Source organism: Rutidosis leptorrhynchoides, unplaced genomic scaffold (genome assembly GCF_046630445.1).
Source record: "Rutidosis leptorrhynchoides isolate AG116_Rl617_1_P2 unplaced genomic scaffold, CSIRO_AGI_Rlap_v1 contig325, whole genome shotgun sequence".
In the NCBI taxonomy this organism is placed as follows: Eukaryota; Viridiplantae; Streptophyta; class Magnoliopsida; order Asterales; family Asteraceae; genus Rutidosis; species Rutidosis leptorrhynchoides.
In genome coordinates, this window is record NW_027266566.1 from 4506 (window position 1) to 76350 (window position 71845).

At 33.6% G+C, this 71845-nt stretch overlaps 9 protein-coding genes and 1 pseudogene across 9 annotated transcripts; 7 read left to right on the forward strand and 3 right to left on the reverse strand.

Annotated features, from left to right (window-relative positions):
* Positions 1-1668: 1668 nt before the first annotated feature.
* LOC139882909 (nibrin homolog) lies at positions 1669-6015 on the forward strand. Its single transcript, XM_071867158.1, has 13 exons — positions 1669-1705; positions 1801-1854; positions 2180-2423; positions 2610-2698; positions 3069-3199; positions 3416-3462; positions 3556-3664; positions 4101-4187; positions 4482-4653; positions 5017-5486; positions 5601-5662; positions 5754-5856; positions 5962-6015. Exons 1-13 carry the CDS (start codon positions 1669-1671, stop codon positions 6013-6015), a joined length of 1659 nt encoding a protein of 552 aa, XP_071723259.1.
* A 12534-nt stretch (positions 6016-18549) lies between these two features.
* On the reverse strand, positions 18550-21526 carry LOC139882910 (potassium transporter 4-like). The gene is made up of 7 exons (XM_071867159.1): positions 21268-21526; positions 20862-21098; positions 20716-20766; positions 20287-20600; positions 20103-20217; positions 19751-20005; positions 18550-19646 (listed from the first exon to the last, which is right to left on the reverse strand). The coding sequence occupies exons 1-7, from the start codon at positions 21524-21526 to the stop codon at positions 18550-18552; spliced, it is 2328 nt and encodes a 775-aa protein (XP_071723260.1).
* Positions 21527-29755: 8229 nt separating this feature from the next.
* Positions 29756-30544, forward strand: LOC139882908 (NDR1/HIN1-like protein 6). Its single transcript, XM_071867157.1, has one exon. The coding sequence runs from the start codon at positions 29756-29758 to the stop codon at positions 30542-30544; it is 789 nt and encodes a 262-aa protein (XP_071723258.1).
* A 4987-nt stretch (positions 30545-35531) lies between these two features.
* Positions 35532-36189, forward strand: LOC139882911 (uncharacterized). Its single transcript, XM_071867161.1, has 3 exons — positions 35532-35564; positions 35715-35864; positions 36001-36189. Exons 1-3 carry the CDS (start codon positions 35532-35534, stop codon positions 36187-36189), a joined length of 372 nt encoding a protein of 123 aa, XP_071723262.1.
* A 918-nt stretch (positions 36190-37107) lies between these two features.
* On the reverse strand, positions 37108-38842 carry LOC139882912 (protein LEAD-SENSITIVE 1-like; annotated as a pseudogene).
* Positions 38843-46611: 7769 nt separating this feature from the next.
* LOC139882913 (uncharacterized) lies at positions 46612-49827 on the forward strand. The gene is made up of 2 exons (XM_071867162.1): positions 46612-46750; positions 49091-49827. Exons 1-2 carry the CDS (start codon positions 46612-46614, stop codon positions 49825-49827), a joined length of 876 nt encoding a protein of 291 aa, XP_071723263.1.
* Positions 49828-50228: 401 nt separating this feature from the next.
* LOC139882914 (probable mitochondrial saccharopine dehydrogenase-like oxidoreductase At5g39410) lies at positions 50229-52101 on the reverse strand. The gene is made up of 3 exons (XM_071867163.1): positions 51764-52101; positions 51333-51657; positions 50229-50918 (listed from the first exon to the last, which is right to left on the reverse strand). Exons 1-3 carry the CDS (start codon positions 52099-52101, stop codon positions 50229-50231), a joined length of 1353 nt encoding a protein of 450 aa, XP_071723264.1.
* Positions 52102-61076: 8975 nt separating this feature from the next.
* LOC139882915 (uncharacterized) lies at positions 61077-63286 on the forward strand. The gene is made up of 6 exons (XM_071867164.1): positions 61077-61322; positions 61471-61565; positions 61945-62047; positions 62160-62278; positions 62575-62758; positions 62846-63286. The coding sequence occupies exons 1-6, from the start codon at positions 61077-61079 to the stop codon at positions 63284-63286; spliced, it is 1188 nt and encodes a 395-aa protein (XP_071723265.1).
* An 808-nt stretch (positions 63287-64094) lies between these two features.
* Positions 64095-66927, forward strand: LOC139882918 (mitochondrial inner membrane protein OXA1-like). Its single transcript, XM_071867166.1, has 9 exons — positions 64095-64543; positions 64623-64713; positions 64925-64972; positions 65289-65347; positions 65918-65993; positions 66084-66215; positions 66311-66418; positions 66540-66594; positions 66683-66927. Exons 1-9 carry the CDS (start codon positions 64095-64097, stop codon positions 66925-66927), a joined length of 1263 nt encoding a protein of 420 aa, XP_071723267.1.
* A 1031-nt stretch (positions 66928-67958) lies between these two features.
* LOC139882916 (uncharacterized) lies at positions 67959-68599 on the forward strand. The gene is made up of 2 exons (XM_071867165.1): positions 67959-67972; positions 68077-68599. The coding sequence occupies exons 1-2, from the start codon at positions 67959-67961 to the stop codon at positions 68597-68599; spliced, it is 537 nt and encodes a 178-aa protein (XP_071723266.1).
* Positions 68600-71845: the final 3246 nt, after the last annotated feature.

Consider the following 71845-nt stretch of genomic DNA (forward strand, 5'->3'; position numbering starts at 1 on the left):
TAGTGTGTAATGTGTTATGAGCGTATGGGCCTACGACAACCTATGAATACGTACTCCCTATTTTATAATGGTTGTCCAAAAACTCATTTTCACACAAATTAAGAAAATGATTGAATTTTTATGATTTTACTAAATTTTCCCTCCACATAATTAATTATAACTTCTATTACAATACTTTATTGTCATTCCAAACTATAGCACAAAAGATGATATAGTTAAAATTTGTATTGCTCTTCGTAGATGGACAACCATTTAAAAACTTTTCAAAAGTGATTTTTGGACAACCATTATGATTTGAGGGAGTATTGCATTTCTTGAAAAAAAAAATCTTATACTTCAATATTTTAAAAATTATTCTCTAACTTTTTAAGTATTAGTCATTGATTCGCTGAATCGATATATATATATCTTTATTGTTGTAGAGTGAAATCGTATTATTGAGGAATATAGATCACTCGTAATGGGACGAGATTCATTGTTACAAGATTAGGAACACTAGTCCTCGAAGCTAAGGTCATGTGATACAAGGCTCGAGTGCTTGCAAGAAGGTTTTGATCCCACGATTGTTTCAAATTCCAGAGGAGACAATTTCTAATAGCGGTGGATTTTGCCATGACCATAAATAAGAGTCAAAGATAATCGTTAAACCATGTGGGGTCTATTTAAAGAGGCCAATTTTCAACCACAGACAACTATATGATGTTGTATCTAAAGTAACTAATCGTTATGGTCTCAAAATCTTGATTTGTGACGAAGATTGATCTGTGCAAAAAAAGTACAACCAACGTTGTGTTCAAGAAAGTCTTCACTGCAATAGATGACCAGTTACCATCATGAGTAAGATCTTTTTTCATTGATATTTCAATTATTTCTTATATGTATTATCAATTAAATAACCCTAGACGTCGACGTGCCTCACAGGATCAATTAGACGGTAAATAATAACGGATGTTGACTCGGTACTTGGAAACGGATAGTTCGCTTACCCATTTCTTTGAACAACTAAATGTTTAATGATTACTTTGGCGATGGGAGCCACCAAACGTCTACTTTGTTCTTATTTTAATTTCCTCTCATTTTTGTATGCTAATTTTATAAAAAAATCAAATTTATTTGACGCTATCCAACTCTCTCGAACTTTTTTTTCTCAAATAATTTTAAATTTATTAAAATTATTGATCCAAAAATTACATTAAATTTATTTTATACTCGCATGGGTCAAAGATTCTAAGTTTCTGTCCAAAGTAAATCTGTGATGGTTTTTTGACACGGCACTTGACACGTGGCAGCATTCGATTACTTAAACTCACTTGCTAAGGTTAGCTTCACAAAAACTAACAGCGTCAACAACGGGGAACTGTCACAAGCAGATAACGTCGGAGACTAATCAGGCTACTTTAACCTATAAGGGGTCGATTTGCTAAGATGATGAAACGTTGGAGACCAAAGTGTAGTTTGACTTTGACCTAATAACATTCCAGTCAAAAAGTGTATTCCTTTGGCAATGAAAAAATCGGGTGTGAAAGATTTGTCGCTGTTTTGAAAAAAAATAGTCATTTTCGATTGTTCAGTTCTCTTGTTTTCGCTCCACTTGTTGCTAATTGAGCATCAAAACAGCAATCGAGCGTTGCTTTGTTGAGTTGGGTCGAATAGTTTCTTGTAGAAGGAATGGTGTGGGGTCTCACGCCGATAGACTCACAATCAGGTTTTTGCTTACACTTAAAATCTTGCATTCATATTATGGCTTTCAGTTTCTGTAATTTGTATGAAATTTCGTTAATGGGTTTTGTTTATTTGCAGGAGAGAATGAGTACTATGTCTTTAAACCAGGAACTTACAAAGTGGGTCGAAAAGGTTATTACTTATTTGTTACTCGTCTTGATATGTATTCATAATTAGTGAAAAAAAGGCATTGGAAATTGTAATCTTCTTTAACATCTTCATAGGAATAGCTTTGAGTTTGTTGGCGTAATTTACTTCTAATACAAAGTTACCTGGTGAGACTTCAGAGAGGTTTTTGTTTGTCAAGGGTTTAGAGTTTAACATGGCAATTTTACATTGTCTGTGTATACGCTGAAAGTCAATTGCTTGTTAATATCTTCCACGTATTCAGTATATTTTGTTTTTCTCTCCTATACACGATAACGAGACTGCCTATTTGGAAGCTTTCATCATGCAGGTTGTGATATCATTGTTAATAAAGATAAAGGAGTTTCCAGAATACATGCTGAGATAAAAATCGATACAATGCAAAGAAAATATTCTGATGCATCCAAAGTTCAGATTAAAGATTGTTCAAAGTATGGGACATTTGTCACCCGAAACTTTGGGTCAAAGGAAAAGGTCCAAGAATTGCCAAATAAAGAAACTACTTTAAAAGAAGGAGATCTTGTTTCATTTGGAACCAGTATTACAACCTATAGGTAAAAACATAAGCTTTTTTATTCTCCATAAATTAAATGGAAAACAAAAATCTCAATTCCTGCATCCCTGCCGTTTCTTATCTGGATGTTTATAGTTGTGGTAATGTTCTCGTTACTTGTGTTTTGAAGTATTACTAGATACTCATACATTGATATTTGATACTATTGTCGTGCTAATTCTTGCAGGTTTTGTTTTGTTCCTCTTGTATTTTGGGTATGTTGCGATAAGTCATCACAAGTTAAGAATCTTCTCGAGGAAAACATTTCGTTGATTGGTTAGTCGGAGCTCTTCTTCTATTAGTTGATCTCGCTAAAGATATTAGTGGTACTGCTTGCTATTATTAATTTACAATACCTTCTCTTTTTGACCTGATTTCATATTTGCAACAATCTTGGAAGAGTGTGTGAATAGATAAAGAACACTGGTGGACCAATAATTTATGTTCTAGCTTTGGCTCTGAGCCATAAACAGTTTAACTTAAATAGGGTGTTGAACATAGTTTTTCAATAGCGAATAGTAATAACAAATATTGTATCATGGATGTTTTGGTTGCATTCAGGTGTTTGTGGTGAAAGTTCATTTATTGTTTCGAGCATTTCATGGAATATTTTCTTCTCATTTCATGGAAAAGTTTCTCTTGTTAGGTGCTCATGGTATTCCTCATTGGAATGAGGAGTGCACCCATGTTGTTGTCGATGAACTTGTGCCAGCAACTGAGGAACTACTTGAAGCTATAGTATCTAAGAGACCTTTCGTTCTCAGTAGTTGGATTGAGGTACTCAGACAGTAAATTTATATCGAGATTTTTCTATTCTTGGTAGTTTGTTTCATCATTTCTTTATCTGTCCATCTATCTGATTACGCCAACTTATTAATCTAATATTCACTAGTTATTTTCCTACAAGTCTGACTCTTGAGCCTGCCAGATCGATCATACTGCATATTTTGCGTTTCAACGTGATGGTATTGGCAATAATTAGATTATGTTTAGTTTGTTGCAGAAAAAAGTATACGGACCGAAATTCCTAGCTGCAGTGCGTAAGTATATATGTTTAAATGTCGTCCACTAAGTTCCTGTTTGCCTACAAAAATTTGGTTTTAAACCCCTTTGTTTTTTTTTTTATCTCTCAGTTTCTTACCAATGGTGTCAATAGAGGGAGTATCAGCAAAAGTTGTTGATCCAAGAGCCCGTGAAAATTGTTTGAAAGGATACACTTTTTTGTTGGAAGCTCCTAACTCGGTACTGTGATTCCTGTAGCCACTTCAAAAGATATATACTTCTTTCCTTCTGAAAAATCTGGAAAACGTCAAATTCATTGTATTGATATATGATTCTGTGGCATTTCTGAGGAAGCATGAAGATGAAAGAGTTGTTAATGTCTTTTAATACAGAGACATCACGATAAATATTTAAATAAGGATCTTTACATGAGTCGCACTCAGTATTCCCCTTTCTTTTGAACTGGCAAAATTCCATAAACCATTGAGATACATGTGGATAGGAAGCAAAGATAGGCAATAGGGTTGGAAGTGGATAGAAAGGAAAGGGAATACTGAGCGCGACGGAAATAGGAATACCTATCTGTGACATGTTTGAAATTATTGCTCTAGTTTTATTTGATTATTATTTTGGCAACAGCTGATGGAAAAAATATTTGGTCTTACTTGTATTGCAGTATTTTTATAGCAATAAGCTTCAACGACTTTTGGAAACCAGTGGTGCCAAGGTGTTCTCAGTTGAAAGTTTTCAATCAAGTAGCCAAGTATGTCAATCACACTCCATAGTCCATGTTAAGATGCTTATCTTTTTCAAATAATCTCAATACGAAGTTAGGTTGGATTGACTATGCAAATATACAAATGCTATTTTCTCGTGTTTGTTGTGCTGCATTATTTTATATTGATGATAATGATTAAGATGTTGATAATCAGCCTAGCTACAGTATTCATACAATTAGCATCAAAGTCCAACCAGACTTGCTTGGCTATTTTGTCCTATGTGCAAGTATTTATCTTTTAAGATTGGCTCATCTTTTTTCCCCCGTTATCTTTTTTAGGGCCCAAAGAATGAGGATCAGAATCGCCTCATATGCGTTATTCCCAATGGAGCAGCTGACAAGTTTGCACACGTTGCTAAATGCTCTTCTTTACTCAGAGTGAATGAGACAGATATCATATCAGCTGTTCTGTCTGGACATTTAGACCCAGCTTTGTTGACAACTCCATGCGGTAAGTGTGATATTATTTCTGGAAAACAATCTATCTAGAGTTTAGACTTAAAGTTGCTATTTTCAGTTTACAATCTGCACATGACAGCTTTATCACAAACTTGTCAACTCTCTTGTTAACTTGAAATCTTGGAAGTGTATAGCTAGTTTAACTTAGTCACCGACGAGTTGGAAGAAAATCGAGTTTGAAGTGAGTCAACTCGTTTTTTGCTGAGTCAACTCGAAAACTCGGACGACAACTTGATTTTGACAAATATAAATGAATCATTGTTTGGATATGGTGTCCTCATTCCACCAGAAGAAATAGGATGTTTTTTTTTCCTGAGATGCTAACTAATGCTGCCAAATTCGTCTTCTTTTGCAGTAATCATTTCCAGCTCATGCTCGACTGATGAGACCATAGTTGCGGATTCCGATGCCGAAAATGAGACTGCCACATCGGATCCTCCAACCAAAGAATCCTTTCCTGCATATGACATCAAGCCAGACATATCCTCTGCAAATGAAATCAAGGGAGACATATCCATGGATCACATTTCCATGGTACCAGAGAATGCATCGTCTCTAATGCACGAGGAAAGTGATAAGAGTAAAACAAGAAGTCAAAAACATGCTGAATCTGCAACGACAAAGATGGATTATGTCTGTTTGGTGAAACACGAGGATATTAACACGAGTAAAGCAGCAAAAGTACAAAAACTTGATGACTATGGAGCAGAAAATATGGATATTATCTACAGTCAAGATTTGATTGTTCAAAATCTGAATCTGCATCCTACCATGATAAGCTCTGCAGTGAAGGATAATGTTACAGATTTCAAAAGGTTTAGAAAGGTAAACCTTAGTTAATGCATATCATTCGTTCTTGTAATTCGTTATGATGTGTCATTTTTGGTTTGCAACTTTTGGATTGTAAGTTATAACAATTTTCTATATCCGGACTTGCAGGCCAATACACAATCAGGGAACAGCTTCAACAATCTTATTCCTTTTTCAAAGTTTCCATATAAGTAAGATCCGTCTTTTTCGTCCGAATCTTAATACTTAAATGTGTGTTGCTTCCTTGTCCTTACCATGTTCATTTTTCCTATGTTGGAGTAGAGATTCAGAGTATACGAATGAAGAGATGGCCGAGGCAATGAAAGAAGAGAAAAGAAGAAAACAGATGGAAGCTGTATCAGAAGACTTGTTTAATAATGAAAAGGTTAGATATGGATCATCTAACGAAAAAGATGCATGAATCATATTTTAATGAATAAATACATGATGACTCTGATTACCAACTTTTTTCTTTGCCCAATTTATGCAGGGGAGACGACGTGGGGTTGCTGGTTCTTTGCAAGGACTTCTCATTCGTCGTTAAGAAAGACTGTATATAGTTTTGTACTTTCGTTGCTATGATACTTTTGAAAACAATTTTCTCAAAGATTGTTAAATTTTGAGATTTACCCACCCGTTTTTTGATGAAATTCGTTCAATGATTTAAAATAGTAGTTACCTCTGTACATAAACAATGGAATTCTGTTAATTATCAAAATTGTTCAATCAAATTGAATATTCGAGAAAAAAATCAAAATGGAACAAATTAACTTAATTCACAATTGATTAAAATCAAAATTTTAGAACGGTTTGATTCCTCTTTAGAAATCCTGGCAGCTCCTTGTGACGTGTCTGAAAATAGAACTTATTCCTAATGGATGATCTACTTTGGTTGGGTTTTTGGGTCCTAGTCTATATTTGTCAAATTCCTAATAAGTTGATATAACATGCAATTACAACAGTTAAGTGGGTGGTGAGTCTTGATATGAAAATAGCCTGAATCAATGAGATAATGCAAAGAGACTTTGGTCTCATCGCCATGAGTGCTGTCTTTCGACAAGATCAGAACCATGAGTTACTCAGAGATGTAGTGAATATGCTGGAAGAACTTAGAGAAGATTCTGAGGCGAGAAACACGTAGCTTATAATCAAAGAACTACCAGATATTACAACAAATGAGTGAAAGATCGGAGCTTCCCAAGTTGTATGATCATGAAGTCTAATTTAGTGCAATATTGCAACGAAACTATTCATATACATTTTAGTCAAATAGTGTAAAAAGAGGCAAAAGTAAACAAAAACAAGAGTCACTCTTAACATACACTTAAAAGTAATATATATATGTGGCATATTCAATCAGTCTAAATAAAGCGCTAAAAAACAATCACAAAGGCAGAACTGAGAAATAGGAAATATGGTTCAACCCTTTGTGGATCAAACCCCTGGCCCGCCAGCTTATCCATCAATTTCAAACCACTTTCACCGGCATATCGACCTTCTTTGAACTCAGTTTTGATGTTCGAACAATGCCTACCCAAGCTGTTGCTGTAAACTGTCTGTGTTACTAACCTGTGGCTCGTTGTTCTGTTTACACAGGTCTGCAGCAGTTTGTGTAGGTTGGCTATTTTCGTCAAAACCATTATGCAGAAGATTTGATTCCTTCTTACAGCACAAATCTCGTGTGGAAACTAGTATAAATGAAGAATCCTTCTATGATTCCGTCTTGATCCAATTTGATCATGATTCCGTTTTGATATGATCATGGATTCGATTTGATTTCCTATTATTACTATGATCCGATTTGATCATGATTCCACTTTGATCCGATTCTGTTCTGATATGATTGAAGATCAGATTTGACTCAATTTAAATATGGATTTTCTATTGAGAGAAGGAATCTTAATTAAATCCTGAACAAAAGGAAAGTATATCAAGAAAAGGATTCTAAAGGAAACAATCTCTATTTTGATAGGGATTTGATTTATGTCTTAAGGAAGGTGATTCCGTTTTGGTTAAGGAGACCTATTCTTCACGGTATTATCTCCAGTATAAAAGGCAGAAGACTCGACTAGCTGAAGCATCCTTTCACGCTTCTTAATCAGAGTTAAGAAGATCACTTAGCAGCTAGAGAGAGCTGTGAGCACAGTGGAGTGTTAGGTCCTCGTATATCTGCAAGAGGGTTGCGAGCAAGCCCTTGCCCGGATTGACAAGGCAACGAGACGCGTGTATCTGAAAGAGGGTCGCGTGAAGTCTTCACCCGTTTGGTGTAGGCAACATTGTAAGTCCTAGACTGTGCTTGTTTAGGCTGTGTAGGTAAGCAAAGAGTACACTTAGGAAAATAGGAAGTAGGTTATAGATGAGCGAGTTGTAACCCAAGTACTGTCCTATTGTTTCAAGTATAGTGGAATGTTGTTTACCTCTGGGCTTGGCCCCGCAGAGTAGGGAAACCGAACTGCGTTAATAATTTCCTGTGTTGTTTACTTTATCGTACTGTTTTGTTAACCTATGCTAACGTGAACCTGTTAGCACACCTGCGCTTATCTGTCGAAACAGGTCGGAATACTCCCTTCACAAGCTATCCCTATGGTCCACTCTAGCAAGTTTAGGTTGGGGAATTATCGAAACCATTTGATGATCACCATCTGGATGATGTTTAGCCACTGGCAAAAGAGCTGAAATGTCAATTGGATCTCTACTGTCGTTGAACGTTTCCGGCTCGCTGAATCTGTTTTCTGATTTACCTGACTTAGAAGATACCTATCGATATACTTCTCGAGCTCCAAGTTCTTAGCATTCTCTTTCCAAACTTCTACTCTTTGAGATACCATTGCGATATGCATGGTCGAGAAGGTCCCTGCACCTGTAACCATCCCGTCTATCTGGACAAACAGGGCATCTATACTTGGACTCTGAATTCCCTTTTCTTCAAATCCTGGTAGGAAGAGCTGAATTAATGAGAAATCACAAATGCGTGCAGAAAGTATTAGAGTGCACCGGTGGTCGGTGGAAAAAAAACTGAATAAATTCGAGCAAATAATGAAGGATTCAATATGCAATGATATACACAGCTCAATGAAGGATTCAATATGTGTATAATCATTGATCTCCCATACTAATAAATAAAGTAAAATTACTTTTACATAATCATAATATTGAAAGATATTTATCATATGTATTTTCATAAATCGTAAATTCGATGTCCTAATAAAAACACAAATAGCAAAAATTATCTTTAATCTCGTCTTTACATATCCTACATGATTATCAACGTTTTACGTTAAAACAACAATCAATAGCATTATAGATATTAAAGTTTATAATCTAAAGCAAAAATAAAAATAAAAATAAAAAAAAAAAAACAAAATTCTAACTAGATGTTTTATATATGTGAATAAAGTAAGGCTGTATTGAAAAATTGCAAATTCAAATGACTTTTATTGAAGTAAGGGTGGATTAAAAGGATATGAATTCAAAAGGCGAAAAAATCATATTGGTAGAGTAGATGTTCAAACATAACAGTCCATATTTTGCTGTCTGTGATATTAATTTAAGTGGTATGTTTATCATTTTTTGCAATAAATGGAACTGTGATTTTTGAATCGTGGCTTTTATTTCAAGTTTGATGCCTATCTATAGAGAGCTAAATTTAGAGCACCTTTCTGAAGTTAGTGCTCGAGTCTTCCCGGATATCAAATATATTTTAGAGTTTGCAAAAAAAAAATGTTATGTCTTAAATAATATCGGACCCTCTCTTACGACCAGCCAAACTGGGTACATATATAGTATCATTTTATGTAGAAATTTAATTTCTTTTGATATTCATTTTAAAATTTAGAATTTCATTTATATAAATAAATGTATTTGTTTGGCGAGTATTAATGAACTTTATACTAGGAGATGTCTTCTAAACGTAGATGCTAAGTATCTTAATTGCAATTGTCATATACGTCCAATAAATTTGTTTACTTGTTATGCACAAAAGACTATACACAAAAATTGGAGCAATTAGTGAACGTACCATAGACCTTTGTTCTAAGAATTTATATTTGAAAATATCACATCTTATGAATTTATTTTTTAGCATATATTTATTTTCAATAATCTAAGCATGATTTTGAATTGAGGGATGAGTTTCTTGATATTGAAGTAAATTATACATATGTAAATGGTTAATTAAGGATTTCTGTTTTGAGGGTTGGAATGGTTTAAGAAATTTTAGGCATCATGTACGCATCTATATATACGTGATATGAGTACATATAATTTATGCATTTAGGAATTTTGAAGAATGATAATTAAGATAATTTCAATATATGAGACTAGAGAGGTACGATAAGAGCCAATATTCATGATTAAGATTTTTGAAGATCATGACAATAAGATTTGAATGTTGCCTATCAACTTCAAGTTATGTTAAAAGTTTTGTCTTACGTATCAATCGATGGATTGTGGCACACATATTCTTTATATCTTATAAAAAACTTTTGATAAATTGATTGTTAGTTCCATTTTATACAACGAACTCTGTTGTATATCTACAATATGAAGGCATAGGCTCATAAAAACATATTTTTAGTGATGTGGTTGAGGAACGTAATTAATTAACCTACGAAAACTTAATCTTTCTTCCTCGTTATATATAGGTCGCATTGAGGCAAAATCTTCTAACTTATTATATATCGAGTTCAATTTTTATTAAAAGCACTCAGGTGTTTACATCCCATCAATTATGAATATTGAGATGGCAATTAAGGTGTTATCACTTTTTTTTTTTCTTTTTTTTTCAGATATATTTAACACAAATCTACCCACTCAAAACGCTCTCTCAAAAGTCGAACCCATAATTTTCTAGAAGAAAAAATTCATTAACCATAGAACCATGCTTTGATTGGAGATTAAGATGTAATCTACAGGTACAAGTAGAAAGATGATCAAATGGTGAATTTAATTAAAAGCTTTCAAAATATGAAGAAGAAGATAAATGTTATTTTTCTTAAAGGACGTGAATGCATAAGTCCCTTGTATGCTAAGTTTATAATATATTGTCACTTTTTGTATAAAAAATTTAAAATAAAAATACTGCATGAAGAGTTGTTAGAATAAGCTTTAAAAGCAGTAATCACTGATTTTACGTTGTTGCATATAGAGTGCCTAATTAGAGGATAGGCTACTACACTATGTGCCTTATCATAAAAATAAACGTATGTTTAGTTTATGTTGCATATAGAGTTTCTAGCTAAGTACTTACATGAGTATCGTGGATTTGTATTTAGTGCTGCTTAAGCTACTATATATACTATGTGTAGTGTCGTAAAACTATGTTTCAAGTTTAAGTTTAGTTTATCCGTAAGGAAGTTCGCAAGATATATACTCTTTCCGTCCCAAATTAAATCTTAATTTAGGAAATTTTACACAAATTAAAAAATCATGTTTATAAACTTATTTTCCAACATAATTGTGATTGTATAGATTAAACACCCTCATAAAGAATATGTGGATGAAGATCGTGAAATTGGTGAGGGAGAGTGCATGAGAGACATGAGGTGAAGATGATAAAATTGGTGAGGATATAATGAAAATGTTCTTTAAATTTGTCAAAATTTACATCTAATTTATAACAAAAAAATAATATTTATATTAACATTTAATTTAGAACAGAAGGAATATATATATATCTAAGCTCTATATATTTAATTAAATGGTATACGAAATAAACTCATTAAATGATGATATATCTTTAAACAAATTATTAAAAAAGATTAGGTTGATACTAATACAAAACAACAATCCTAACTTTACATTCCAGTAAATCCCTTCTTTCCGTCAGATGTGAATTTAGCGGCGATCATTTTCAAATTCAATAGATTGAATCTCACTGTCTTTGACAAATGACCTACAAATATAAATATAAATATATATAATGAGAGCAAAATTTGAAAGCATGGAGAGAGACATGAGGAGCAATATTTTAGTGACTCTTCTCATATCTATTAAGTATTCACACAACCACGTAGCGACAAAATATAGCATAATCGGCCAATAAGCTAGTTAAGCAAAATACCAGCTAAGTTATGATACGACTTCTCACAGATATCTTAACGATTTAAGTACCTGCAAATTATATATCAAACTAAATTCATCACAATTTTCATAATATTAAACCATGACTAGGTTAACAAAGGAAATTCTTCAAAACTGGGATAATGAAGAATAACAAAGATTGTGACTAATATGATCTTCTGGTCGGAGGGAGGAGGCAACGATAGTGGCAGAACTGGAAAATAGAAGGCAACAGCAACAATGAGTTTTCATGAAAAGGTCGGATCATGCAAGGAAAAAGATGCATGAATCATATTTTTAATTAATTAATGAAGATTCTAATTAAGTTTTTTTTCGGGTGCGCCACTTTTATACACTCAAATTCTAAGACGTAAACATGAAAAAGCTGGATTGTGATTAATTAAAAGAAAAAAATTCATTTCGAAAATGTTATTTAATTATCTCTACAACTAATTAATGAATATTCGTTCCGAAAATGTCATTTTTAAAACCAACTAATTGCATAATCTTAACTACAAATATTTATCTCTCTCACAATTTCTAATAAAATGTTTACGTTTTTATTTTTTAATACATATTTATAATTTCCCGATCTCTTCTTTTCTACTTACTTATGCAGAGGAAACAACGTGGGTTGCTGGTTCTTTTGGAAGGACTCCTTATTCGTCATTCACAAAGGACTTCTTATATATTCCTAGCTTTGGAAATTTCGGATTTTGTACTTGACGGTGTACATAGTTTTATACCTTCGTTCCTATGGTACTTTTGAAAACAACTTTCAAAGATTGTTAAATTTTGAGATTTACAGACCAGTTTTTGATGACATAGTAGGTACCTCTGCACATATAATCTTATGAATGGGTATTATTTATAGGGAAACTCGACTGACTCGAGCCAAAACGAATATGTTTGGCCTAAATAAAAGATCAATCTTAATTTTGAAGATTTTTAACTATTGCTTGACTGATCATTTTAAAACCAGCTCAATATTATTAAGGTCATCTTCAACGTGAAAGTCATTCATACCATGTGACATAAATTAGGTGAATTTTACATTAAATAAAATCACAAAAATCATTTATTCATCATGTAAGATTCATTTAGTTGACTGTCTTCTACTATTTATTTTTATATATTTTATTATTTTCTTTTACTTTATTCCACATAAAATCTCTCATTTATTATTTTTTATATATTAAATTTAATCTTATTTATAAGATAGATGGCTTTTTATATGACTTTTATATTGAAGCAATGAAGATCAATTTTTATTTTTAATAACACATTATTTATTTATCAATGATGTGATTTTTCAGTAATTTGGTGGCGTTCACATTGGAGGTGGTCTAAAAAAAATATATACCAAAATATATACCAAACTGAACTCATGATCAATTGGCCATCGATGAGGGCCTAGAACTGATTTTAAAAAAAAAAAAATCAAAACCATCACCTGTTAGGAAATGATCTTGAACTGATTTTAAAAAAAAAAAAATCAAAACCATCACCTGTTAGGAAATGATTCAGATCAACTAAGGAGTTATGAACCAATTATTGGCCATGCATATAAAGTCTTTCATATGACCTGTTCGGATAATATATACACATACATATGTTTATGAAATGTCATTTTAGGGAGAACCTTAGAAAGCAAATCCATTGCCAAACTTTTATAATAAAAAAAAAAAATACAAGAGAGAGGGGCACTTAGCTTCTGTGTACGTAGTTCAGAAGTGTCAACAATCCTTTTTTGTTTTTTAAGAGGGAAGATCAACCATGTTTAATTTTATTTATCCTTCACAGTACAGGAGTTAGGCAACTTTTTGAGCACGACTCACGCAGCTCACCATTTTCTTTTCTCCTGCAAGAAAACACAAGCAAATGAAAAATTAATCAAACACGGTTACTTTGCCAAATTAATTCATCAAATTCTAATATTTCTTTAGCTAAGTGTATTTATTTTTTATATCAGGACTTGCAGGCCAATACATATAATCAGGGAACGGCTTCAACAATCTTATTCCATTTTCAAAGTTTCCATATAACTAATATCTTTTTCATCCGAATCTTAATACTTCAATCTGGATTGCTTCCTTCATTGTGGCCATATATAATTTTCATTTTTCCTATGTTTTCTTTTGCAGCAGAGATTCAGAGTATACGAATCAAGAGATGGCCGAGGCAATAGAAGAGAAAAGACGAAAACAGATGGAAGTTGTATCAGTTGAGGACTTGTTATTTTTAATGAGTAAATACATGAAGACTCTTTTTACTAAGGTAACCTTTCCCCTTTTCCTAACTTATGCAGGGGAGACGACTTGGAGTTGCTGGTTCTTTGGAAGGACTTGTTATTTGTTGTAAACAAATGACTTCTTATTTAAAACTTATACTTTAGACATTTTAGTTTTCAGGACTGTGTACTCAACTGTGTAGATAGTTTTATACTTTCGAGGCTATAGTTCTTTTGAAAAAACTTTCTCAAAGGTTGTTAAAGTTTGATGAAATTCGTTCAATGATTTAAATAGTAATTACGTCTATACATATATATGCCAGCATTGAACCCCGAACCTATTGTTTTGCAACTTAATTGCCTTACCACAAAGGAACAGTGTTCTATACGAGATGTTAGAATAATTTTAGTCTCCTTAATTTTTGTTCCCAAGAGGTCGGTTTAGATTTTTAGAGCACTTCACTCTACGACTCACTCGATAAAATAACTTTTACCAAATTGACGAGATTGAAAAATACATACCATAAGTATTCTGGTAAATCGAAAATTCAATGTCCTAGTAAAAGCACAAATATCATAAATTATCTCCAATCCTCTTCTTTGCAAATCCTACATAATTATCGAATATTTTATGTTAAAATAATAATCAATAGCATTATATATATCAACGTTTAAAATCTAAAATGTTAAAACCAACAACAAAATTCTAACTAATGCTTTACGTATGTGAATATAGTAAGATAGGATTGAAAAAATGCGAATGCAAAACACTTTTATTGACGTAAGGGTAGATTAAAAAGATACAAATTCAAGAGGAAAAAACATATTGATAAATTCACTAGCTGCTCAAGCATAAAAGCTCACATTATCCTGCCTTAGAAAATTCAAGTGGCGTGTTTATCATTTTTTACATAAATGGAAATGTGATTTTTGAATTGTGCCTTTTGTTTCATGTTGTATGCCTATCTATAGAGAGCTCGATTTAGAGCATCTTCCGAAGTGAGTGTTTGAGTCCTCTAGATATCAATTATATTTCACAGAAAAAAAAAAAAAAAAAAAAAAAAAAAAAAAAACCTTAGTTAATTATGTTCGAAATAACGTCGGAACATCTCTAACGACCAGTCAAACAGAATACATATATAGAGTATCATATTATATATGTAGAAATTCAATTTATTTTGATGTTCTTTTTAAAATTAGAAATTAATTTATATAAATAAATATATTTGTTTGGCGAGTATTGAACTTTATTCTAGGATGATGATATATAGTATCTACCAAAAAAAAAAAATTAAAGTAACATGGATCAATTATGTATTCTAGTCGATTAGTGACTTCCCTAACTACATCTAGTATTTTATCATAACTAAGAATTTTGGAGATCTAGTATATTGTCATTTAACTATCATGCATGGATCAATGTCTAAGAGAGAAAGCCTTACTGTTTTGTCGAAATTTGTCATGCCCCATCAACTGAGGTGATATCTGCAAGAAGAGACAACCATATAATTTGGAGTACAAATCATTGTTCGTATTAATAAAAAGATGAATCAAGTATTTAATTGGTCTACAAATCGTGAATTAAGAAAACAAGCATATGTTGTGTATCAATACTGTTGTTTAGGAGGTCGAACGAAATTTTTTTGTTGTAGTCTTCAAACAGGAGATGGTTGTACCAGTGATCGATTGGCTTGAACGTGATCTTGCAAGGATTGTTCTGGGCAGAAATGTAATCGGATGGAGTGGTATTTAGAATGAGATTGTTTTGTGAACAATTGTGTATGCACAAAAGCTTTTCTATCTATGATGGACAGAAATTGAATTTTTGGATTAGAATAACTTTGGGTTTTATGAAAACCCTAGAGAGAGCATACATAATCTTATAAGGTGACATGACGGATATGTCCCCAACACTTTATAAGGGCGTGTAGATACTTTTCAAAATATCTTCAAGGGAAATAATTATCATCCTACCCTCAATGAGTGTGTTTTGGATTTAGGCAATAGAGGGCACTCATATTCCCTTTCAACTTTATGTTACGTTAAAAATTGTCTTATGTCACGATCCGAAAACCATCCCGTTGTGATTAGCGTCTCAGTCTCCTCAAGCGAAATTAAGATCAATCTATTTACTATTTACGATCCCATAAGTCATTACATTTTTAAAATTTAACTCTACCAACACAGAGTTTACATTTATTCGAAAAAGAATAAAAGATTATATAACAAAAGAAGTTAGACGTCTTCACGCGCTTCCTCGAGTCGCTTAATTTTCGCTTAATTTATGCACTCAAGAAAAATTAAATAGTATTTGGATGAGTGACAACGCACTCAGTAAGTATCAAATACAAAGTACAATAACAAACGCATGTGCTTGAAAACCAAATCACAAACACATTTCCGCAAGCCATTTCACAATCCAATTTCTAAACCAATTTTCCCATACCAACTCACAACTCTTTATTTCAAACCAATTTGAAAACAATAGACATTTTATCAAACCAGTTTCTCGAATGCATTACTCCCAAATATATAAATATATAAATACCAACTAAAAGCATACGGTTTATTAGTAAACTGTTATATTAGTATATGTTGTAGTCGATACTTACCTTCTTCACGACGCAACTCTTATGTCCAAAAACACCCCACTCACACGCTACTACTCGATCGCCTACTCACGCTTTCCAACCCAAGCTACGCCACCTTTAACATTAATATTATTATAAAAATTCTGATAATTAGCCATATATGATTAGACATAAAATTCATTATGTAACTCATAATATATCACTACAAACAAAATGACATATGCCAAACAATTTAAAAGTGTTAGCTTAATTACCAAATATTATAAGCATAAATACAAAGAGGAAATGGCTATGCTTTTTGATACTGCTAAGTCAATTATTCAAACGTGCTTAGTGAACCTGTCGTAGATACTCTAAGACGACAATTTAAGTATCGATATAAATAAGTATTTTCTTACAATTTTATCAATCTCACTACATATGTTCTATACTCACAATTTTAAATCGTCATAATATTCCTTTCATCAAACATAAAAAATATATATTTACTTATAATTTTTCTATTTAAATATTGTAGCCAAATGTCAACTAAATAACTCACCGATTCATCTTCTACTCCTGTACTTATATAACAAGCCAAATATTAAAAAACACTAAGTAATCATATCATATAAAAAAATTCATATCAGTATATCACAAAAGGGTACCTGAGAATGGAATTGATTGGGGGATTATCCCAATTTGGTGAGTACACTTGACAACGCAAGTCGAGTTTCTTCTTGGGAGACTTGCTTTTGAGATGAAACGAGTCTCTTACTGAACCCGTAGGTGACGAAAAGACTACTGTTAACAGAAAAGGAAATCGAACAGTGTCACAAAAGTATGAGCATTATCGTCCTCTTCTTTCTAGACAAAAATCAGATCTAAAATTAAAATATACAGCGGAGAAGGGAAGAAGACCGACTGTCGGGATTGTTCTTCGTGGCGGCGGATCTGGTGCGGCTTCGGCGTGAGGAGTCGGACGGCTCGAAAGGAACGTCGTCGGCCTGAGAGTCTGTGGTGAGTGAGAGGGATTAATTTTTATTTTTTTGAAATAAGAGAGGGATTAATTATCCTAATTTATTATCCTAATTCTTATTTGAACTATATAAAATAAGTATGATATTGAGTAGTAATTGAAGAAAATATTACTATTAATTTTATTTATATATATATATATATATTCTTAGTACATTAATTTACCCCCAAAAAATTTCGAATCCATAATTTAAAAAAAAAAATCAAACGTATTAATCATTGAATCATATTTATGACTATTAATATTAATTATTAATAGTATTATTTTTAAAATTAAAATATTAATATTAATTAATGTTCTTAAATAACTTAAAATATTATGATAAAAAGAGAGATTAACTACGATAAATTATTTTAAAAAATTTAGATTTTTATTTCCATAAAATAAATACTCTTAATTTATTATTTTAAAAAGATCTTGGAATGTAACATTTGTGTGTTATACTCCGTAATTCTTTAAATTTTTACCAACAACTTTTTAAAATTGAAAGAATAGTCCACTGAATATTCTATAGTTATATTAAAAGTGTAGTGATATACAAATTAAAATATGTAACAGTTCTTAAAATTATCAGTACTTTTTTTGTATAGGATAATTTATAATAATGTTAATGAATTGTAACTTTTCAATTTATCACCATAACTTTTTATAAACTGTTGTTATTTTAAAGAAATATTGCGACAGTTTGAAATCGACGTAATTGATCTAATCTTTTCTAACGTTTTAAATTAAATTATAAGAATATGTCATTTTATTTATAGTGTATATAAGAGATTCAATCACCACGAACAATTAAACTTAAAATTAACATGATATATCAAATACTTACCAAACTTTATTTCTTAATTAGGCTTAACTCATTCAATAATAATGATTTATCTTAAATAAAATTAAAGGTTGAATCTATCTACTACAAAACAGCAATCCTAGCTTTACAAACGGTTTCGGTTAATGCGCTTGTCTTAGATTTAGGTCTCCTGTAATACTATTTTGTATATTCAGTTCTCCCATATCAAAAAAGATATGATACGACCTCTCACAGATGTCTTAACAGTTTAAGTACCTGCAAGGATACAATCCGTATGTCATGTACAATACTAAATGATCATCTTATATGTAATGTACATTTATTGTTTCCATTGTTATATTATATTGTATATACATCAGCAGTCGTCTAAACTAAACATAGTAAATGATACCAACTTGAATCAAGCTGGTGTGAGGAATGTTCAAAGCTACAGCAGGAGCCCGAGAGTTGTTGCGTAGGAAGGAATAGCCGAAATCGATGGCTAACTTGCTGAACAAGGAAGAAGATCTCCTGGCCTTGACATAAGAGTGTCCCAATATATAGGCAACCCCTGCTTCCTTTGCCTGTACCAGATCCATCAACTCTTCCCTGACATTAGCATCCATTTCATGATCATCTGGTAACTGAAACCTCACGACTCGCCGTTGCCGATTGTTGTCCACTAAAGCTGACTCCATGCTCACTACTGATGATATTGATCTGCAGCTGCTTGGGATGGAGTTGGCATTAATATCAGTAGATGGCTCATTATTGGTTGTTACAATCTCAATTAAAGTAGTCGAGTCAATGTTGCTTCTGATGACAGACATCCTCCCATCATCCAGTGAGGATGATGAGCCCTGATCAGAGCTCAACGGTGCTTCCATCCGGATGAAGTTTGCTATGCTCTGAACAAGCTGATTCTCAAAGTCCCCATCGTCCCTCTGTATATCCTTGTAACCATATCTCACTATGCATCGATACATCCGGTAAGGCCTCGGGCAAACCCGCCCTATGAGGAACCTCTCTTCCTGGGAAACATAGGGTACAGGGACCGATTTAACGCAGACGAAGACCAACACCTGGTGGAACGCAGGCAGGTTGGTCACCAAGTGTGAGAATATGGCAGGGACTCCTGTCGCCAGCTCAGAATAGATTAAGCCTATCCCTGGTACCCGAACTATTCCCAGACTCGGCCCTAGCCCCAATATCCATCTTAATGGCACTTTGTTTTGTACATCATTCTTGTACTTCCTCTGTGTTCCATAATGCCACACGTACATGACACCCACAAAGATTACCGACAGAACGAGAGGGACCCACCCTCCCTGAGCCACTTTTGTCAATGCCGATGACAAGTACACTCCTTCGATGGAACAGAAAACTACCAGGAATGCTGCTGCCACTAGCACACTCCTCTGCCACACGAACACTATTACTAGTCCCATCAAGAATGTTGTGATAAACATTACAGACATACAAGTGAGTCCTATCACCAAAAAAGAAAACCATTAACTGATCAATCAAATGAATCAAAAAGGGCCCGGGCGGGAGACTGAGATGACTTGTTTTTTAATTACTAATATTAGTTACCATAAGCATTTCCAATTAAGGTTGTGTCTTGAAATCCAAGAGTTATAGCAAGTGTGAGAAGCATAAGAATCCAATTGATCTCAGGGATGTAGATCTGCCCATATATGTGTTTTGAAGTGTGGACAACTTTTATGCGCGGAAAGCAACCAAGGGCATGGCATTGCTTCACGATGGAGAATGTGGCTGTGATTACAGCCTGACTCCCAACAATAGCTGCCAGTGTAGCAATAACAAAAACAGGCCAAAACACCGCCTCTGTATCATTTATTCACACATCCAGGAAATAATTACTACTAATAATCAAACCATATGATATATAATTATGTCAAAGCAGATGATTAAAAGAACTCACTTGGCACTGAATCAAAAAAGCTATTGTTAATAGACCCCAGGTTTTTCGATAAGAAAGCAGCCTGACCCAAGTACTGTACTACCAGACAAGGATAGATGACAAAAGCGAAAGCAATCTGCACATGAAGCCAGATTAACTATGCCCCTAATTACTTATCACTTTTATTATGCATTTGCGTGCGTACCCTGATTGATGATGCAGTGAAATGACCAAGATCAGCAAACATAGCCTCAGTGCCTGTGATGCAGAGAAGAACTCCGCCGAGAGAAATCCAACCTTGTCTTCCAGTCTCACGAAAGAAGTTGATAATATAGTGCGGGGAGAAGGCGTAGACTATCTTGGGGTTCCAATATAATGTGTTATAGATTCCAAGGACGAATATTGTGAGCAACCAGATGACTACAATCGGAGCAAACATAAAAGCAACCCTGTGGGTGCCAGAGTGTTGTAGCGCAAATAGACCAACCAATATAGCACATGCTATTAACAGGAGTTGACCTACGTATGCAATGCATAGGAAAACTGATAAGTAATTAGGGACGGAGGGAGTACTCTATATATAGAAATTAATATAGACAACGACACACACATATTATATATAGCTGCCATTTACCATTAGTCAAATTCTTTTCTGTAACTTTTAAACCCGACACTGCTGATAGAACTGCAAGAGAGAAACTATGTATATGTAAATGCTAGTATAAATAACATAACTCCTGAATGAATGAATCAAATCAATATGAGCGTATAAATAAAAACCTGAAATAGCAGGAGTAAGCACACCGTCCCCTATGACCATACAAGCACCGAACAAGACCACGACAAGTAGAGCGGTCCTTAACCTTTTATGCTTCTCCATGAACCTCTTTAAGGCTGTTGTCTCAGACTGCGTCCCATAACCATAGGATGAGAGTTGTTCATCGGCTGGTTGTTGATTGGGAAGTAAGCTAAACTTGGCATGCCTGCAGAGTAGTGAGTAAAGAGCAAATGTTCCACCTGCATACACACACACACACACATATGTTGTCGTGATCATAATATTAAATACAGTAATCAGCCAAAAATCAAAATAAATAGATAAAGATTCCCCTAACTACTTAATTATTATCACTTTTCTCATACGAAAAATAGTGATAAGTAATTAGGGACAGTGGTAAATGCATGCCTTCGCCATTGTCATCTGCAGCGAGCACGATAAGGATGTACTTGAGCAAAGGTATTAGCGTAAGAGTCCAGAAAACCAAGGAGAAAGCACCGAAAATTACTTCCTGGTTGTGATGTGCGTCAAGTTTTCCGATGAAGGTGCTCGAGTACACATAAAGAGGCGAAGTGCTCAGGTCTCCATACACTACCCCAAAGCTTTGGTATGCTAATACCACATTCCTCCAAACATTTACCCATGATTCATGCTGCTCCTCCTGCATAATTTATTAAGTTTTTTTGCGTATAAAAGCGAAAAGAAGTTAGGAACAGAGGTAGTATATCTAAGGAATGATCTGATCAATCATCAAATAAAGCAGAGGATTCAATGCAAGCTGAGTTGGTAGAACTAAAATATATATATGTGTGTGTGTGTAGTGAGTAAATGAAAAATCAACCACAGTTGACTTAGATATATATACAGTCCTCTCCTCGGACGACAAATTCTGAAATTCATTTAGATATTTAAGTACTTACTTTACATAGGAGTTATAGCACCTTATAACAGAGAAACACACCATGAGAGAGAGAAAGAGAGAGAGAGAACTAACTGTGAGTTGAAATGAAGAAGATGAAGGCATCACTAGTTACCAATCTCCCCAGCAACTACACACTACTACACCTTTATTTATACAATAGCTAGTAGTGGACTAATACTTGGACAATATAAAATCCCGTGCGTCACTTTTTTATTTAAATTATAAAAAATTTAACTGTTATTTAGGGACGAATGGAAGTAATACTACTTTGTAACTACTGTATATGTCATTGTCTGCATGAGATAAGACTGATTGAGAGAGGGTACAAAATACGAGACCGACTTAATTAATCGTATCCAACCCACACGTAATATACGCGGCTTATCATAAACTTCCAACCAAAATACTTTAATTACTTTACTAGTTAACACCAACACCAGGTATTAGTATAATTAAGTATTAATTACTACTAGTAATCAATTATCATTATACTAGTAGTTAATTAATTAATATACTCCTGTCCAGAAAACAAAAAACGTACGCATGTACTATGATGCAGCAGTACTAAACAAAGCACAAGACAAAACAAAGCCACTCATTTCATTGCCTAATCATATCGCACGGCAAGATTTGATCTAATTGATAAATATTTTTATTTCATTTATAAACTGAGGATTTCGAATTGTGGAGTGAGCATAATTATAATTAATAAAAAAAATTCACATCATATCGATCGATCATGTAATAGATTATTAAAAGTCAAATCTTATTTAACAGGTCACCATCGCTCTACTTAACGGCAAATATTAAAGAATTTATTTGGAGCACCTTAATTATTGCGAATCTTTTACTGTGCATCATATAGTACTCTGAAAACTAAGGGTGGACATTACTTGGTTTAAACTAAAAAACCAAATCAAAATTGAGCATTTAGTTCAGTTTTGTTTAATTTGTTTTCAAATCGATTAAATCGAATAACAAAAATACGTTAAATAATTGATATTTTATTCGATAATTTCAATCCTAAACCTTAACTTATAAATTAATTTAAAGGTATTATTTAGACCTATTAATTTATTTCATCTCATTAGCTTCTTATATAGCATATATAAAAATTGATTGGTTAATTTTTATAAAATTTAGAGTTATATATTTTGAAATTTATTTTTAAATCGCATCAAATCAAATTAAACTATTTCATATTGGTTTGATTTGATTTGGTCTGAAAAACAAAGCAGTTCAAATTGGTTTGAAAATTGCCAAACCATTTTAAATATGATTTGGTTTGGTCTAATAGCCAAATCGGACACTCTGAACCGTGCTCAAGCCTAATAAAAATGGCAACATACATTATCAATTTCTTTAAAAAATCATTTTTAAAAAATATTTATCTTAATTATGACCTACCGATAAGGATTTTTCTTTGAGTCCTATACACAATAGGCGGGATCAGATGGTAAAATTAAGGTTTGCTCGCTGTATTATTTTTATGAACTTCGTTCAATTTTGTTATAAATTAACTTCTTATTCTGAGCATATAACCGAAGACTAATGGTGATAATTAAACGAACACCATCAAATATGAATAGAACAAATACAAATAAACACAAAATCATTCATTTATATTCATTTTATTATTTTATATTTGCTAGTATGTTAATGTTCGTTCATTTGTTCAAAATTTCAACACTATGAAAAATCATGCAACAAGCCAACAACTCGGTAAGGTAAGTTCTCTAAAAGCCTACAACATGGGAGGGCCTTAACAAGCCTGCAACTCAGAACTATTACAATAAGCCTATAACTAAGAAAGGTAAGCTCTCTATAAGCCTACAACTCGGAAGGAATTCAACAAGCCTACAACTCTGCAAGGTAATCTCTCTACAAGCCTACAACAAAGAATCAATCCAACAAGCCTACAACTAGGAACAGTTTCCATTAAGCCTACAACTCTTTAAGGTATGCTTTCTACAAGCCTACAACTCGGAAGGGATTCAACAAGCCTACAACTCGGTTTTATTTCAATAAGCCACAACTAAGCTCTTTACAAGCCTACAACTATGAAAGCCTGCAACTCTTAACTGTTTCAATAAGCCTACAACTCGGATTGGTTGCAACAAGCCTACAACTCTGCAAAGTAAGCTCTCTACAAGCCTACAACTCAGAATGTTTCCAACAATCCTACAAGTCGGATTGGAGGCGACAAGCCTAAAACTCGAAAGGTATTCAACAAGCCCATACCTCGGAACGAGTTCAATAAGCCTAGAACTCCGAACGAGTTCAAGAAGCCTACCACTCGGAACTATTTCAATAAGCCTACAACTCAGAAAGGTATTCTCTCTACAAGCCAACAACTCGGAATGGCTCCAAAAATCCTACAGCTCGGAACTGTTTTAATAAGCCTACAACTCGGACTGGTAAGTTCTCTACAAGCCTACAACCCGGAGTAGCTCCAAAATTTTACAAATCTACAACTCGGAATGGTTTCGATAATCCTACGTCGATTGCAGCCAACCTAGAACGATCACAAGCAGGGATTTGCAAGCAATTAAGGGATTACGCCTTGTGCAAATGATTAGTATTATAATATAGTGCCTTGATTTTGGATATACATCGCCGGAGTTTTCCGTCGGTGAAGATTGGTCAACGGAATTGAAAACCGACATCGAGCTTTGGAAATAGACCATTTCAATCAAAATCGAACACCGGAATCGATCAAAACCCGACGATCCAATCTCGAAATTCTAATCATTCCCCACGAATCGATACTCAAAATCGGATCAAACCCAGTTCATGAATAGCAGAATACACACTAAAAGGCAATGCTTGTTGATGATAGAAGATTGAGTTAGTGATCAATAAGTGTTTGATGTTTGTCTTGAGAGAAAAAGGAAAGGTAAAATATAAGAGAAAGAAGCCATACAACAGATGAAGCAGAGCGGATGGATGAAACAGTGATATCGTAATTTCCTATCTAGAAAGAAAAATTTATCTTGCCATTTAGATTGACTTTCAAAATTAACTATGAAAATTAAGGTAGAGTTATCATTGACATCAGTAATGTTTCCACCCTCCTCATATTCATATAATAACTTATAATGGCAATACAGGTTTATTTTATTGTCTTTTTCAAAAATAAAATGGCGTATTCAATGTCTACTGTTTTTACTCATAATTTGTGTTTGTCCTTATAATTTGTGATTGCAGGCTTGAAGATAAAGAAATGCTTGAAACAATTGACATTCGTGAAGAATTGGATGCTGCAATAAGTCATATATAATGTTTAAAAAGTGTTTGGATAGCTGCATTCAAACTATAGCTAGCAGAGGTGAAAAATGCACGTCGATGATCATTTTACAAATCATTTTGGGATTAAAATGTTATTTTCTCTATTCTTGGATAAATGGTTGAATTCTTGTTACAAATAAGTCTTGAATGATATCTTGAAGTTGTCTATCAAGCTGTATAAGCGTCACCAAACACCTTCATATTACAAGTTCCTCCTCTGTTATTCAGTATACCAAAATCCAGTGTACCTTTCACATATCTCAATATCCTTTTTGCACATAACAATTGATCATTACCAGGGTTTTCTATATAGCATGAGAGAAAGATGACGGCATGCATTAAAATCAGGTCTCGAGGCCAACCAGAGCGTGACATATTGGTTAAGGCGTTTCCTCAATCGGGAGGTCATGGATTCGACTCATGTACGAACGGACCTAAAAATATAATTTGTATTAAGAATTTATAAAAAAAATAAAAAAAATATCAGGTCTCGAGGCACATAAATACAACAAACAACCAATCAAACTTTTCAAAGGAAAATTCAGTACCTCGTGCTTGTCATTCTGCTTCGCATTCTCCTTCCAAAGTTTCATGTTTTTCTTCAATAGGTGTACCAACAATATTAAACTGGCTCATCTCAAACTTTCTCAATATTTCTCTCGCAAACTTTTTTGATGCACCATTATACCTTGATCATTCTGTTTTATTTCCAAAATCCAAATACACGTGATATGCTCATGAATACAAGTGATATATGATCTAATGCATGCTTCCCAATTTTAATCGATTAATTTTCTAATTTTTTAAGAAATTCAGGACACATGCGTTACAACTTGTTTATCATATATATCATGTAAAAAAAAAAGTCAGGTGCCTCCAACACACTAATTATGAAATCGAGATGCCAATTAAGATGGTATCTACTGTCTACAAGTAGGAGATGATCAATGTGGAATTTAATGAAAACCTTTCAAAACATAATGCTGAACATAAATGTTATTTTTGCTTAGAGTACAAATTCAATTTGATAATTTAGATCATATTAGTTCATATATATAGATGTTTGGATTTATGCATTATTTTCTACCTAAATTTGATAACATTAATTCAACCTTTTAGAAATTATCAAAGAGAGTACTCGACTGTTGTTATGTTTTTGGATTCGCAAGCATGTATATAGTTTTGTCGACCCCAGCCCGGCCGCTCGACCTAAAATATAGTAGTAGTAGTAGTTCAACAGAAATGACCCACTTTGATCACGTTCTCCGTCAAATCATGTGAGTATTTTCTAATTAATCTACATATACATTTAATTTTGCAAAATAAATAAATAATTAGGTGGCTGGCCAAGAAAATCACAGCTCTTGTTACATAAATTTTCACGATACAGTCCTTTTCTTCAAGTTATCATACAGTCACTCTTGAACTCTGTGGAAGCATATGCTCACCCACTTAAATTATCCCCATTAAAATTCACAACATACGTGTTTGCAATAAAACTAAAGGAAACCTAATTCACATATTTGCTCGCAACCCAATAACATACGGTAGGGAATCTGATTTCTCCCCATACACCACAGTTTTAGGTTATTAATTACTCAAATAAGATCTCACCTTCAAGAATAAAATATTTAAAATATCGATTGTATAAAAAAATTATCTTATAATAATTTATATTTATTATTTTTTTTGTCTTAAAATAGATGCAAATTTTTTAATATAAAATTTGTATTTATGAAAAATTTGTATCTATTTTGAGACGGAGATAATAAAAAAAATTTAAATGTATGTGAAATATTAGATGAAAATGGAAAATATAAATTATATCAATATAGAGTTTAATTATGCATATATATATAAATCAATTATAATTCTTTTTGACACATCATTTTAAGAATTATAAATCCTATTAAAATCTTATTTTTAAATATTAAATAATAAATAAAATATAAAATAATATGTTGAGATTCGATTCGCTAATAACGTCATGAAAAGAGTTCAATTTTATTTTTTCTACTGTATATAAGATTACGATCTCAGACAAACTATATCCTTTCTTTTTTCGAATAACACTATATCCCGTCAAGTTTAGCATTGGTCTGGTTCCAAAAGTATTGCTTAGATCAAGAGAAAGGAATAAAATGTATTTGATTTAGAATTCTCTTAACTTTGCACTTTATTGGTCTAAATCATCAGGTGCATGTTCATGAATTTCCAAGTACTTCCAATAATAAATAAATTGATTTGAACAACATTATAATGTTTCAAAAAATGGATGATTCATATAGCCGAGAGTGATATTCTATTTCTTTAAATTGTAAAAAAAAATTTGTCGGAAGGAGGGATAATTGTCTCACTCTCGTTCGTTTGTTAGCTAATAAAAAATATAATGAAAAAAATAATTTATTCTCTTTTTTATTTGTAGCTTTCAATGATTTGAAATAAAATTTCTTATCACTTCAAAGAAAAAGAAGTAAGAAGAAGAAGAATTTAGGCTCGTTGTTGTTCTCGTAATTGTTATTGTTGTACACCGTTTCATAAAGAATTCTAATATCAATATCTTTTGATTAAGGGATTCAAATGTCGAACCACTAACGATTCAATTACTCCCTCTTGTCCAGTACTTTTAAGTATTGCATAATATATATAATTTGGTTTATTATACCTTTAAGTATCATTTTGTGAATTTAATTGTCACTTCTTAACAGTTTTTTTAACTCTATTAATATAAAAAATTATGTAGCCTAATAAATTATTTAATTCATAAGAATAGACAAATCATTTTTTTCGTTCAACTAATAATCAACATACAAATAAAATTTATTGACACGCAACATTTAAATAGAGCGAAGAGAGTATTATATATATTGGTCACTTATTACTTAATATCCGGTTATAATACTGTAAAAGAGGGAAGATTTTAGATTAAATAAAGAATTAGGTAGAAAGTATAGTGAGAACAAAGAAGATAATACAAGCATATGAAACGAATTTAATGAAGAGATAACGCAAAGGCTGAAGTAATCCGACGGTAATTGTCAAAGTTACAGTTCACATGGACGCGCCTTTGAATGGTTTGGGAGTGTGATGATGACACAATATGAAATTTACAACTCCCCCAAATCTAAGCAGCCTACAAATGGGACCATTTAAAGTCAAACTAAATGAAACCCCAAACTTTACTTCTCCTTTTTCTAATCGCTTCATGTACACCCCCTTTTAAAATTGTTAACTGGGTAGTTAGGTCAAGCGGCCACTTTTTTATAAAATTCTAATACAAACTACCCACCTAAAATCTGTTCTTTTTGGAGACGAACCGATACTCTCACGATAAAAGAAATGGTTATTCGTTAGGCCATGTTCTGATTGGCGGTCAAACGATTTTATGGAATCATCAATATTGATAGTTTGGTTTAAGCGAATAATTGGTTTAAGTCGTTTGGATTTTATTATCTCGAATTATAAGTTTTCAATTTGAAACCGGGAAATATAGATCCAATTAACTTTAACTTAGGAAAAGTTTATTCTCCCTTGAACACATGTTCTTGTTTTATGAATTGATGGATTAGAGATATTATACCATTTTCATTGGAGAGCTTCCAATCAGGTCTTTGACAAGGGAACGAGAGAATTCCCACTAAGTATTTGGTGGGTTCTAATTTAAGATTCAATTTGTAGTGGGAGAAATTTTTGATATACTAACATGGTTGGTGAATCTTTCTACCTTTCTTTCGAGAGACATCTCAAGTTTTTTATTATTTCATCATCAAATCTCATCAATTACAATTATTTTTTTCATAATTCATTAACGTTGGAATTTAATAATTTAATATTATATAAAGGAGTAAATAAATCTCACTTATTATGAATATCAATTTTTTTATCATCTATGTAGTATAATTTTGTACGTAAATTTGAATTTAGCAATGAAGATGCTCTTAGATTCGAGTTAGTTTCTAGAAATAAGTCTCTTTAACGTCTTTTTCTCGCCCCTTGAACACTACATGTCCTTGTTGTCTAATTTTTTACGTAAAGAAATATCGAATTCAACGTGTTATTCTTATTATACATTAAAATAAAATAATATTATAACCAATAAATCAAAGAATGATTTACTCTGTTTTACAACCAAACCAAATTCAGAAATGATTTAGGACGTTGGATCAATTTGTTCGATTTGATCATTTACACGATTTATAAAAATAATTGATTAGGAATGCTCATACGCACGTACTCGATCGGTACTATGCCACAATATCTAAAATACTAAAAAATATATATAATATATTTTTCCATGATAAACTGTTTAAAATTAGTTCGAATCTTGGTTGATTTTTGACATGAACGCTTTTAATTATAACTACTCTTTCTAGATTTATGTGAACAAAAGATTTCGATTTGAATTAAATTAATTAATCACGAAAAAAAAAAAGACCACACATGTTTCTTCTAAAGTTTTAGTAAATATAGTTTTTGGTAACAAGTCAATCCCAAAAACATCTTCAAAAAAAAAAGTCAATCCCAAATTATTAATTTAATAACATGCACTAGGCATTCAAACAGGAGTAATATATAAATTATAAAGGGAAGAAAAAGTATACACTTTATAATTCGAGAAGCAAATTTTAAAACCTCCCGAGTCGTCTTTGAATTGCACATTCATAATTCTCTATTTTTTCTCTTAGGATGGCTGATCAACAGAGAATCCATCCAATCCACGACGTCGAGTCACCTCCACCGCAACATCAACCAAACCCGCCACCGTCACAAACGTCACCTTCCGCTCCTCTATTACGAGGCGCTTCGAAATCCGACCAAAACGACACCGTTCATCAGCCAATCCAGCAACCCCTACCCGTAATTATTCGACCAAAGAGGAAACGTCGTCATAGCCTATGTTGTAGATGCTTCTGCTGGACATTCTCTATCCTTTTAGCTCTTATCATCGTAATCGCAGCAGTTATCGGAATCCTATACCTCGTATTCCAGCCGAAATTGCCGAAATACACCGTCGACAAACTTTCCGTCTCCGAACTCGATCTCAGGAACGACTCTAGCTTATTCGCTGTCTTTAACGTGACGATCACGGCAGAGAATCCGAACAAGAAGATCGGAATTTATTACGAAGACGGTAGTCATATAAGTGGATGGTATAACGATACAAAATTATGTCAAGGGTCGTTGCCGAAGTTTTATCAAGGGCATAAAAACACGACGGTGTTGAATATTCCTTTGACCGGGGAAATCACGGAAGATGCCAGTGGGTTGCTCAGTTCTTTGGTTCAAACGGAGCAACAAACGGGGAGTATTCCGTTAGATCTTAAAGTGAAGCAGCCGGTGAGGGTCAAACTTGGTGCACTGAAACTAATGGAGGTCAAATTTAAGGTTAAGTGCAAGTTAACGGTCGATGATTTGTCTGTCAATAATCCGATTACTATACAAAGTAGTGACTGCGATTTTAGCTTTAGCTTATAATTTACTATTCTCATTTATTTATCTAGCTACTATATATACATGAATGGCGATATCGATCTATTTTTTTTCCACCCTTAGATGAGGAGGAATAAATATTTATGAGATTTTTTCCTCCATCTTATTATTATTATTATTATTATTTTCATATTTACTTGGTGTATAATAAAGTTTTGTTTAGCTTCTTGTAAATAAATACAATATTACAGTACTATTTCCATTGCAATTTATGAGATTTTCTCATTGTTTCATATAGAACACATTATTCATTTCGGATGTCTATCTCATCGCTACTGAATTAAAATGATACATTAATGTTAAGTTTGATACACATTTCATCTCTATAGATCTTAAAGAACTGCAGTTATAGATAACGACGGATCTTGATATAGAAAATTAAATATATATATATATACTAATTTTTACTTTTTATTGTTGAATAATTTTTAATTTTTAAGATAATTTTATACGACCATTCTTCATTATTTAATTATGTAATTCAATATTTGTTATTTTTTAATGACAAACTATAAAAGTTCAGTAAGAATAATATTTTTGATATTATATGATTTTACTTAGCATACGTTATATATGTTTTCGTTGAGGGTCCGTCACTGATTATAAAGTATAATCTTTGTGGTGCAATCATATAAGCACATCAATATTAATGCATCAAATCTCAAATTCTTAATTCCTATCAAAATAATATCATTACATTATATCTTTATAGATTATAATTCTTTATAGGTATGGGGAGATTTAATAGAAGTGTTAGGTCGCCAACTCCAGCAATCTTTATAAGTTTAATTGTCATAAAGATGTGGAATAAGTCCCTTAATAAAATAACAAGAATGACAAAATAAAAATAAAAATTACTTGTCCACTTCAAACTCAAGAGTATTAACGAATTCCTACGTCTCGGAGAGACACCAATCCCTTATTTACTATCATGATATATACAATTTTCGTCTTAAAAAAAACACAAATTACATATAAAAATTTATATTTATTTTGAAATGAAAATAGTATAATCATTACACGAGTATTGAAATCTTTTGTGATACGTACAAGGACAAAACCGAAACAATAAAAGAGTGAAAGACTCTAATGTCAAAACCGAAAATAACAAAAGAGTGTAAGATTTTAATGAAGAAACCAACAACAGACATGCATAGAAAGAAAAAAAAAAATTAAATGTTTTGAAGAAATATTTTTACTTCGGAGACTACTTTCGAATAAATTGCGTCTTTTAAAATTACACCAGAATTAATGAGATTAAGACCTTTGCTTTTTCTTCAATGTTCGGATCCTATCTCTGTAATATAAAGAGAAAAACAAACCAAATAAATTTTCAGCTAACCAGTTCTCAAACTGAAACTTAGAAATAGACTATGGTACCCTGTGTAGTAAGCCTCTAAAGAGACTACAAAACCCCTGTGTTACACAATGGTTGTGTGATTTTCTTGATTTGCTCCAATATATAAAGGCCACCTATATCGACATTATAGAAGCTTCTTTCGATCTATACTCATAGTTAAACTTGTAACTTCTTCTCACAAGAAACTTTACTTTATTCGTTATTCATAGGACTTCCAGCGTTTATAAAATGTATCATTAGCTAGGAAATTTCCCTAGGGAGAAATTTGACTGATCATCTCCAAAGTCATCGACTTATTATAACAATTATCAGCCAAAGCTTTAATTAATTAACTTTTGACTTTTCAACGCTAGTGAAGAAAAAATGGTGCAATATATAATCAAAACCGCTTCTTTCCTTTTCTTGGTATCATCAGTTGAAATTGTATGTCAATAATGACAAATTATAATCCAAATACATTGCATGGTCCTTACTATTTCCTTTAATTGTTTCACAAGAAGTATCATAAGGACAATTTCTAAATGCTATATATGATGTGTTATGCCTAGCGAGTCGTGAAAATTAAATCAATATTACACTAAATAATATGAAATCCATTATACCTAAATTTGCTTAATTACATCCCTAAAAAACAAAATTTAACCCCCTAATCATCATTAAAACGGTTACTTATAATCTTAAAAAAAAACGGTTACTTATATATAAATTTACGTTCTGTATTTCTTTTTTACTCTCTCAATAATGACTACTATTATATATTTTTAATATTATTATATTCGAAAAAAATGATAAATAGGCCGCAATAAAGCTAAATATGGTTGAAGTGGATATATTGGTGTTTGCCATAGTTTTAAAGGAATATCTCGACCGCTAGGTGTTTGATAAATTGCAAGGAGTGTATAGGATTGTGTTTGTTTATGTTCTTATTGTGTGGTCATTGTATTTTTGGTCTGGAATTTGATATGATGTTCATTCGAATGGGGACTATTTGTCCATTTATATAATCAGCAGAACATAAAAAAAGAAAAAAAAAATGTTCTATTTTGAGATATGACTATGCATATATAATTAGAAAAATGAACAATTAAACAAATATCCACTTAAATTTATTCAACATTAAAGCTAAAGCCTGAAGTACTTTAATTCTGTATAGTAAGGCTTGAACAACTTATAAGTACTTATTAACACATACTTCAAATACTAAATAAATACTCCTAAAAACTTTTATGCTAAAGTCGAAATGTTTTAAAGCAGACACAATTTAATAGGGTTTTAGACTTTTAGTGCCATTATTCATCGGCCGGGCTTCTTTGTTTCATGTCATTTATAACCATCCCCTGGGCATTCGAAGCCACAACGTACTTTCCGGCTTCTCTTGACGATGAGTTTAGGAGGCGGATGTGGTGGATAACAGAGGTGGCGTTGTTCGACATGGGGTAAAATTAGTAATTGGTCTTCTGTTGATTAATTATTTTTAAACCATATCATGTTTTCTCTTATGTTTTCCGTCGTTAGGACTGTCAAGCCTGAATTTTTAAAACTTGAGGACTCCCAAACTGTATAAAATATATAAGGTGATTATCATGAAAATGGTCAAATATGAGGATAAATCTAGGTAATATAGCAAATTTTTATTAGTTAGTCATCTTTTAAGATAAATTTTGACAATTCAAATTAAAAATCTCTCTATATATAAATATGGCTTTTACTTGCCACAATATATATAGATTCGATGAATTTAATATTTTTGTATTTGGTATTTAAAGAAAACAAATTCGCCATTAAATAATTATGGAATCAATATAGATACTAAAAAAATTAATATCAAACTTATCAACTTTATTGATTTAAAAACAAGTACTCTTCAAAGTGTTTCACATTTGTCACGTGTATCTTTTATATTCATATATTTTTCAGGCAAATTAAAAACATAATAATTTAAAAATGCTTTCTTTAAAATAAAATAAAAAGATATAAAAGGAAATCATTACGAAGATAGATATTAAATATTCATATTTGGAACTATGTGAAAGAGTTATTAATCATAGAAGGAGGATTATTGCTATGTAACATTTAACACAACATTTCAAGGAATTGTTATAGATATAGGAAAAAAGATTATATTTTTTAAGAAAAGGATATTAAATATTTTTTTCATATCTCGTAATCATCGACTTCATTCATTAAGTGTGACTTCTCAAAATATTTCAATCCTCGTTATAAGATCTGTCAGAAAAGAAAAAAATCACAGATTAAAAAAGTAATCTCTTAGTTCTGTATAAACATAGCTTTTCATCAGGTATATCTTTATATCTTTGACATCGTCAAAGAATGACAATGACCGCGATCCTCCCAAAATTTTCTTTTTTTTCCTCTCTTCTTCTCCTAAAAATCATTAAATAATTCTTCAATTACTCTTGTAGGATAAAAAATCCTCATCAACAAGGATATAATATGGATCCATCCTCTTCAAACGTTATACTACAGGTATGGTATGGAAGTTTCAATCTCTTTGTAATGTGATCGAAAGGATTTCTTGATAATCTTTTTTATTGGAAATTTTAGTTAATCTCTAAGGCAAATGATATATATATATATTAAAAATCTACAAATATACATTGCACAATTGTACAAATATAAATATCCTCGGTAAGTATATTTAGTATAGTGTGGCGTTCTTGTTGACAAAGTGGAGAACTGTTGGGACATTGGTCAGTTTTGAGTGATTGTTATAAATTCGCACATTTCGGTTGTTTATCGTTAGTTGTACATTTCGGTCGTTTAGCATTTTTATTTGCCAAATTTATATTCGTGGTCTCTACGGTATCGTTTTTTTATTAAAAAATCGTTAAATTTCACATTAAAGTCTGACAATTTCAAACGTTTATTATATAAAATTAAATTGGTCCCCATCACTTACGATGTTATTTTTGTCATATGTAAATTTAATATGACAAAAAAAACCACCTAAAATTTAACACGTGTCAGTTCTATGTGTTAAATGTTAGACACCTAAATCACGTGTCAATAAGTCTTTTAAACTTTAATTTTAGGTCAATAAACCTTATTTATTTATTAAAATAAAAATTATAAAATTTAATATATGAGATGAAATTGATCTCTATAACATGATTATGTTATTTTTTTCTTATGTATCCTAGTTAATGCAATTAACAAATCAAAATCTGTTGTGTGGCATCTCAAGTGGCGAATAGCTCACACTTAAGTACACTTTAACTTTTAAAATTTTAAAAAATATATATAAATAAATCCTAAATTATTTATTTTTTATAATTACTCCATCTCTCCAAAATTATTACACTCAATTTTTTTTAGCAGAATTAAATACATTTCAAAATTTATAATTTGATTTTACAGGGTGACCAAGAAGTTAATTGTGAGCGTAGAAGAGGACCGGTCGATTGGATTAATGTTCTATTAGGACTTATTTTCTTCGACTCTTGTTCTTCTCATCTCCTGCCTAAGAATCTGTATTGTCTGACTTGTGACACTTCATGTTGCAAGTATTGTAAGGTTTCCGAAACTCATGAGAACCATGAGCTCTTGAAAATATATAGACATGTTTATAAGAATGTGGTTTCCTTAAGCACAATGGAGAAATACTTCGACTGCTCACAAATCCAGGTATCTTAATTATATCGATTTAAATCAAGTTAATGTAACCTCTATAGTATTTATTCATGTGTGAAATTTTTTGTTTTGTTTTTTGTATTTCTTTTCCTTTTTGTTGATAACTTGGGAATTTTAATTATTTATGTTATACATTTGTTTCAGCCATACAGGTGCAACAAGAATCTTGTCGTATCTCTCCATCCATTGCCTTCTAATGGCTCGATACAAACTCCAGAGGAAATTTGCTGCAAGACTTGCAAGAGAAGACTAATGGATCCCTATTTATTCAGTTTCTGCTGTATTTCCTGCAAGGTAAAGTTGATACTGCTAATTCATAATGATATTCTTTTATATTAATTCATTAATGATATATTTTTCTATCAAAATAAACATTATAGAAATGAATTAAAATCGCTGAATGATCAAACAATATTCATGTATGGTGTAGGTAATATCTTTTGGAGGAGATCAAATGGCTGTTAATGGTATTGCTAATAATAATGTAGAAGTCATTAATCCGGTTGCAAACATAGAAGAGCCACCGGTTCCGGTTCCGGTACCCGGTGCCATCATTGAGGCGACAAACAGAAGACAAAGAAATAGAAAGGGAAAACCAGTCAGGGCTCCTTTCTATTAGATCATATATATAATGGTTGTTGGCCTTAGCTTGAGTCGATTCAAGTAATAAATTTTTATCTGTTTGCGTAAACTTGATTATCGGAGCTCATTATCAATTAGCAAGACAATGTTTCATTTGTAATTTAGATTGGATTTCAGTTAGCTTACTCTTGTTATCTTGGGGGTGATATCATTTCCAACTTATTGAATGTCATGTCTTTGATAACTATGTTCCTAATTGATAAAATCAATTAAAGAGTTTAAGATATGTCGAAGAAAGAGACTAGAGTCCAAACCCATAAGTTTGGTGCATCATGTTTTAAACTATTATTTCGATTACCCTATTGTTTTCGATTAAATTTGAAACCCCTAAACTTTAAGTAATGAACTCAATATGGTCCCTCTCACTCTCAACCCTGCTAGCTAATTGAGACTTTAGAGAGCATCATGATCAGTGCCTCCTCCGCTACTTCTGCTATATGGCTTTTTCTTCCTGAGCCTCCATCAGCACAACTTCCGCCTCGGCAAGGGCTAACACCTCCTTGTCCACAGCTTGTTCAACAATCATAATAACCTCTTTCGTTGTCATGCACCTCATCGTCCTCTCCAGCTCTGAATAAACTCCGTTCTTAAATGTTCGCTTAACCGGCGATCCGGTGGGATTCCGAGTATTACATGTATCCATGTTTCAGCAAATTAAAAGAAATTGATTATTTATTTTGGAAGGACTCAAATCAAATATGATCATATGAACACGAGAGACTTTCAAATGGGAGACTATATATGTAGTAGTCATGATAATAATCAAGTCTCAAAGCTTCCAATTAGAAACATCCACCGTATACAAATTTCCCAAGTTTCATCCCAGTACAAACAACACACAAAGTTTCAATACTTAATTCATAATTATGATCCTTAAACCACGTCTCCTCGGTCTCTAATTTTCCTTCTCCCTAACAACAGCAGAAGTGCTTGGAACAAACCGAGCAACAAGAGGCTCAACCGGAACTTTTGCCACATCAGCTCTCACCCCGATATCGGTAATGAATCGGCCAACACAATACACCCCACATCCAACAACAGTCAGTCCAGGAAAGCTCGTCGTCAAAAATCGAAGAGGCGAAGAAATTAAGGTAACGACACCAGCGAAGACCGACGCAGCTTGCCCACTTCAACCCACACTGATAGTCGTCATCACGAGAAGACCGGTTTTACAATAAATCGCAAAATCCTCGCAGTTGTTCTTGAAAATGTTGTAGGTGCCGAAACCATTTTCGAGAAGGACCGAAGCACGGTGGAGGATGTCTTCTATTGGATCGGAGGCGGCGAGTCCCACCTCGAGGTTTGGCAAGAAAGAGTGCTGGCGAGACGTTGTACCTGAAAAGGTAAAGGTCGCCACCTTGAAGGAAGCAGTCGATGCAAGAACAGATGACGCCATCGAGATTTGATTGATCTCCACACTGTGGACATGGAACATCAGAATGAGGGGGTGCAGAGCTCAGAATTACATGGTCTAAGACTGTTCCGGTGCCGATTTCTAGGCCTCCTCCCCGAGTGAAGTGGACCACTTTCCCATCACCAACATATATTGCTGTAAAAAGTATAACGCATAAGGATCAGTTGAAGGCAATTATTATATGATTTCTTCAGATTCCACAGGAAACTACTAAAAAATGACCACTTTGTGAAAAAATTATGAGCACATTGCAAAAAATTAATGTTTTGACACTAGCACAAAAGAGCTAAACCTTGTGCCAAAAGGAATTAAAAGAAATGAGCAAATTTTACAAAAGGTATACATCCGAACAAGAAGATCTTGATAGAGCTGTCAGATCAAGTTTTAAATGAAGGTAATAATGTTCGCCAAAGCATATACAATCTGCTGGTAAAAGAGCAGAATTCTTTAGAACTATGTTTGCAAATTCAAAACAATCATAGCTGTCAAAGTTCTTCATTGAGGATGTAGTAAACACTAATTAGCTAAACATTACTCAACAAGTTGCAGTTCAAGTACAGCTATTTTGTAGATACAGTTTTCTAGAAAAGATTAACAGGAATTGTCAGATTGATCCACAGTTACGACTTGATAAAAAGAATTATCCCCATTGATTGCAAAAACTTAATATTTTTATATCTAATCTAAACTCTTATATCTACGTGTGCTCACCTTCAGCAAAAACACATAAATATGCAAGTGTGCTAGACTTTGGTTCACTAAACTACAGAGAAGCTCACGAAACAAAAGCAGCAGGATAACTCAAACAATATTCTAAAACCCACAATCAATAGAGCTTACACAAAATGATTCGGCACGTCAACTTAAATCAGCAGCATTTATCAATAGACACATAAAATGAACACCATATACAAATTCAAATGTATATACAAGCAGAAGTGATCGGCGGATCCCATAAACAAACTAACGGGAACTGGTTCAACTGATGAACAAGAGATTGCAAGTCTAAAACCGATAAAGTACAATAGTGGGTAGCAGCCAAATTACATCAATTAGCCATCCAACACAAAATGAAGATACACCACAATGAAATTGAGATTGAGAGAAAGAGAGAAAAGTAACCGTGATGGGGATAAATGTAGGCTTGTCTTCAAGAGTAAATGTGATCTCCACGCTTGAGTTCATCTCTCGATACCTTATTAGAGAGCAGCCCCATTCTACTCTGAACCAGTAGTTGGAAACTGGAGAAACGACAGGGAAGAAGAAGAAGAAGAAACTCTTTTTCGAATTCCTTCTTCACTAAGAATTCATTTCAATCAGACAAGGAATATTCTTTCTTTCATCGTTTTTGGATTTGACTTTCTTTGACTGACCTTCATCGGCTCCTTTGACTTCTTTTTAGAAAAGGATAATGACACTGGAGGTCACTAAACTTTAGATACTTTGCTAACCAGGTCCCAAACTTTCATCCTCTAAAGATTCACATCCAATACACTCATTCCGCCTATCAAATGGGTCCCATACGTTCAGCAGACGTCAACGTTGCATACGTGGCACTGACATCTATACGTCCCGTTAAGCTTTTGAAACTACAGCTATTAAGCTTTTTTTTTTTTTTTTTTCCTGAATATGCTATTAAGCTTTTGTATTATTAATTTATAATCATGATTATCGGATTTACATCTGATGCATAATCGCAATTAATTAATTTACAAAGTCCGATATAATATTCATAGGAAGGATTTTGATTTTTGAGTGATTACCACTCAACTTAGCCAGCAAACAATTATTTGGTCAGCACACATATTTACTTAGTGGGTAAGAGAGGTTAAACATCTTGGCATCCACTTATTTATTTCACAACAATTAGAATGAGATCGTAGTTTTAATTTAACAAATTAATAAACTTTATTAAAAAAATATATAAATATATATTATAACCGACTTCTAGAAAAACTCGTAAATTGTATTTTCATATACCAATTAGGATTAGGAATCAGATGTACGCAACTATATATAAGTATTGAAACCCTTATAAGTTTTGATCGATCGAAAAGAAAGGAAAAAAAAATAAAAAATCATACACTTCTTAGTATAATCTTGTTCTTTGATTTCTTGGCTGATAAAAAAAAGTTGCAAACATGTCGTCTAGACGTTTCGTCTTTAACTATAAGATATATGATGGACAAAGGACAGATTTCAAAAGATTTGAACAACATAACATCAACAATAGGGTTATGTTTCTTCTCAAGATCGAGGCTTGTGTCGGATCAGATAGCGAGGAGGAAATATACGAATTTGATCTTCCACCTGTTGATGAATGGAATTATGAGCATTATGTGGAATCTGACAAGTTGTTGAACGGCGAGGAAGAAGTCTTGTCGATTCTATCACAAGCAAAGATCTCTCGTGAGTCTTGTCTTGACTCAGGTTTGGCACGCGAAATCTTGGAAGAAGCTCATAGGATGATCGATGATGAAAATAACAAGGATAAGAAAGCCTTACAGATGAACATAGTTGTTGAGATGTGCGATCCGGGTATTGTCGTATCCACGACGAGCAACATTAATATTCACGATGATGACAGCAGTGACGACTTTGAAGTGGGGGAAGATGAAGACGAAATCGAGAATGATCATATGGTACCGGCGACAAGTCAAGAGATTATAGATAGTTTAGAGATTCTTCAAATTGATCAAGGAGGAGTTCATGATTATTTTGTTTGTTTTGAGGATTTGCCGATCGACTTGGAGGCAACATCATTGCCTTGTGATCACGTCTTCCACAAGGAATGCATTACAAAGTGGCTTCATTTGAATAACTCTTGTCCAAATTGCAGACTAGAATTATCCACCGAGATGCTCTCGCAAAGAAAGAGAAGGAAGTTGAATGATATCAGGAGTTAATTACTTTAATTATTGCTACCTGAGGATGTTGAATAATAGTGTAATTGCAGGTGATGCAAAGTTTATGTAAAACTAGGGATTTTAATTAATATTTGATGAATGTTTTTCCTAATTACAAGTTTCTTTCATAGTTACAATTTTATTTTTTATTAATTGTTGATTTCATCTCTGAAACCTAGTTATTACTCCTAGCCTAAACTACTACTTGTTGAATGATTTCATCATAACTTTTCATGGTTCGGATTACGACTTAATTAAGATGGGTCTAAAGCCTTTTTAATAAATATTTGAGTTTTTATATAAAATTAAAGAAATAGGGATGAAAGTAGTAATTTGACAAATATAATCTTAATAATCATTAATATATGAATAATGAATATATAATGTTAAAATGTATTGAAAAAGTTGATGGCGAATAAAATGGGAAGAACATGTTTTTTTTCCTTAAACTTGTCAAATTTAAATATATTTTAGGATTAAAAAATATGTCTAAATTTATATCTAATTTGATATGAAAGAAATAAAAAAAACACTCAACTTAATTATAATTGGATTTAACTTAGGTGGATTAGTTATTTGTATTGTCGTTGTGGTTCTTAAAACTGAAGTTGACCACTTTCCCATCACCAACATATATATCCTGCCGAAATATAATACCTATACCTATATAATAGTAACAAATTGCAAATAACATAGCACATTACACTGTTACACACTATATATAGTTTTTCAATATTACTAATAACAAGTTTTGAATAAAATGACGAGCGGGAAAAAGTAACACATTTTGCACATGAGCAAATTTCACATGACCTAAATTTAAGTCCTACACAAATTTTTTCTAATTTAAATCATTTATCCTTGGTCACTTTACAAATATTACATTTTTTTTTTCCTTCTTCACTAAATCCACCGGGAAAATTCTTTCAGCCATTAGAATAAAACATATAATGACTTCACTTCACTTCACTTCACTTTTTTTTTTTTTTTTTTTTTTTTATTTTCAATGACTATGAGTTTATCGGTATAATTTAGGTTATACCAACTACTCCCTCCAAAAATTCTTCCAAGGACAGACTTGAAGAGTTCGAAATATTTGGCAAAATAGTTGTTGAGCTTGATCACCGTTTCCAGTAGGATACATTTTAAAGACTCTATATTGATTTGTCTGCAGTCTTACAATGTTATTTTTGCAGTCTTACAGTATTATGACAAGATCTTAAGCTTTATCTTTTATTATATATACCCATTTTATTAGAAAAAATAAGAATAGAGAAATAGAATGTATTGGAATTTTGTTTAGGAATAAATGCTTATAAGTTTGATCGAAAATCAGGGGGAAAAAAAACAAATACACTTTGTACTTTGTAGTATAATCGTGTTCTCTGATTTCTTGGCTAAGTTGCAAACATGGCTAAGCGTGTCGTCTTTTTGCATACAATAACGGAAGGACAACCTGGACAAGTGACAGATTTCAAAAGATTTGAACAACATAACATCAACAATAGGGTTATGTTCCTTCTCAATATCGAGGCTCAAGTCGGACCAAATCACGAGGACGTAGAATACGACTTTGATGGTGAAATTGTTGATGAATGGAATTATGAGCATTATGTGGAATATGACAAGTTGATGAACAACGAGGAAGAAGTCTTGTCGATTCTATCACAAGCAAAGCTCCCACGTGAGTCTTGTCTTCACTCGGGTTTGGTACGAGATATCTTGGAAGAAGCTCGTAGGATGGTCGCTGATGAAGATAACAAGGATAAGCAAGCCTTAGAGATGGACATAGTTGCTGAACTTAGCGATCCTGATATTTTCGTATCGACAATGAACAATAATATTCGCGATGATGAACAAGGTGAACAAATCGATAGTATTTACAATGATGAAACCACATCATCCGGTGAAAGTACTGAAATTTACAATGAAAATGGTGAAACCGATTTTTTTCATGAAAGCGACGGTGAAATCGTTAGCGACAGCGACGATGACGATGACGCGATGGAGGCGAACGAATATGATGGTGACGACTTTGAAGTGGAGGAAGAATTTGAAGTGGAAGATATTGACAATTTCATAATTGAGAATTCTATGGAACCGGCAACAAGTCAGGAAATTATAGATAGTTTAGAGGTTGTTCAAATTGATCAAGAAGGAGTTCATGAATGTTCTGTTTGTTTAGAGCAATTGCCGATTTACTTGGAGGCGACATTAATGCCTTGTGATCACATCTTCCACAAAGAATGCATTACAAAGTGGCTTCACTTGAATAATTCGTGTCCAAATTGCAGACAAGACTTATCCACCGAGATACTCTCGCAAAGAAAGAGAAGGAAGTTGAACGATTTCAAGAGTTAATTAGTTTAATTGGCAAGCTAGCTTGTTTTAAGTATGGATCTTGAAAATGTTGATTAATATAACCTTCGTCCCAAAATAGATGCAAATTTTTCAATGTAATTAGTATATTATAATATATAGCGCACCTGATGAAGTTTATGTAAAACCAGAGAATTTTTATTGATGTTTGATGAACTTTGTTTTTCCTAATTACAAGTTTCTTTCATAGTTACAATTTTCTTTATTGTTGATTTCATCTCTGAAAAGTGAACCTATTGAACAAAGCCCTAGCCTAAACTATTACGTGTTGAATGATCTCATCATAAATTTTCATGGTTCGGATTACAACTTAATTAATATGGTTCTAAAGCCTTTTCAATAAATAAAAAACAGTCGACCTAATTATAATTGGACTTAACTAAGATGGATTAGTTATTAGGACTGTACTTTTTTGTTTTGTTTATGAATATAGGACTGTACTTATTTCGAATTAGTGATTAAGAGAAGGAATAACAACACCTGTACGAGAAATTCTTGTATGACTTTACATTTCATTCTTAATATTCAAATCAAAATTTAACATGTGTACAATTTCAATCCTATAGGATAATGAGTTGGCATAATTATTTTAAATAATTAAATGAAAATAAACTAAATTATGTCTCTCCTTAAATATCCATCTCTCTCTATTCTAAATCACCCTATTATCTATCTAAAACAATGTATGTATCGACAACTTCCATATCCGAATCAAATTAAAATCTAATGAACGCACAAATCGATCTAAAATCTATATATTCCTAAAAAAGACCAACATCACAAGCACACAAAATCCAACATCTAAATTTTGCCCTTAATATTTTAGGAGAGAGGTTTATAATGGTCTCAGGGTAGTTAATTCCGTAAAGAATACAATTACTATGTCTTTCATGTATAGAAAGAAATAGAGTTTGGCAGGATGGGTAGATTGGTGGAAGTGAGAAAGTGCAATTTGTTGCACCGATAATCTTTTGTTGCACCGCTATTCTTTTAGTATTAAATTTTATACATTTTATTAGTTAATAAAATTTTAACTAGTTACCCAAAAATGATTAGTAAGAAAAAATGTTAGTATGTTGTAATATTTGCTGCTAATGAAAAAACAGAGATATTTTTTATTTATTTGAATGAAGTTTGTTTTCTCTTAGAAATTTCTGTCAAAGTTTCCAAATTTATTTTTGGTTACATCTCTGAAACTTTTTTTTTTGAATATCCATCTCTGAAATTTGTGATATTACAAATTCAAAAACCTTGACTAGAAGCTTACAATTACAATTTTGTTTTGGCAAACACCCTCCGTAGCTAGCCAATTAGGATTCGTAATTTAGATCCGATTTGCGGATATCTGATCCGATCCGATCCACCGGATCGAAAAGCCCCGCGGATATATTATTATATTAATATAAATATAATATCATTAATATTATTATTTTAATAATAAATCCAAACCACAATACAGACAACACATTAAATAAAGTATATTTTTAGTCAATTTAATTAAAAATAATGTAAAAAATAATTAAATTTTTAAATTTTAAATTTATTTTTTTGAAATCCGGATCGGATCCGCGGATCGGATCGGATAATAGCGTCCAAATTTTTTTCGAATCGGATCGAAAAAAATTAAAGGAATATCCGATCCGATCCATTGCCAACCCTATAGCCGATATTACTACTTGTTGGATGAGCAATAAAAATTTACTAAAGACTCGCATTTATCAACAACAACAATCGATCATAATTCCATCAGATATCGTCGGTTATATATGAATCCTCGTATTAAGTTGAAAGGTAATTTGTAAATATTTTCGGTCAACATTTTCCATGGAAACGCTAATTTTTCAGCTTCACTTATGCCGGGACCAAATATTGTTCTAACTTCTAGGAACTTTGTAACAATCATCTACTTGTAGATGCATTTTGCTAACAGGCTAACTCCAAGATTCTAACTTCTAAGACCAATGAATGTGGGCTGAGAAGCCCAGCAAAAAACCCAAAAAAATTAGGCAGAAACTTTTTCCATGCAGTCGAATCACCTTTTTTGTCAGTTATATGTACGGTCAAAATTCTTAGAATTTTTAAAAAAGTATATTTGTAGATTACTAACATATATACCTAACTGATGATGCGTTAAAAATTTTTATTTTATGAGAGAATTTCTTGAAAAAACGTTTCATTTAACAGAACCAATTTAAATAAAAACTAAAAAGCCTAAATCATTGTGAGACACCTAATTCCACTTCAGTCAGTGCAAATCTTGCCCTCTACCAAAATTTTCCTATGGTTTTACTTATAGACGTCAATGGTAATTTTGATTTTTTAATTTCATTCAAACAAAAGTAAATTTAACTCAAATAAGAGGTAAAACTTCAATCTTTCCCAAAGGCAAAAATAGAAGTAGGGTAATTATTTCCCCATCACCAGGATCCAAAAAAAAAAAAATGTATATAATTTTGATTACATCCTTCAAAAAACAATTTTGAAGATGGAAAAACTATTATTATTGTTATTGTTATTTAGAAGGAAATGTGATCTTCGTGAAAATCAATCTATTTTTCAAAAAAAAGTCTAGTTGTTCAATCATGGAATTAATTTACGGAAAATATTATTTTTACAAAATTATATATATAAATTATGAGTGAAAATCTATATACAATATAATTATTAATCATATAAATTTAAATAAAATTAAAAATTGATATAATCAATTGACACACATAATATCTCTCATAAAAATATCTTTACTCTTAATTTATTTTCAAATAATATTTCATTCATTTTAAATTAGAGGTTAATATAAAAATAATTTTTTATTTTTAAATTAAATATAAATTTTAATAAATTTAAGAAATATTAATTATATTTTTTCTTTATACTTTCACTATCTTCATCATCTTTATCCTCATGTCTTTATATCCTCTTTCTCACCAATTTCATTCACATATTTTCATGAGGATTTTTAAGTCCATACAATCACAATTGTGTTGAAAAATTAACTAAATAACATGTTTTATTAATTTGTGTGAAATTTCTTAAATTAATATCTCATTTGAGACGGAAAGAGTAATATTTACCATTTTAGGTCCAATGTGGGGCCCACTTCGACTGGCCCTTTTAACAAATCGTTCGAAACGCAATTGATATTATTATCTTCCAGTTTTTCAGCATAACGCAAAATCTCTCAAAGCTTTTCTCGTCAATGGCGTCGTCGTCGTCAATTCGTCATCCTCTCGTCCTCTCCCTGACCATTCTCATCGGAATCCTCTCAATTTCCGCCACCGCTAGGCCTTGCAGAGGAGGAGCGTTCTTCATCTCTACCTATTCCTTCTCCACCGTCGTCAACAACAACCGCAATCAAAACCCTAACCCCAACTCTCACAATTTCCTCCTCCTTAAACCGCTTCCTTTCGGATCCCTCACCGTCTTCTCCGACTTCAAGAACCCCAACGGCGACGATACCTTCGAGATCTTCGTTGAACGCCGTCTCCGATTCCCCCACGAGCTCGAGATCCTCCGCCAACAACGTCTCCAGGAAGAAAGACATCGACAGCAGGCACTCTACGAAAAACGCCAAAATAATCCTTTTGAATTGTTCTCGTCGCAGGATTTTACTTCTCTCCGTGATCGCACCAAGGATATTCTCAGCGTCGTCGTAGCTCTGCTTTTCGGCGTCGGTTGTGGAGCTGTCGCTGCCTCGACAATGTACTTGGTCTGGACTTTATTCGCTCACAGGTACGAATACCTGCACGCCGATCAATTTGATTCGGACTCGGAATCTGATGATGCTGATGTTGAATCTCCCAAGAAGATGGGCTATGTTACGATCCCACCTGCGGAAAGTAAGTGAATTTGAGAACTGTGTATAGATTTCATCGTCGAATTATCCTTAAAAGCAGATGATGAATGTTTTTAACGTTGTAATTTCGTTTATGACAATGGATGGATTGGATTACCGTATTATGTTTGAACAAGTGGTGCTACTACTTTGTGGTATTGTATTTGTCGATCTTTATAATGACTTAAAGCATTTGCTTTATATATGTGGAGTTCATGTATCAATATTTATCTAACATATTTTATTTCCTGCTTCTGTCTATACACATAATTGTGATTTTTTGAGATTTTAGTAGTTGATTTGTGAAATGGTTGCATCTTTATTCTGATTCATGTATGGTTTTGTGAAACATTTAAGTATTTCGTTCCTCGAAAAGTTAAGGATTAGTAATCCTTTTTTTCTGGAACTGAATCATTTCCTTGTGTCTTAAGTAGAAAAAGTTAAATCTCCATTGTGGCTCATATCGGGATTTTAAGAAATAAGGTCATAACATGTTGGTTAGAGTACAGGGTTAGATTGTCATTTGACAATATTTAGGTTGTGCATATAGGCATAGTTACTATGGAGGTGGTAATTTTCTGTCTCTTGTGTGCAAATTCATTTTTCTCATTTTTGTTGCTGTCTATCTTATTATCCTTACAAGATCGTAAGCAAAAATCAGTGTTTTTGGGACTGATGAGTGCATAATATGAATCATGGAGTAAGTCTTAGAGTATCGATTGAGAGATGAAGCTATAGTTCTCGTAACACTGAAGTCTGAACACTATTGATATACATGTCTTTTCTCCCCAGCCCCATCTAATGTGGGATGGCTTTCGAAAATTTGGTTTTTCATATATTTTTATGTCCCTTGATGATTCTTAATCTTATACATTGTTCATGTGTCTGGATTTGTCAACATATTTAGTTTGCCTTCAAGTTCTCCCACCCGGCCTTTTTTACACCACCAGGGCTTCTAGACTGCAATATCAATAAATTGCATACTCCTTGGCAATGTATTTTTCTCTTTCGTTAGTTTCTTCAGCATCCTGTTACTTCTTCCGATCTCAGATTTTAAACCCAACAATGATCATTTTTATGTTTCTTAGAGACATGAAAATTGACGCTTTGAACATGCCTGAGTTTCCTTACAAAAGTTTTGAGTCCTTGTCGGAAAAACAGCTTTGTTTACATGATGTGATTATCGGTCTACTGCATGCTTAGGTTCTACTATAAGTTTTACTAGAAGTATAAAGTATCCAATGATGACCCGAAATATATTGAACTCTAGGCTTGTTATAAAAGATCCTAGAAGCGAATCTTTGTTTGTCAGACTGGTTTTTGTTCAAGTTCATATCTGATGTGTGCGTTTTAGAGTGTACAGATGAAGCCACAGGTCTCATAACTCTGAAATCTAAACTTACTTGTAATCAAAGAAACATACTTTTGCTATCGATATCAGTTTTCTTCGGTGAATAACATCTTAATAAATGATTATTCAAGTCCTAAAGTTGGAGATTCCAAATGGATCATGAGTCGATCACGATGGACTAATTATCGTCAAATGTTTCAATACCCATGGATGTAAAAATTGCAAGTTTTCATTCAAAAATTAGCCAAGGCATTGACAATGGCATAAAGGAAGTCTATCCGAAGGTAGCTTCATCATTTCCGAGTTGCTACTCTTTTTATGTCATTTAACCATATCTTGTGTCTCATCCACAAAAATATTGGCAGCGAAATTTGTCACCTGGTGGTGTGTATACTTGTTCCTTCTATTCAATCCACAAAATAACTGGAAAGAAATATGACACGTCACTTACATTCAAACAAATTAATGACAAATAACAGTATATGGTACTAACAACTGGCTAGAAGAAAGACACATCATCCTCCAAAAAAGGATAGTAGTAAATGTAGTTATCCAATAGAGATCTTAGATCAGCTTCTAAGTGGGACATATGCTTTCTCCTTTTCTGCCACGTGTGTCTCAATATCCATTGGCCCATGCTCATGTCTGGACAACATTCTTCCATGGCTGGGTGGTTGAGCTCTGTATGTGGTTCATATTGAAACTCAATTCACTATATATGTTTAAGTCTAAATCCGGAATTGTCAAATACAAAATCTCAAACCCTAAAAAACACTGTTAGATCATGGAAGCTTGTTTTTTCACTTGTAGATCATCATTCACCAACTCCATTGAGCTTGTTCCCTCTTCGAAAAGTAGAATATTTTCCCAGCCCAAGAAGATTTCTAGTCAAAGAGTTGTTCTTCCTTCTACAATCACATGTAAGTATCTAAATCAATCTAACTGGTTGACCTTTAGAATGATGCGTTGACTCAAATTCTATGTATGTATCAGGTTGCAATCTGGGATCGTCTTCTTCTCCTTTGGACGATGACAGCAAACCGGTAATTCGTGGCGATTGGCGGGAACTAAGAGCAAGATTAGTGGCAGCAGAAAGAATATCAAGGCCTGAATCTACACTATCATCATCGCCAACGATAATTCTCGGCGAGAAATGGGCCCACGCCATTCACCATCCGGAAAGAGGTTGCTTGCTAATCGCAACCGAAAAGCTAGATGGGGTCCACATTTTCGAACGGACGGTGGTGTTGCTCCTGTCTACCGGACCGATGGGCCCAAATGGGATCATACTGAACAGGCCTTCCCTGATGTCGATCAAGGAGATGAAATCGACGGCGAAACTAGATGTCTCTGGCACTTTTTCCGACAGGCCATTGTTTTTCGGGGGCCCACTGGAGGAGGCCGTCTTTCTGTTGAACCCGAAAGGCAGCGACAATGGCGTGGAAGGGAGCGGGGTGTTCGATCCTGTGATGAAAGGATTGCACTACGGAACGAAAGAGAGTGTCGGCTGTGCAGCGGAGATGGTTAAGAGGAATGTTGTCGAGGTTGGGGATTTCAAGTTCTTTGATGGATATTGTGGTTGGGAGAAAGGACAATTGGATGAGGAAATTAGGAATGGTTATTGGAGTCTTGCAGCTTGTAGTCCAAGTGTTGTTGGGATGGCTACTGTTGGATGTGTTAGACTTTGGGAAGAAGTTACCTTCCTTCTGGGATCTAAAAAAGTTTGGTGACTTCACTCACACTCTTTCATCTCATATGTACAAATCTTGTGTGTACTTACTACTTACAATTTCTTGAATTCTAAGTAACAGTTAGAAACTTAGAACACTGCTCAACTCCCTCCCTCCGTATCAGAATAGTAGTCACGAAATAGCCGATTATGCTGCCATTGCAGTTACGCGTAGGATTAAGCAATTACGATCAAAATCAGATCATTTAAAAAGGGCCCTTTTCGAACTGACAAATATAATTGTACACAACTCAGTAATTTTCATGAGAGCAATCCATTTCAAATCAGCAATTTTCCATGTGAGAATTATTTTTGAAATCCTACAAACAAACAATATAAAAGCAAACAAGCATTGTTTAACAGCTTGGGAAATGTGATGCAGCAGAGAAAAGTCTTTGGCAGTTAACCAGAGAGTGTCTTTTTGCTTACGACATCGAAAGACATTCCATTCTCTTGAAGCCGTTGTTGGAGATCTGTCGGGCCAAATACAATCCCAGGTGGGAAAACCCCTCCTTTTGGTAGATTTTCGCGTTGGCTCAAAACAATGAGAGCACTCTGTACTAGTATTATTGGAGTAGTCAAGTAACCGATCTCAGGTCCCATAACTCGTGTAACTATTTCCATGTTTGGTTTCTGTTGTGGGACGAGACTACTACTGTCGCTAAAACCATGCCCCACAAACCACATCTTGAAGGAAGCGCTTCTTACCTCCTCCTCTGTGGGACCCTTCTTCTTAAACCATCCAAGGCTGAAAAGGGAAGGGAATTTTAAGAGTAGCCATCTTCCTAAACCAGTTCTTCCCATTACTCCCATGAAAACCCCAACCATGATGATCCGGAAGATGCCGAACACGGATTTGGTACCAATTTTTACTCCAAAATGAGCAGGCTTGAATGCCGACCAAAAGGCTTCTCTCGTTTCTCTCCACTCGGCACTCTCATTCATCCCTTGAAGACCATGGGGGTTCTCAGCCAAAGTCGCAAGTGTTCGTCGGACTACGATAGAATCTGCCGAAGGCAGCCTCACAGCCCAAAGGTTTATGTCCTTCTGGTGTTCAATAGTTGGTCCTTTGGCGGGAGGAGGACCAGGAATCTGCATGTATGAAGAAACTTGGACAATGGCATAAACAAACAATGCTAGAAGACTCTTTTTTGAAGAAAACTTTATCTACTCAATCAGGAAAGTTCAGCATCAAGCTTTTACTGCAAATAAACTCATAAAAATGGGCGCATTCAGGAATATCGAGAGATGACAACAAAATAATCCAATCTGTCAAGAGACAACTTTCCATTTTATGCGACATCTGTATAAAAAGAAGTTTTTTAGACATTCTGGTACAGCAAGCTACCATGTAAGCTTCACAATGAGTTGAATTTAGTAAAAGCAGTCGAAATCTGATAGTGAATAAAAGGACGAGTTTACCAAATCCATTAAGCTTTTGTAATTTGCACATGATTATAAGCTCAGTAATTCACCTAAGAATAATAAAAATGAAAACTTTCTCACCACAGGTCTTGCTCTTTTGGGCCGTGATCGTCTCAGCTCTTGCAGTTTGCTCATATTGGCAACGCCCAAAACAGCAGATTCATAAGTCCCGAAATTTCCAACAATCCTCTTGTCAGATTCCAAGCTTAGGTAAGCCTCAACATTGTTGGGCACTGTTGGAGCTTCCCATTGCCTGGAGTTGAACATCAACCCTAATTCCGCCGGTATAGAATCAAACCCACAAGCAGAAATTACCAAAGCACCCTTCTCCAAAGCTTTTTCATGGTAATTTGCTTCCATCCTCTCCATAAACTCTGGTTCACCACATATATCCAAGTAATCACACCTCGAAATGAGAAAGTAGCAGTACAAATGAATGACGAATTCACAAATACACTACAAATAAGTTTTTAATTTAAACAATTGGAGATAATAAATGATGGATTAACTACCCGGTCTCGGCGCAGGCGGCAACGACGGGATCGCCATGGAGGCGGAAGGGGCCGACGCAGTTAAGGATGAGTTTGGTCTCGGAGCAGAGGCGGCGGAGGGAGGAAGGATCGGTGGTGTCGGCGGAGAGGATGGGGATTGGAGGCGGAGGATTGGGGTGGGCAGCCCATCGGAGAGTGTCGGACAACTTAGTGGAATTCCGGCCGGCGAGAGCGAAGGAGTTGAGAGGAGGGTGGTTGAAGAATTTGAGTGCCTCTTTGACGACGTACTTTCCGGTGAAGCCAGAAGCTCCCAATATGATAAGATCATATGGTGGGTGATTTTGAGTTGGCTCCGCCATCGTTCAAGTCAAAGATCGAGTACTCAGGTTTACTCAGCTGTTATAGTCCCCGCCTGCTGATACAATCTTAAATTGTGTGCCAATGTCAATGAGTAAGAACTTGTGTTCAATTCCTATTGGTGCGTTTGCTAGCTAGTAGTGTAGAACAAAATTTTATGATATACCAAGTAGGTTAGTATAATCTATCCCCAAATCCACTCTTCGAATTCATGATATTTTGATCAATAATTCTTCAGTTTTCACTTTAAAACTATAAGTTTTAAAATATATAATTCACATCAATTATTTTAGTTCATTATGATTGTATAATCTACATAAATCTTTTTTCATACGGTTAATACAATTTATTCATCTAAAGTTGACTTCGCAGCCGTTTAATTCATTTTTTGATTCAATATTTTTGGATTATACAAAAAGACATAATTCTCTCTCATCCCAAATAATTTCTAAAAGTTACGTACTTAAAATCGATCCCACAACCTCTAAAATAAGAGTCCACACGAATAACTATTAAACTAACAAGTTACCTAACAACAGGTTACCGTTACAATTCCTGTGCTAATCAACAAAGATCTACATAAATTGACTCACGAACAATATCAAATTAATATATCAAAAAGTGAAATAAAGTTGGGTACTATACTATTTAGTATTTTTCCCACCCCCAAAATGTATAGTATACTAAACAAATTTCATCCAATGCATATTTGAAAATACTATTTGCCACATGGTATTGATTAGCATCCTCCTGGATGATTGTATGAGAAAACAGAGCCATCAATCATAATAATAAAAAAAAATATATGATTTTTTCGAGAAAGACCGATATTTTATATTATTCAATTGGCTCAGAATACATATCCAAGGACGAAATATTAATTATAATGTCTTATAAATTAAACATTCATCCCTCAATACTTAATAATGCCATAAACATACCTCATCAAATTAAAGCAGAAACAATAAGAGAAAACAACACAACAGCACAACATAACATTATTATTATTTTCTTAAGCTAGGTAGTTTTTTCAATAGAAACCGGGGGAGGAGGAGGAGGCGGCGGCATGTCACTGTGGTGACCAATGTTGGGCTTCACCATGCCAGCATCATCAAAGACATCATTGTTGTTAAAAGTACTCGGACCGGCATGATGATCACCATTAATGTTCTCAGCACCAGAACTGCCGGAGAACGACGACGATGACGCTCCATTCATCAATTCCTTCTTACGAATCATCAGCTTCTTGTACATATTGGAGATCAACTCATTCATCTTGGCTAGATCATCCATGTCAAGTTGATCAGTAGGAGCTTCCAACCACCTTTGTGGTAAATTACCATTAGCACCCCTTCGCAGTTTCAGAAGCTTATTCTTGTCCTTTTCAAAATCCAAATCGGCTTCAACCTCATTGATTTGATGGCTCAGCTCATGGATCCTAACCCGCCTAAAAGCCTCCACAACCGAATCATGAGTGTTATTAGACGGCGGGTTAAGGTTAAAAAACCTGTTAGAAATAATTTATATACAATTTGTAAGTATCGTCATATATAACGAAATAATTTATATACCATTTGTAAATATCTCCCTCCCACACACATTTTATCTAAAAAAAAATGACTCTCATAAATAATTTAGATCAAAATATATATCCCAATATGTTTGAAAGATTGTGGAAATAACAAATACGTACAACACTGACCTCCTGGCGATTGCTTCGATGGACGGGTGCCCGTAAGAGTAAGGCTTGCCGCCAGGTGAAAAGACCACGATGCCAACTTCAGCACCACAACAAGTCGAGATCTGAGACGCCTTCTTGTAAATATCGGATATGCACTTCGAGAACGTGAGGATCTCGTCATCTTCATTCTCGATTCGCTTGATCTCCATATTTTGGCGTCCGCGAGTCTTCTTCGCCGGGGCCTGCATAATTGAGGAGACAAAAAAAGTAAAATCGAAAATAAATATTAGAAGCTAGAGAATCAAGCCCGATTGTGTTATGCTCTTAATTATACGAGATATATATGCTTAGAACATGCGCTAAGATAGAATAAAAAATATTGAGATATTACAGAGTTTTATTTTTTGGAAAAATAAATAGAAAAGTAATCCTTTTCATGTAAATGTTATACACATTAATCTAGAATAACATAATAGTATTGTAGGGTTTTTTTTTTTTTTTTTTTTTTTTTTCAGTATTATAGTCTTAAGTATTAATTCTATGAGTGTAAAAATTTATAAATTTTAGAAAGAAATAATTCCTTAATTTTAAGCATATCATAAAATAATACACACAGAGTATGTAAATTATTCTTTAACTGTCCAAAAAAATGAAAGTATATATAGTTGGTAAACTTTAATTTATGTTAATATGGATATGATCAAGGACAATTTAGTAGCTTGAAATATCAATCTAATATACATTAGAGAGCATAAAAATTTGAATTATATAATTTATTGATGTATCAAATTTAAATATGTTGATATTTATATTTTTTTAAAAAAATAAACTATTTGAATCTCTATTAACATGCCAATCTATTGTAGAAAATAAAACGTGTTTATATTGATTTTAAGTGTATGTTTTAGCTGGATTATATTCGAGGCCCACTCTTTTGTAGGACCTCACTTTCTTTCTTATTATATTTCTTAATATGTGAGATATATTGGGAAGACCTAAAAAAAAAATATTTCTTAATATTATAGCAAATTGCCGGTAGTTTGATAAACTGTATATTTGAGTAGATGTATGAATGTCTAGATTTTTTTTTGTTTAGAAGGCACATATTGGATTAAAATATTTTTTTTCTCTATTAAAATCTTTAATATTATAACAAACCGTCAGTAGTTTGATAAATTATTTGTAAATTTGATTAAATTCATGTATGTTTAGATTTTTTTTTTTTTTGTTTAGAGTGCATATATTCGGTAAAAATATTTTTTTCACTCTATTAAAATCTTCTTCTAATAAAAAACAGGATAAATTTTGCTAACATTCAAAGAAAAAAAATGTAAAATCATGTTCACATTATCTTATAAATAATATGAACAACTAATTGAATTGTTCAAATTATTGAATCGAATGTTGACACATGACCTTTATTTTTTATCCTACTAATTAATAGTCATAGAGACATCTGCTAGACGATATTGTAATCATATTAATTAATTAAAAAAATTATAATTTAATTTTAGAATAACATATCATATACACATATATTTTTTTTGTTTCGATAAGAAAAAATGGGAATATGAAAAAATGACATGATGAGATTTTGATTAGAAATAAAGAATTTAATTACAAAGTTGAAAAAAAAAACTTGATTATAAGTTTGATTTGGAATAAATTTTTAAATGATAAATAAGAAAAAAATCCATATGTCAAATTTAATTCGCCAATAAAAAATATGTGTCGAATTTTGATTCGATAATAAAATCTGCAATTATAATAACTCAATTAATATTTATACGGACTTAAAACATACTACTCTTTTCCAAATTAGATGCAAATTTTTACATACAATTTATATGTAAAAATTCTCATCCAATTTAAAATAGAGATAGTACGTAGATCTATTTATTTGGTAAGAAAAGGCCCGCAAATCGTATGTGAATTTATACTTTTTCAAAAAAAAATTAAATAAATATTTTAAAAAATTAAATAGATGTTATATATAATTATTTTATTGAATTTTATATTTAAAAATGTTATATTATATATGATTTAAAAGTGTTTTTAATCACGTTAAAAAAAATATAACTCACATTGATAAAAATTAAAAATCTTTTAAACTATAAAATTATATCATGTGATATATATATATGTTATTTTATTTAGGTGGAATGAGAATAAAAAAATAAAATGGAGTGAAAGTTTAATAAGGAATAAAAATTTAATTAGGACGTTGAAAATAATATTGGTTAGAAGTTTTTTTTTTAAAGTCACGTTAAATAAAATACAATTCATAGTAATAAAAATAAAAAACTTTAACTATAAAATTATAGAATGTGATATATTTTTATTTATATGTCCATTTTTTTTATACATCAGTGACCTTATAAAAAAAAAGAAGAAATAAGAAAAAGTTAAGCTCTTAAGAAGTTTATTCTAATCATGTCAGCCAGGATAATAGACCTTGCTTTAATAGGAAAAGAGTGAGAGAGTCCCAAATTGCACATATAATATATATTATATGTTTATTTTAATTAGGAAGTATGAAAATAAGAAAATATAATATAATAGGATTTTGATTAGGAATAATAGTTTAATATAGGAAGTTGGAAAAAAAAATATTGTATATTGTAATTTGATTAAGAATGATTTTTTCAATAATAAAGATGAAAAAGTGTCATGTGCTAAATTTCAATTCGTCAATAAAAAGCTAGGTGTCAAATTTCGATTCGACAATAAATTTACTATTAGAACACATCAAGAAGTTGTTCTTATTGTCTATAAGATTTATTTATTATCTTTTTTTTATGCTAGATTTATTTATTATCCTCAAAAGTAAGAATAAAGCTTTAATTGTAACGACTGCATCAAACTTAACTATCGATGGGATTTTCAAATTTTGATTTTAAACTCTTTATCGCGTAATAGATTTTAATCGAATCACAACTAAATCGATCGATGAAATTTGATTAGATTATTATTAAGATCAAAGCGAATATCGACTAAATTAATTCGCTAGTAAAAAAATGATTCATTATATGAATTACAATAATGATTAAAAAAAAAAATTGTCAAACTGACAATGTGAAATTTCCTGCCCATATATTGTCAGAGTAAAAGAACAGCTTTAATGTAAATACTGTCTTCTCTCAATCAGAGAAAAATTTGTCAAAACCTATACAGACAAACACCAAACCTCTACTTAGACTTCGTAAATGCATTCAACGACTCAATAGATGGGAGACTAAATATATACACTTGCTGCGAGATTATGAACACATACACAACAAAGAAAACGCACTGCCGCGGTCAAGAAAATCAGTCCCAATTATACAGACAGAGAGACCGAAAAATTGAAATTCATCAGTCCAATTCAATTAATTATAGACAAATACATAGAAGAAAAGGAAACGAAAGAATAATATTACACAAAGAGAAATCCACTGTTGCCTCATCGGAAAACCTATGTCTGCCATCGTGACTCCAATTCTGAGGAGTTGTAATCGAAGCTGACGAGAACCAGAGAAGATCACGGCGAGCCTATACGTGTCGAGAACCACCATCGCTGCCGTTACCGGAAATTTCGAGGTGAGTTTTCCGTCGTTTTGCCTGTCGAATCGAGACGGTTTATATGTTAAAAAGATCATTAGGAGGAGTAGAATAACATATTAATATATCAAAGTAAAATAACGATTTTTAAATTTTGACCGGAACTTCAAGTCACGTTTTCGGCCAAAGATTTCATCAAATCAAAGAGCTATAGAAGAATAAAACACTTAGAATTAACTTAGGAACATCACACTAAAAGATGAGGGCCAACAGACGACTTTTAAAAACGTGTTGACCTAACATTTGATTTGATTTTCCAACCAAACCGCTCTGAATTTAACCAAACTGACACCACCATTATGTTTAGGACGATGAAACGAGTCGACCGCGTGAAAATCGCCAAAATCCGACGACGACAGTCGGAGTCGCTACCGTGAACGGCTGCTAGACCGCCATGGAGGATGCCGGATTCTAGAAATTTCCCGGCCGGCCGCCACTGTTCTAGAGTGAGAAAATGAACTAGAGAGAGAAACCAAAACGGAGGAGAAAATGATCCGAACTCGGTCCGGAATCGAGCTTTTATAATCGATTTTTGGTAAAATTACTATTTTGCGCTAAATATTTAAATTAATTACAAAATTACATTCTGTCATCGAAATAGTCAAAGGGTAAGACTATCTTTTCGATATACCAAACCTGTTTAAGGCCAGTCCAAACCTATATTTTTATTCCGAACCTAATAAAATCAGTTTTACTGGCTCTGAACCTACCAAATTTACACAGAAGGTAAAATAAATTGTTTTGAACACAAATATGTAAAAGTTGGATTTAATGGAGATCAGATTTATTTTATTTTGATTTCTGAGATAATTAAGATTAAAAAAAATGATTTAAATGTAATTAAGTGTTTTAAAAAATTATTTGAAGTAATAATTAAGTTTAAAAAATTATGAAAAAATGATAGTGTATTATTTTAAATGATTTGGAATATTATGTGAATTTTTTTTAAATATTTTTAAAAATATTTAATTGAATAATTGAACTAAGGAAATTAATTATAAATTATAATAAAAGAAATGATTTTAAGATAAATATTAATATAGAATGAATTGGATAAATGTTTTAAATTTAAATAAAGTTACTGCGACGAGTGTGACGCGTAGGATTTAATTCGTGTAATTTATTTCCGATAAGCGTAAGTACGTATGATATAAATAATCGATAGGTCGATAGATCGATAAGTTGCAACGTTAATTGGACGGAACGAATCGAGGAGCTATCAAAGGTGAGTGTTACTTTCATTTTCCCTATGAAAAATATGTTGATGCTTTATGAAATATATATATATATATTACTATGTCATGATTTCTGATTATCTCACTGCTTTATGATTTATTCAAATATATGGCATGGATATGTAGTATAGTTTTAAAAACTGGAGAGAACCTTCATAAACCCTAAAAGCAAAGTTTCCTTTGCCTCTTAATGATTTAAAAGCAAGTTTTGCTTTACGATGAATGATTAATGAAAAGCAAGTTTTTTGGTTTATTATATGTATTATACAAATGCGAACCCAATAAACAAATGTTTTGTTGATGATGGGATTCGGTCGACTTTGTGGCGACCCAATCCGTGATGAGTTGTGACCCCTTATTTTGGTCTGATCAGATGGTACGGCTCCCCTATTATATCTATCTGGAGTTTTATTTGCGCCCTTTGCTGACGGACTGACGGTAGATTAGGATACTACAGTAGGTCGCTCCTATTGTCAGTCATCCCGATGTTTTCACTGATGGGGTTCGACGATCTAAAGATGTTTTATGATGATTTTCGATGAGAAAATGATTTAAGATGTTTATGATCTAAACGTTTTATCTTAATAAATGTTTTAATCAAATGTTTCCAAAATAAAACCTTACTAAGCATTATAGCTTACCCTTTCCGAAAAATATGTGTTCTTTCTCTCTAGGTTGAATTGGTGACTTGGAAGGTGAAGTTTAGCAGTAATCATTGTTGTACGATATCGAATAAGGTGGGCTCCGCGGCATTAGGACTCCTTCTCGCTATTTATAAATATTATAATATTTTTAAATAATCTATACTATATTTTCTGCAAAAGACATTATTGTATAATTATGTGTGTGATCGACTAGATATTGGCTAAATTCGACTTGAGCTAATAAAATGTTATGATTTAAATAATGAATGATTGAATAAGTTAAATTAACGAAATGAATAGTCGACACCGTTTCCGATCGGATGAAATGGTCGGGAGCGAGGCCCACGTTAATCTATTTGGACATGAACGTTTTTAATTAATCTACTCTTACTAGATTCATTTGAACAAAAGATTCCCATTTGAATTAAATAACAAAATATAACTGTGAAGTCTATTGATTAACATAACACAAGACTAATTCGGAAAAAACTCGCTGAGCCCAACAAGACTACAACTCGGAAACAACTCGCTAAGCCCACCAACACTACAACTCGAAAGGACCTTGCTAAGCTCAACAAAACTACAAAAACATGAAACTCTAATCCCAACAAGACTACAACTCGGAAACAACCCACAAAGCCCAACAAGACTACAACTCGCTAATACCAACAAGACTATCATAAAAAACTCCCTAAGGCCAACAATACTACAACTCGGAAATAATTAGCTAAGCCCAACAATACTGCAACTCGGAAGCAACCTGCTAAGCCTAACAAGAATACAACCCGGAAATCACTCGCAAATCCCAACAACACTACAACTCGGAAACCTTAATCCCAATATGACTACAACTCAGAAACGATAATCTCAACAAGACTACAACTCGGAAACAGCCTGCTAATCCCAACAAGACTACAACGCGCTAATACCAACAAGACTATCATAAAAAACTCCCTAAGGCCAACAATACTACAACTCGGAAATAACTCGCTAAGCCCAACAATACTGCAACTATGAAGCAACCTGCTAAGCCCAACAAGACTACAACTGGGAAATAACTCGCTAAGCCCAACAATACTACAACTCGGCTCGGAAACGTTAATCTCAACTAGACTACAACTTGGAAACAACCAGATAAGCCCAACAAGACTACAACTCGCTAATACCAATAAGAACCCTAAGCCCAACAATACTACAACTCGGAAATAACTCGCTAAACCCAACAATACTGCAAGTCGGAAGTAACCTGCTAAGCCCAACAACACTACAACTCGCTAAGCCCAGCAATACTTCAACTCAGAAACGTTAATCCCAACAAGACTACAGCTCGGAAACGTTAATCTCAACAAGACTACAACTCGAAAAAAAAATGACCAAGTACTTGAATTAATTAAACAATAGGAACTAAACGATTGCTTTGACCAAACTCTCGGGCCGAGTAGTAACTTTAACTATGTTAAATGTTTCTCAACTTGTTTGTTTTGTATAACATCCCGAGTTGCAGCCTTAGTTGACAAAAATTTAGAGATGTCGACATTCAGGTGCAAATTTCACTTTAATAATTGATCCTCCTTTTTCTGATCTTAGTTCAAAGAAGTCCCTCAAGTCTTTCCTTATATCTAAACAAGTCTTGCAAGAAAACTGGATGTCTCTCCAACTCCAAATATATGTAGGACGTCAATCGATTTGATTTGATGAACGAATCGAACTAAATTAATTTAATTTCGGTTCACAAAGAAAAAAAAGGAAAATCCATACAAAGAGATAAGATATAAAACCAAACTGAGAGTTTACAATCCTTTCTTTATCTGCTTCCAATGGCTTCTATTTCTCACTCTGTCACGTTCCCGCCATTCCTCAGTCGGACAAGAGCTAAACCGATTTCTAGGAATTATGTTAACCCAAACCCGTTTCAGAGCTCCATTTCTAGTTTTCGGGTCCGACGGGCCACGAGCTCCTCCACAATAACAGCAGCAGCAGACGGAGGAGAAGCCGCCATGAGCATCGACAACCTCCAAAGCTTCATCGACGTCAATTTGGGAAAATGGCTTGGCTCGTTCTATGTTAGTTTACAATCATCATTACTTTCATTTTACTAATTGATCATAATGTCGAATGCCTGTTCTCCTTTTTTTTTTTTTTTTTGTCTATCACCTGTTTGCTTCAATGATTATAAATAATCGCCATTGGTGATTTTTTTTTTTTTTGCAGCAATTTGATGGACATGGAAACTTGATGCAAAAGATTAGTACAAAGCTTTCAGCCAGCTCTTATGGAGCGGATGAGCTTAGCAGTTTAATTCAAACGTAATAAGATTTTTGTTTCTTCTCGTTATTAGCAGCTAATGAATACTGTATTTATCAATTGGTTTATACGTTTGACCAGCCTTTGAATGCTAGAAAAGTTTCAGCTTTTGTATACGTTGTGCTATGCAGTGTTAGGTAGCAATTATTAATGTTATCCTTTTGATAAGCAATTGCACACTTTGAACTGTAACTGGACAATTTGGATTGGTTCTGCTGCTTGTTATTGTTGTATTGGTCAAATGGATATCAAAGGGAGACATCCAGGCATAGGCCAAGTGCCATAATCAACACTTTTGTTTTTACAACATCAACAGAGTTTAGTAGACTTGTGTTGTTTCGGTTGCCTTGTGATTCAGTTTTCCTTTGTTGCATTTTTCAGGCTATATATAAAACAACCTCCATTAAGCAGTGATGAGGAGCCAGAATGGGCCGAGTACAAAATCAAAGAAACGAACATGTTCACTGTGGATAAATATCAACAGGTGGGTTTCTTCTTGACACTTTGTAGATATGAAGGATTTAGCTTCTATTCCGGTTTTGTAACTTTACTTAGGTTTTTATTTTACTTAAATATCCATCACGAGTAGTTGGCAGATTGGATTTTTTCCCAGTGAGAAAGCCTTTGCACTAAGGTACCAGACTGCTGGCATGTTGGATACTGTATTAAGACAAGGAGTGCTCGGAGAAGATGATACCGGAGAAGAATCTCCCAAGTGAGTATTTTCTTCCTTGACAAGTCATCTTTCGTACAATGCTGGGTAATTAATGAGAGTGGTACCAAACTATGGTATCTGTAAAATAAGCATGAAAATAAACTACTTAGTGGAACTATCTGATAACAAAGGGGATACAAAGTAGTAGTAGTATTGAGTTTTGCTGAGCATCCATTTAAGTGGCACTGGATATAGTTTTTCATTTGCTGATTCCATTGTATGTTTACTTCCTCATTTGTTTTCATCATATGTGTTCTCCCAATTGGTATACTGATCCAGTTTCATTCACTTCGAAGAAATCTCAAGCTTCCATCTCGCCGGCCAGCTATTGTGTGCGAGAATTGCCTATATTCACTAGAGAACGATCGGAGAGCAAGAGCTTTTCATGTCATGGATCCTAGAGGGGTTTTAGAAATGTTGCTAATCTTTCTCGAAGACAGAACTGATGATATGCTTTCACATCCTTCCCTTGAAGATAATGCCATTGTAAGTGTATTTTACAAAGTTTCCAAAACATCTATTTTTCTGAGTCACACTTGTCTGACACACTCTTCTTTAAAATTGTAGGAACCCGGTACAGAGAGGTTTGTTCCATTTCTTGGCAAATGGAAAGGCTATTCTTTAACAAAGCGCAGCGGTGTGTATGGATCAACAATTGCCAAGGCTGATACCGTTTCATTACTTGAAATTGATGATAAGGGTAATCTAATCCAGGATATTACTTCGAAATCTTCCGATGGGCGTGACGTCAGCACCAATGTCCGCTGGACGGGAACCATTTCAGACAACTTGGTTAGTTTTGAAGGAGGATACCAGATTACATTATTACCAGGAGGAATGTACATGGGATGCCCTAGTGACATTTCGAAGAGCGTGGCTGAATCCAAATCGTTCCATTTGGAGTTCTGTTGGCTTGAAGGATCTGGGAAGAGACAAAGACTCATTCGAACATTTGATATAGAAGGCTTAGCTGTGTCTTCCACTTATTTTTCTGAGATTAAAGTGTAATAACTCGGCTTTTGTTTCGTTAAAATGATGCCAAATGCTACAAACAGCCTCTGTAATTTGAAACATTTTTCCGGTCGAGTTGAATACGATCACATATTCATATGTGATCAAAACACTTAAATTGAATCTTATAATGTCAAGGAATTAGGCATTTGATAACATTATTAACATATTTTTTAAGTCTCTCTGAGTATCTCATCATAGCCGACGGCCACTGGACTCAAAGTTTTTGTCATTCGCGGAGCTATTAAAACCGACATTAGGTGCCAAATGAATCAACAATACTATTCTCTTAAATATAGGGAGTCAATTGATATAAAATTATGTATAAGGACTCAATTAGAAAAGTATTCTAAGTTTAAGGACTTCTTTTCTATTTTATACCAAACAAAAAAATCCTAAAACCCCTTCTCTTCCACTTGCAACTTCTACAAACCCAACACAACCAGAGATCCAATCCCAGACACTCATTCACCCAGCCGGCCGCCGACGTCGATCTCCGATTTTCTCCGCCACTCTATTTGCTCATCATATATTACACCCTTATATAACAAAATTCGTTCTCGATTCTTTTTTCCTTCATTGATTCCAGTTATCAGCTTCATTTTGATTCATTTGATTGCCGAGAAGATATTGTGACGGTAATAATGTTTGGATATTGTATTCAATATCTTGTGTTTTTTGGCTTCTGAGGATCGATTTCATAGTTGGTTTAACTTCTAAGTAGTAATAGATTCTATTTAACTATGTATAAGATGTGTTTTCTACTTCTAATTACTTACTTGTACTATAATTATAGTTCATATCAATGGCTTATCGGCGTTGCCTCTCCAATCGAGCGACTCTCAAAGCTCACCGGAACAATCCAGCTTTTAGCTATGTTCTACATGATGATGACAGAAAACAACACTCAGTGGATAAAGCTCAATCTCAACATAGGTTGTTTGGAAGTAGCTTTAACAGCTCAGCTGGCTTTGGATTTATCAATGGAAATAATAAAAGATATTCACAATCATCTTTCTTGCCAAGCGCTGGTGTCTCGTTTTGCCGTTATATGTCAACGTCTGGTGAAGGATCGGTCAACAGCGATTTGATGAGTGATATTACTGATATTTTCACTGATACTGCCGTCCAAGCTTCAGCTATTCAAGCTCCTGTGGCGAATGAAGTTGCCATTGCTGCTGCTGATTCCGCTTTTCCAGTTGCTGGTTTGCAATATTTGATTGACAACGTTCATACTTTTACCGGCTTGAACTGGTGAGAGACTATTCTATCTTTCTTGAGGTTAAACACAATAAGGATGTAGAAATTACCCAGCTTACTCATAAATTTCCAGGTGGAGTTCCATTATAGTGACAACTTTCCTGATTCGTGGGATTACACTACCATTGATAGTTAACCAACTCAAATCTACAACAAAACTTACTGTATGTTCCTTTAACAAACAATGCTTTCAATTGATTATTTCATCTGATATTGTTTTTGATAAACTTATTCTACGGTCTGATATTGTTTTAATCTTTCATTTATTTAACCTGTGTTGACCTGAGAGATTTAATTAAGATTATATTTTGCATGGAAAATGAATGTCTTATATTTTTCAGCCAGATGTTTTATCAATTTTACACTGTTTTGCAGCTTATGAGACCTCGCTTGGAGGAGATAAAGCAAGAGATTGATAGTAAGGTGAGTGCTTTGCCTAAAATTTGGCATTTTGTCCACATGTTTTTGACACAGCTTTTTTGAGAGTTTTTGATGTCTAAGTTTTAAAATTTTAATGATTGGGTTATACATTGGAAATCCAAGGGAACCATTAAATGATCTGAAATGTTGGTTAAAAAGATTTACAATTCTTGTCTGGTTTATATCTCGTCCAAAGAATTTTTCTCTCAAAATCATTTTGGTCTCCACATGCTGTCATTTTTTGGATTTTCTCCTAAGATACGTATGCTTCAGGAATGGATATTTCTATTAACATTTACTCTCCAATGCTTTTGTTCAGGGCATGGATCCCATGGCAGTGGCTGATGGACAGAAACGGATGAAGAGTCTTTTTAAGGAGTAAGTCATTCTTCTTTTTGTCAGATTTTATGTTTTAACACTCCAGAGCGTGATACACGCCCTTATGCTTTTGGTAACCGTAAAAAAAGTGGTGTTGACATATATATATATATATATATATATATACTGTGGATCAGAAATTTAAAATTAGCCTTATGAGCTTTCTTGATGGTGGAGAGAAAATTGTGGTGGGAACCTGCTCGAGGCTTTGGATTTCCTGTTAAGGCTAATAAGTTTTATTCATTCCCATGTGGTTTTTATAATGATATCCATTAAGCCTATAGTGATCAACCTTTGTAATCTGCCATGTCAGCTTTAAGATACATTCCGATATGGTTCTTATAATGATATATGTTATGCTTATTGTGATCAGCCTTAATAATCTGCCATGTCAGCTTAAGATTCAAAGAAATCTGATGTGTGAACTGTTAATTCCTTTTTGGAAGGTCATAAGGTGTTTCTAAAAGAGTTGTTTGCCTTTTAAGGGTTTGAACTTACATCTTGTTGCTCTCTGTATGTTCTCCTTTCTTATTAGTTTTTCATTAGAATGTGAATTTTGGTCTGTTGCAGATATGGAGTGAGTCCATTTACCCCCTTGAAAGGATTGTTTATCCAAGCTCCTATCTTCATCAGTTTTTTCCTTGCTGTAAGCAAAATTTCTCCTCTGTTTAACTATGGACGTGTTTTCTTCTTACGTTTTCAATCTACTTAAGTTAAAAGTTAATTTGTCCTGCAGATCTCAAACATGGCTGAAAAAGTTCCATCCTTCAAAACTGGCGGGGCATATTGGTTTCTAGATCTTTCAACCCCAGATCCCTTTTGGGCTCTCCCAGTTTTAACAGCAACAACTTTCTTGATAACGGTTGAGGTAACCCTCAAAATTGCGGAAAATTTTATGGCTGTATATTGAAAAAAAATATCTTATTTTGAGCACTAATACTTTTTGGCTCCTGTATTTCTCAGTGCAACATGCAAGAAGGCATGGAAGGAAATCCCATGGCTGGTACCATGAAAAATGTTATGAGGGCTCTAGCAGTTTGCACAGTTCCATTTACCATGAATTTCCCAAAGGTAAATTCAAAACTCAGTTAAATAAAAAGGCCATGTCTCCTTTTCAATAAAATAAGAGTCTTTTCATATCTGGTCACATGGCTGACTGCTATATTCGTTTTGCATTTATTCAACTTTGCAGGCTTTATTTTGTTATTGGATAACATCCAACTTGTTCTCTCTTGCGTGGGGGTTAGGTGTTATTCTGATTCAAAAAACTTAAATTTATGTCAAGTTTTTATCTTTTAGATTGAATGACTGATGTAAATTTTCAACATTTTCCAGTTCTCAGATCTCCTGGAGTGAAGAAATTCTTGGCTATTCCAGAAATACCAAAACTACCCCCAGGTGCAGCTCCTCAAAATCCTTTCGACTTGTTTGCAAAACTGAAACCCAGTATAGCACCTGGTCAAGGTGAACCATCAAAACAACTTGCAGAGCGAAAAGTATCTTCCTCAGCTGATTTGAGCCAGAGAGTAAGATCCTTGGAGAAGAAAGTCAAAGGAAAGAAGAAGAAACACAGGAAATGAGAGTTTTACAGTAACTTTTTAAGATTGGAGGAAATTTTATTATACATTCATGTACTGCTATTATTTTGTTAGACAGTTAAATAGTGCAATTTTGATCACTGAGAAAGAAGTAGGAATTCTTACAAAGAAGAATAAATATTCCAAAACATTAAATTGTATTTTTTGTATCCAATTCAAGAGTATAATAATCTATCAAATTTCTCCATTGACCTTGTCTCTTTCTCTTCTCATGGAAGGTTTTGTATGAAGTTTGTTCATTCTTTGTCATTTTGTAAGCAATTAAGCATAGATAACAGTAGATGACATGGCCTTGAAATGCTATAATAATAAGGAAGCTCACAGTTAGGCAGAGTCGGAAATTAGGAGACAAAAGCAAGGATTTGAATCAATCACTTTCATTAGTTGTAATGATACTGATATGTTAATTTATTATCAAGAAAGCCGTCCGATTTTTTGTCTCTGTGTACTTGGTTTGGTGAGATGGCCTCTATTTCAGTCTTCTCTTCTCAGAAGCTTTAGACTATTTCATGGAGTAAAGTCTGTTCTTGTGATCAGTTTCCAAAAGCGATTTGTTAAAACGATGGACGATTTGCCAGAAAAGCTTCTTCTTAACATATTCCATAAACTACCGATCAATGATCTTAAACGTTGCGTGCATTTGAAGAAACGGTGGCTTGTTCTCTTCAAAACTTCTTCATTTGTTTCCTCTTACACCATCAACGACCTAGAAATCAGTGACTAATTCATGTTGTGCCAAACTAACTGTCATTTCCAATTGCGTGTTGAGGATGAAAGATTCGAGTTATATAAGGTATTCACTCCTCCCTTGGATTTAGAGCAAATCCACAGCTCCCATTATGCAGTTTCTTGTTGCAATGGTGTACTATGCATTGCTTACATTTCTTCTGATTTCCCTATGTTATCGTTGTGGAATCCCACAATTTGAAAGATTTTAATCCTTCCTGAACCCAATTTAACCAAAGGTGATGGTTTCTATCCCTCTTTCGGACTCGCCTTCGATTCGATCTAGAATGACTACAAGGAGGTTAGGCTTGTTAGCAGCATCCATGGTCCTACACCTCAGGTTGAGATTTTTTCGTTGCATAACAATTCTTGGAAAACTATTTCTCAATCAGATATTGTTGGCAGTTACCAACCTCTCCATAACCCCGTATCGCCAAATTTAAACGGGGCTTTGCATTGCATTGGTTATGATGCTGACACGGAACGTTGTGTGATTTTGGGTTTTGATGTTAACAATGAGGTGTTCCGGCCAATGAAGTTGCCTAATGGTTTGGGGAAAAAAGTGTCAAGATATAAACTACTATTGTTTCAGAAGTCTTTAATTGCTCTGTGTTGTTTTGATTCCCCTTTGGTCTTTAGTTTTGAAATATGGGTGATGAAACAATATGGTAGTGTTGAGTCATGGACTAAAATGTGGAAATGCAACTCGCCAGGATTTGAGAGAGGTGATGTGTTGGGGTTTCGAGATAATGGGGAAATATTGTGTTGTGCATATAACAACTCCCGACGTATAATAATTTCATTTGATCCCAACACTAGAGAGGAGAAGGAACTTCTTGATGCACCATTTACACTTTTCGATGGGATTAGATATTGTGAAAGTTTAGTCTTGCTTGACAATGGTAATGCTGTCAGTTACATTACATGACATGACAACAATGTTGCTACAGATGTGATTATGTCAATTCAATAGTTAATTTGCATCTCTACTAGTATGTTGTATGCTCCCTCATAAAAGAGAATGTGAGTATATTCCATATTGTCTTAATATATATAGTGGAAGGTGTTAGGATTCGATCGGCAAAATACGCGGAATAATATCGACAGAATGATAGGAAGAATACGAAAGTAAAAACACAAAAGATGTACGTGGTTCGATCAAAACAGATCTACATCCACAACAAGACTCAAGAGTTTTTATTAACGAGGAGATACAGCCTACCAAGTACTTCCCTATACAAAGAACTTTTTCTAGACTAATTCATACTCAATTTAGACTCCATAGATGATTCTCTATACGAACTCATCTATTTATACTAACATAAACTAAATCTATTCCCAATTGATCTAGGAAATACATGAATCTATTTCCTACTTGACTTAGGAATACCTAATCTATTCCTAATTGACAAAGGAATACCTATTACAGTTTATGTAATATACCAATTTGTGACAAACTAGGAATCCTAATCATAGATTCCTAACAATTCTCTCCCTTGACACAAATTCCATAGTCTTCAAGCTCTTCCCGCCTTCAACAATCATCCCTAAGGACAATTCAGGGTTTATCAAAATCCAACTTATCCATACACAAGCTGAATTTTTCAGTAAACAAAGGTTTATTCAATGAATCTGCATGGGGTTCACGAAAGAAAGTAGTGCCATAGATAACACTGCTCGACATCCTAGCAATACCTCGAAGAACTCTTGCCTTCATAATCACCTTCTTTCCTCTTTTGACAAACACGTGATCATCTCCTTCGCTAAAGAATTTACATCCTTGTTTTTGAAGAGTATACAGAAATATCAAATTCTTACCTAGAGTTGGAACATGCCAAACGTTGATTTCTGTCACAACCCCTTCACTTTTGAATTTTACTACCCCTTCACCTAGAACTTTAATTTCCCGATCATCTCCAACTTCAACTTTTCCCTCCTTATTCTCATAAGTTGAGAAAAAATTCCTATGTGGAGTCATGTGGAAAGAGGCTCCGGTATCTAAAATCCAATCGTCTCTAGAGATTCCAGAAGTCATAGTATAGACCTCACCTTCAAATTCAAATACGTCGTCAACATCTTTTGAGCGTTCCGTAGTCACGTTTGCCAAAAACTTTCTCTCAGGACAATTCTTTCGAATATGACCTGGTTGGTGACAATGATAGCATTTAAAAACTTGATCAGTTTCATTACCTTTCGTCTTCGATTTGCCTTGTATCTTGCTACCAAACCCACACCTTGATTTCTAGCACTTGAACTTACGTTGTCTTTGTCCATGTCCTTCTGCAAAAGAGCATTCTTGACAGTTGTCAGCGTAATCGTATCTCTACCATAAAGCATGATATCCGTGAAGTGCTCCCAAGATGGTGGTAGTGATAATATCAAGATTAGAGCCTTATCTTCATCACTAAGTTTTATCCCAGCCGCCTCAGCATCAAGAATCATCTTGTTAAACGCATCAAGATGACTCATCATTGAATCTCCCTCTCGGAGTTTAAATTGGTACATTCTCCTCTTCTGGAATATTTTTCCAGTTAGATTCTGCATTGAGTGTTTTTCGCCCAACGCATCCCAAAACTCTATCGCAGTCTTTTTATCTATCACCTCTTGCAACACATTATCTGAAAGAGATAATAAAATAGTACTATGTGCTTTACCTTCCATGGAGACTTTCTTCTCAGCATCCCACACCTCTGGCGCACCTTCTTCGGTTATGAGTTCTCGACAACCCAGCTGACACAAGAGAGCTTCCACCTTCACCATCCAAAGATTAAAATCGTTGGAACCATCAAACTTATCAATTTCAAACTTTGCCGCCATGGCTCTGATACCAACTATTAGGATTCGATCGGCAAAATACGCGGAATAATATCGACAGAATGATAGGAAGAATACGAAAGTAAAAACACAAAAGATTTACGTGGTTCGATCAAAACAGATCTACATCCACAACAAGACTCGAGAGCTTTTATTAACGAGGAGATCCAGCCTACCAAGTGCTTCCCTATACAAAAACACTTTTTCTAGATTAATTCATACTCAATTTAGACTCCATAGATGATTCTCTATACGAACTCATCTATTTATGCTAACATAAACTAAATCTATTCCCAATTGATCTAGGAAATACATGAATCTATTTCCTACTTGATTTAGGAATACCTAATCTATTGCTAATTGACAAAAGAATACCTATTATAATTTATGTAATATACCAATTTATGATAAACTAGGAATTCTAATTATAGATTCCTAACTGAAGGCCAATAATGTAGGTTTTGTTGAATACAAGTTTCATGAATGTTGTAAGTCTGTATCCTAGCTCCGGCCAATGCCTTAATTACCAAGTCGTTTGGAGATCGAAAGGTCACGTTAGGCTGAGTTGAGTGCTGATGTAACAAGAAATTTGAATGTAAAAAGTGTTAAGAACGCCATTTTTACTTGCAAAATCTGCACTCAAATCTTCATAAGTTGACCTCCCGATCTCCAAGCGACTTGAAGTTAAATGGCTTGATTTCTTCTACTTTCTGGAAACAGCTTTCAAATGTTGCATACTTTCTCCGTTTGGCACATTCGATTCTACAGTTTCGCAGAACTTTTGCATAAAACCGATTCTCTACTCTACCAAATGAGTTCCCAGTGTCGTCGGATGCTTCTCAACTGCACATGTAAGACATTTCATGTAACAAAATCGTCAACAAACAACACTACAACTAGGAAACATCAGGTAAATCCAATAAGACTTACAACTCAGAAACAACTAGGTGAGCCCAACAAGACTACAACTCGGAAACAACTCGCCAAGACCAACCAAGAAGACTACAACTCGAAAACAACTCTGCAACAAGCCTACAACTCGGAAATAGATTGATTATTCCAGCCAACAACAATACAACTCGGAAACAACTCGCTTAACTTAACCAACAAGACTACAATTCGAGGCTTGTGATGAGTAGTCTAACCAACAACTCGCTTAGACATTTCTTTGTGGTGAGTAGTATTCCCTTTCACTTGCCATTCAAGTGTGAGGGTTTTCCAATTTCAAATCGACAAAGCTCTGTCTATCATGGACAAAAAATTGTGCTCCAGAGTAATCCAAACACGATGGAGGATTTGCCAGAGGAGCTTCTTCTCCAAATATTCCATAAATTAGCAGTGAGGTATTTCGAGTGATCAA

Coding starts and splice junctions, on each gene's coding strand:
- LOC139882909 (XM_071867158.1), top strand. CDS start 1,669: ATGGTGTGGGGTCTCACGCCGATAGACTCACAATCAG. Junction 1,706..1,800: donor GCCGATAGACTCACAATCAG/GTTTTTGCTTAC, acceptor GTTTATTTGCAG/GAGAGAATGAGTACTATGTC. Junction 5,487..5,600: donor ATTTCAAAAGGTTTAGAAAG/GTAAACCTTAGT, acceptor CCGGACTTGCAG/GCCAATACACAATCAGGGAA.
- LOC139882910 (XM_071867159.1), bottom strand. CDS start 21,526: ATGCAGGAGGAGCAGCATGAATCATGGGTAAATGTTTGGAGGAATGTG. Junction 20,767..20,861: donor GCTTACTCCTGCTATTTCAG/GTTTTTATTTAT, acceptor TCTCTCTTGCAG/TTCTATCAGCAGTGTCGGGT. Junction 20,218..20,286: donor TCACTGCATCATCAATCAGG/GTACGCACGCAA, acceptor CTTCATGTGCAG/ATTGCTTTCGCTTTTGTCAT.
- LOC139882908 (XM_071867157.1), top strand. CDS start 29,756: ATGGCTGATCAACAGAGAATCCATCCAATCCACGACGTCGAGTCACCT.
- LOC139882911 (XM_071867161.1), top strand. CDS start 35,532: ATGGAGAAATACTTCGACTGCTCACAAATCCAG. Junction 35,565..35,714: donor TCGACTGCTCACAAATCCAG/GTATCTTAATTA, acceptor CATTTGTTTCAG/CCATACAGGTGCAACAAGAA. Junction 35,865..36,000: donor TCTGCTGTATTTCCTGCAAG/GTAAAGTTGATA, acceptor TGTATGGTGTAG/GTAATATCTTTTGGAGGAGA.
- LOC139882913 (XM_071867162.1), top strand. CDS start 46,612: ATGTACTTGGTCTGGACTTTATTCGCTCACAGGTACGAATACCTGCAC. Junction 46,751..49,090: donor TACGATCCCACCTGCGGAAA/GTAAGTGAATTT, acceptor TGTATGTATCAG/GTTGCAATCTGGGATCGTCT.
- LOC139882914 (XM_071867163.1), bottom strand. CDS start 52,101: ATGGCGGAGCCAACTCAAAATCACCCACCATATGATCTTATCATATTG. Junction 51,658..51,763: donor GCCGCCTGCGCCGAGACCGG/GTAGTTAATCCA, acceptor TCTCATTTCGAG/GTGTGATTACTTGGATATAT. Junction 50,919..51,332: donor CCAAAAGAGCAAGACCTGTG/GTGAGAAAGTTT, acceptor TCATACATGCAG/ATTCCTGGTCCTCCTCCCGC.
- LOC139882915 (XM_071867164.1), top strand. CDS start 61,077: ATGGCTTCTATTTCTCACTCTGTCACGTTCCCGCCATTCCTCAGTCGG. Junction 61,323..61,470: donor AATGGCTTGGCTCGTTCTAT/GTTAGTTTACAA, acceptor TTTTTTTTGCAG/CAATTTGATGGACATGGAAA. Junction 62,048..62,159: donor CTGTGGATAAATATCAACAG/GTGGGTTTCTTC, acceptor AGTAGTTGGCAG/ATTGGATTTTTTCCCAGTGA.
- LOC139882918 (XM_071867166.1), top strand. CDS start 64,095: ATGGCTTATCGGCGTTGCCTCTCCAATCGAGCGACTCTCAAAGCTCAC. Junction 64,544..64,622: donor ACTTTTACCGGCTTGAACTG/GTGAGAGACTAT, acceptor ATAAATTTCCAG/GTGGAGTTCCATTATAGTGA. Junction 66,595..66,682: donor CTCTCTTGCGTGGGGGTTAG/GTGTTATTCTGA, acceptor AACATTTTCCAG/TTCTCAGATCTCCTGGAGTG.